Here is a 69,529-nt window from a genome sequence, read left to right as displayed (position 1 = left end):
TCCATGCAGATATACTGAATCACAGCCCAAGCTAGCAGGCCCAGGGGGCCCTTTCTTTCAAGCCTCAGGCAACTTCCCTCAAGCCCCAGTCTCCAAGAATGGGTCACAGTGACCGTGCTTGTCCTGCTGAATCCTTCAATTAGTTGCCTCAGAATCTGCATTTTAACAGATGCCAGGTGATTCTTATGTTGTATTTGTAAGAATAGATACCTAAGACGCTCTAAGGATCTGTAAGACTCGCCTAAGGCTCTTGTCAGAGGAGTCCAGGTGGCGTGGTGATTATGTCTTGGGCTGCTAACCACCACGTCTTTACCAGTTCGAAACCACCTGCAGGAGAAAGAGGAGGCTTTTTACTTCTGTAAAAGCTTTAGTCTCGGAAATTCACAAATTCACACTGGGCAGGTCCACCCTGTCCTCTAGGGTCGCTATAGTTGGAATCAGCTCAATGCCAGAGGGATCTTGCTGAACTGTAGGCTCTGATTCTGTCTATCTGAGGTGGACATCTGTCTGTCTGAGGTGGACATCCGTGATCTCAGCAAAGGAAGGATCCAGTTCAGCCCCCTACCTGTCCTTTCCACGAACCCCCTCGAACAATGTCCTGAGTCAAGATGCAGAGCGCCTGCTGGGAGTGTCTTTTGTCCCCTCCTACTTCATGGCTTGTTTGGCCAGTGTTTTCATGACGCAGCTGCCTCGAGGAAGGGGAGGAGCTTGACCTGTTGACCCTTTGGGCTTCCAGCTGTCGAGATGGCTTCTCCTGATGTGCTAGACATGCCCCTCCCCGATCTGTTATCTTCAGGTCCTGTCAAGCAGACCCTCCCCCCACCCCTGCCCCCACCCCTTGTTCTAAATAAGTCACCTGTAGGCAAAGGAAGCATTGGCAAGCAGCACCTTTCATAACCAGCAAAACCACACCACGATCACAGTCCAGGAATAGGCGTTATTTTAATCAGGGACGCCACTGGGAACGTAAAGTAAAATAAAATAAAATAAAGTAAAAGGATTAATAAGAAAGCAAGCCCATCTCCGTCCCTTTGCTGAACTCAGCACCTGCAGCGGGGCCTCCTGCTGGGGGGACCTACATCCTGGGAGAATGAATTTTTCACTGTCCTGGTTTTGTCTTGTCTTTGTTTTGGGATGGAGGGGGGGTTTGTTTTCTTTACTGAGATTGTGGAAACCGCAGCGGAGGGAGAGACGGGGGTGGGGGGTGGGGGTGGCGGGCAGGGCTGCAGAGCAGGCTCTAGGGCTCCCCTCTGGCTGGGGCGGTGGGTAATTGGCAGGCAATCCCCTTATACGGATCTCACTGGCTACGCGGACCCCTGTGTTTCTGACATTTGCTTTGGGATCCATGGCATTTAAAGTGCGTGCGTGTGTGTGTGCGTGCTGTAGCCCTGGTGGCATGGTGGTTATGTGTTAGGCTGCCAACCACAAGATCAGCAGTTTGAAACCACCAGCCACTCCTTGGGAGACAGATGAAGCTTTCTACTTTCTTAAACAGCGGCAGTTTCAGAAACCCACCAAGGCAGTTCTACCCTCTCCTACAGGGTTGCTATGAGTCCGAATTGATGTGATGGGAGTGGGGGTCTTGGGGGGTGTGCGTGTGTATGTTTGTGTGTGTGGTGATGGGGACAATCAGTTGTCAATGGAGTGTATTTCCACTCCAGGTGTGGCAGAGTGGAACCACGTGGGGTTCTCACCACCGTTGGGAAACACGGGAAACACCTCCAGGCTGTTCTTCCAAGGCCCCCCTGGGTGGGCTGAAGCCCCCAGCCTTTCTGCCAGCGGGGAGCACTTTAAAATGTGTGCCACCAGCGGGAATCAGCAGGCACCGTGAAGGGAGTCCAGGGGAGCTCTTGGGTGCACACATGCCTGGGGTTCTGGCACAGAGCCCCCACACGGGCACCCTCTCCCACAGCTAGGATGGGTGACTAAGATACTGGCCATCAGCCGGTATAGAGATCAGAGGCCACCAGCAAGTGGCAGGGTTGTGGCTCCAGTTTTCCCACAAAGGACTTCAGCTGGCCTAGGCCGTGGTGGGTGTCCACCACCGGGAAAGCCGGGAGCTCTGACCACTCCGAGGGCCCAGGGCCCCTTCCTGCCAGGAGCCTGTGGGCCCACACCGCCTGGAGCAGTCCTGGTGGAGGAGAACTGGTCAGTGCTTGGCCTGAAGTCCCCGCTAAGGGCAAAATAGCATCCAACCTGCCGGGGACCCATTAAAGGGAATGCGGACACTATTGTGGTCTTGTCACCCAGACAGAAACCTCTGGAGAGAGAGTCGTGAGAAAATCCCAGAGGCAGGGCCCCTGTCGAGTGAGATCCCATTTGCGTGCAAGAACAATATATATTTTATGAGGACCCAGTGAATATCTTATGCCTGTGTCTGAATTTTAAAAGATCCCGAGGGAGACTCAACAATCAGTCATGGGTCCTTTGAGGAGGAAGAGTTTTCATCCTGGAGACCCCAGGCAGCCTCAACTGTTGGCCATGCGCATGCATGCACTATTTTCTTAAGAGTGATGGTTCATGGCCTTTGGGAACCGTTCCCAGGGCAGGCTAGCTTCCCCATTGGCCACTTCCACACCAACGAATAAAGGACGTGAGTGACATTGTTCACACTGTCGACATTCTTCTGATTGTGTTCCGCTTCCAGCACCCCAGAGTCCCCGCCCCTCTATCACCTCGTCTGTGCCTTGGAGTAAATGCCGCACCTGTGCATTCATACAGATGATTTTTCTCAAATACCCTTGGTGTGTCCCTCTGATTTTTTGTTAAAAGGTGACCGCAGGGGCTGCTTTGGGTTAGAGGTTTGAAGAGCGTGCCAGGGAACCTTCTGGTCTTGGGGGTCCTGCTCATGGGGCCCTTTTGATGACTTAGAGACTTGTTCTGCATTTTGCCCCTGGCTAATCTGTCGCAGGCCCTGCCAGACCTGGTCAGTGGTGGATGCTGGGCACCATCTAGTTCTTCTGATCTTAGGGTAACTGAGATGGCAACTCCTGTCGGCTCTCAGCCTTGTGGATTTCTTTTTGTTATTGTTATAAATCATTTTACTAGGGGCTCATACAGCTCTTAGAACAATCTGTACATCAATTGTATCCAGCACATTTGTACATATGTTGCCATCATCATTCTCAAAACATTTTCTTTCTACTTGAGCCCTTGGTATCAGCTCCTCTTTTTTACCCTTGATAAATTATTATTATTTCATATCTTACCATCCACTGTCTTTCACCCATGTTTCTGTTGGTCGTACCCCTGGATGGGTAGATTATACATCGATCATTGCAATCGGTTCCCTCTTTTCTCCCCCCACCTTCCTTCCTCCTATCCTCATGGCAAGTATATGCCCATTACTGTTCCTGAGGGGGTTATCTGACCTGGATTCCATGTGTCGAGAGCTATGTCCCAGTGTACATGCTCCTGTCTATCCAGATTTTTAAGGTAGAACTGGGGTCATGACTGTGTGTGTGTGGGGGGGAGGAAGCATTAAAGAACTGTGTGTTTTGTCGGTGCTATGCTGCACCCTGGCTGACTCGTCCCTTCCCTGTGACCAATCTGTGGGGGGATGCCCAATTGTCTACAGATGGGCTTTGGGTCTCCACTCTGAACCCCCTTGTTTGCATCAATATGATTGTTTGTTTTGGGTCTTCTGATGCCTAATACATGATCCCATTGATACCTTGTGATCACACAGGCTGGTTTGCTTCTTTCATGTGGGCTTTGGTGCTTCCCTGCTAGATGGCCACTTGTTTAACTTCAAGCCTTTAAGATCCCAGACACTATATATTGTAATAGTCGGGAACCATCAGCTTTCTTCACAACATGTGCTTATGGCCCCATTTTGATTTCAGCGATCATACCAGGAAGGTGAGTATCACAGAACGCCAGGTTATTAGAACAAAGTGTTCTTGCATTGAGGGAGGGCTTGACTAGAGGCCCAATGTCCATTTTCTACTTTGATAGTTAACATATAAATATATGTACATAGACCTATATCCCTACTGTTATGTAGTACCATATTTACATGCCTATATTTAGACCTGTATAAATGTCTTGTGCCTCCTAGTTCTTTCTTCTATTTCCTTTTAGTTTCCTCTTGTCCCACTGTCATGTTCAGCCTTCATTGGCTCTCAGTCGTTCTTCTCGGCTACATTGCACTTGATCAAAACCCATCAGGCATTCTATGCCCTCCTCGCCTGTAGTCCCCTTGTCCCCGGGTTTGTTGGCTCCCCCTCCCTTTCCTCCACCCCTTCCTCTCTCATGTCTCCCCCACCCCCCACCCCCGGACAGTTGTTCCTGTTGTTTTCTCCTTGGGATTGCAAACAGTCCTGCCTATCTTATATAGCTAGACATAGTGGGGGGGGGGGCAGGGGAGAGAGAAGCTATAAAGAATTTCAGGTCTGCTGACCCTTATGAATGTTTTCTGATCGGGTCTGATGAGGCACCACACCTTGACCCCCCGAGTCAGAAGTCTGTTTCGGGGATTCCCCGGGGACTTTGTTGCTTTGCTCCCCTTGCTGCTCTGTTGCACTCCCGTTGTGTTTCGCCCCGGCGGACTTACTTCTTCTCTGTGATCTTGGCTTCCTTCTACTCTTTAGGTCCTGGCAAGCAGAGACCAATACATGTGTTTTCGATGAGTGCTTACTTTGAAGCTTTTAAGACTGCAGGTGCCGCTTACTTCCGTCAGCTGTGGAGGGGTGAACTTTGTTATCTATGGTATGCCAATGGACTGGGGTGTCCCATGAGGCTCAGGTCCTGAGCCTCCAAACCTAGAAAACCAATTTCACATGGTGTTTGGTTATGCCTGCGAAGCATCTCTAACTGTGTCTTCCATGTATGCACCTTACTGATTTTGCATGTGGTATTTTTTTTTTAATTTAAAAAATACTAGCTGAGGTAGCTACCTCGGAGAAGGTTGCTTGTTAAGAGGAAGGAGCAGGTAGTTAGGAGACACTTCAGCATGGACTGGTACGTTTCTTACAAAGAGAAGGGGTTCGTATGTTCCTGGGGAATTTAAAACTTAGGGTTCAGACCTGGTGAGTGAATACGAATGAAGACTCTTGGTTGTACTTCCGGGTCCTCTCTCTGCACTTCTCTCCCCAAGCCTGATTGGGCAGGCCCGCGTCTTCAGCCCATGACTGGAGGCAGCTCTGCAGAGACCTTGCCAGCGGAAGGCTGTCTGTGTGTCATGGCTGGGGCTAATGGTTTTTCTTCCCCAGGTAAGTTCTCCTTTCAGGATCATCACTCCCAGGGGCTCCGAGGGGGTGCTCAAGGCACTTCCTCAAGCACGCACACTCAGCCAGCTGGGGAACAGGGCTGGGATGCGATGTCTGGGACACACACACACACACACACACACACACACGCACACACCACCGTCTCCCGTCTCCAGAGCTGTTCAAGCCCCTTCCCTCTTCCGGTTCCCAGAGCGCCCCTGCGAGGGCAGGCCCGGGTCCACCAGCCCGAGGTCCCAGGCCAGCTTCCTTGAGGCTTGATCCAACTGCATGGCTCGTTCCTCTTCCCCCAGGACTCCCTCTGTTTCCAGAGGCCAAAGAGCAGCGCTGGTGTGTGTGTGTGGGTGTGTCCTTGCAGGATGGTCCTGTTTAAGCATCAAGCTCTCTTCTCCTGCTCACCCCCTCAGCTCCTCATGGATGGCAGGTGGCATTGTTCAGTCAGCTCCCGCCTCCCTCGGCTCCCTCATTTCTCATTGTCATGTCAATTTGGACGGCTGTCATGCCAGCTCTGAGGCACACTCAGCCCCCCCCCCTCCACCTCACCCCACCGCCTTCATTCTGGAAAGAACCCCAGATAAGAGCCAGGAGACAGAACATGGATTTCTTGAGCAGCTTGGTAACCTGGGCCATCCTTTCTCTGGTTTGGGCCTTGGAACTCACCCGGGTCAAAGGGAGAGGGGCCAGTGTGGCTCCGTGGTGAGCCCATTCCCATTCGCTCTGGCTCATGGAAGGGCTGGTTTTCCCCGGAGAAGGAGAAATGCCCCACCTTCAGGAGAGCTAAGGGGTGGAGGAAGCAGTGCTTCCATCAGCTCTGTGTTCAGTATTTACCAGCTATCATGCCGTGTACAGGCATGATGCTGCTGGCGCCCAGATAAAGGAGAACGGTCTCTACCATCAAACAACTCCCAGTGTTGCAAAGACTGACAAAGCAGGTAGTGCGAGCCTTGGGTTCGGCCTTGGGGAAGTTCAGAGGGATCTGCAGAAGATGAGGTATTGGATTGGGTTTTGGGGAATGATGGGTAGGAGTTCACCAAATAGAGGCGACTTTAGTCTGGGTAGACCAGAGAAACAAATTCATAGACATTTATATGTGGATAAGAAAGAGCTTTATATACAAGAGCCATTGACTATTGAGAAAACATCCCAGCCCTGTCCAGATTAAGTCCATAAGTCAAGTATTAGCCCATATGTCTGTTACCAGTTTATAAAGTCCTCTTCAGACTCATGAAACACATGTAAGGATGCTGAATGCAGGAAGACCACAGGCCAGTAGGTGGAATGTCTTGTGGATCCAGTGGTGGTGTGTGTATCTCAGCACTGGCAGGGGTCTCCACGTGGCTTCTCTGGCTCCAGAGCCCTAACACAGCTCCATGGGCCTTGTCAACAGAAACGTCTTGCATGGGGTGTGTATCTAGCCTCCAGCCAGCTATTTAGCTCCTTGGCACTTCCAAATGAGGTCATCAAGGTGCGACCTGATTGACAGGCTAAACTCCAGCCCTCTACTCCTCAGTCTCACATTGACAACAGATTCTATAACAGGGGCCATCAGTGGGACCTTGCAGGCAACAGGCCAAACCAAAAGGAAGACCAAGCATGTTTCATACAGAGAAGCCCTGGAAGGGCGATGGGTGAACAGGCTGGAAAGGCAGGCGGGCCCAACACACTGTTGGGTGTTTGTGTCAGAGTGCTTTTGGTTCCAAGTGCAAGAATTCCTAACTGTGTTCTATTATGTCACCTAACAAGCAGCCCCGATACAGTGCTTGGCCGGGACAGGTTAACCTGGCATTGAACAGTGAGGCTGAAGATTCAGGCACTTTCAGTTTTCCCTCTTGAGCTCGGCTCCTTATGAGCACAAATGGCTGCCCAGCACAAGACAGCACACGCTCACACATGCAAAGGCAGAAATGGGGTTGCTCGTCCTGAAGCCTCAGACAACTTCCCTTGGGTCCCATGAGCTGAGACTCACTCACTTGACAACACCCAGAATGTTCACTGTGGTAGTTACATAAACTGTTGTCAATTTGAGACTTATGAGGGAAGCCCTGAAGTTGAGCCTGTCCATCAGGTTGCAGCTTGATGACCTCATTTGGAGGTGCTCAGGAGATAAAAAGCTCGTTGGAGGTGGGGCACAGACTCACTCCCTGTGAGACATTACTGAGGGCGAGCCTGATGGAACTACGCTGAAGCAGCCAGAACTCAGAGAGCCAGAGGAGCCAGGTGGAGACCCCTGCCAGCACTGAGATGCTTCCACTGCCGCTGGATCCACACGACTTTCCACCCACTGGCCTGTGATCTTCCTGCATTCAGTGTCATTGCATGTGTTATGTGAGTCTGAAGAGGACTTTATAAATTGGTATTGGGTGTATGGGCTAATATTGGACTGATGGACTTGATTTGGACTGGGCTGGGTTGTTTTCTCAATATACAATTGCTCTTGTGTATAAAGCTGTTTCTTATACACATGTGCATGTCTCTGGATTTGTTTCTCTAGTCTACCCGGACTAACACATTCACTCTCTAATGGAAAAGCATTTGGGCCAGGAAAGGAGAAGGGTGGAGAGAAGAGCACCTGAGGCACGGCTGTTGCTAGACAAGCAGATGTGTCTTCAGGGTCTTGAATGCCAAGCTCAGGGGACAAAAAAACCCAGTCTGAGCTGGGTCTGCACCCCTGTGTCCCACATGCTGGGGGTTGGTGGTGGTGCGGAGAGTAATAACGATTCATGCCACCACAGCCATGGGGCTCAGCACAGGGCACGGGTGACTCCTAAGAGAATGAAGGACCCAGGGATGGGGCACCTAATGTCTCATCAGAAGAGCCCATTGGGCTGGGATTGACTGCAACAGCCCTCCAGCCCTCAACAAGATTACCCCAAGAGCCCATGGGGGCTGAGACATTTGCGAGCAATCCCACTGTGCAGTCAGGGTCTCTGCCCATCTTACAGACAAGGAAATGAAGCTCTGGGAAACCAGGTGGCCCACCGATAGCCTCCACAGCCAGTCTGTACAGGGAGAGTGGGACCCATTCATCATGCACTTGTGCTGGGGCCATGTGGTACAGATAAGAAGTCACTCTGTGTTAGTCCGGGTTGACTAGAGAAACAAACCCATAGACACGCATATGTGTATAAGAAAGAGTTTTATATATAAGAGCCATTAAATATTGAGAAAACATCCCAGCCCAGTCCAGATCAAGTCTATAAGTCCAATATTAGCCCGTATGTCTAAAACCAATCTATAAAGTCCTCTTCAGACTCAGGAAATAAGTGCAATGTTGCAGAATGCAGGAAGATCACAGGCCAGTGGGTGGAAAGTCCTGTGGATCCAGGGGCGGTGGAAGCATCTCAGTGCTGGCAGGGGTCTCCACGTGGCTCCTGCAGCTCAGGGCTCTAGTGTAGCTCCATGTGTCTTGTCCATAGGAATGTCTCACAGGGAGCGTGTGTCCTGCCTCCAGCAAGCTATTTATCTCCATAGCACCTTTAATTGAGGTCCTCAAGCTGCAACCCGACTGACAGGCGAAACTCCACCCCATCACTCTTAAGTCTCAAATTGACCACAGATGAGCTAACTACCATATTCCAAGTACACAGTGCTGGGCTCACATAGCAATGGCTTCTCTGGGGCGAGGCCCCCTCCCGCCTCAAAACTCCCTCCTCACAGCCCTGAGTCACCAGCACCCTTCCCTCCGTTTTGACAGAGAGGCTCCCAGAGATGCTTCCTGTCCCCCCCCCCCGCCCCCCACTGTCCTGTGAGTCACCTTCCCCACCTCAGCATCCCTCCTACATGGATTCTGAGCATCATCCCTGCCGCCCCAGCCTGCTCTCCATTCACACGTGAGTGCTTCTAAGAGAGCGAGGCAGGGAGGCAGAGGCGCCGGCTGGAGGGTGGCCAGGAAGGGCCCGCTTCTCACTGCCCTTCTCTCCCCCTCGCCCCGGGGTGCTCCTTCTGTCAAGTGGGAGGCTGGCAGAGTGGGGAAGGGGTTGGAGGATAAGGACGAGGTCTAGGTCAGGGGAAGATAATGGTCAAGCCTCATGGAGAGACATGGGAATTCTCAGGGCCCGCTGGGCTTTGCCGAGACAGAGCAGGGGTTTCTGGGGTCAGGTATGGTCTGACAGGCCCGCCAGTAGCTTCTGACTCAGGGCAAGGTCATGGGCGCCAGAGTAGGTGGTGCTACACAGGCTTTCCAATGGCTGCATTTTGGGAAGTGGATCGCCACACCGGCCTTTCTGGGGGGACTTGAACCATCAAACGTGTGGTTAGCAGCCTGGCACCTCAACCGTGTGTACCTTCCCAGGGTTTCTCAGCCAGGCCAGAGAGCCCCCGGTCCCACCCTCAATGGTGCAGGCTCCAGGAGAACCACCCCAAGACAGGAGCCCCCGAGGAGGGCTGTGAGGGGCCAACCAGGAGTCCCTTCACCAAGCAGCGGAGTAAGGCCCAAGGCCGCAGTGGCACAGTGGCATGGGAAGTGGGCAGAGCTGGCCTTCAGTGCTGGCTCCCTCGGTCCAGCTCTGTGGCCACAGGTGAATCACCGACCCCACCCAGTTTTCCTTTGCACAGGGTGGGGATTGGATGGTCTTTGAGCTTCTTTCTGGTTGAAAATCCATTCCTACTGCTGTTGCCGGTCGGTCAAAGCGTGACGTTGGTCACATCACTTAATTAGCCTCTCTGGACTTCGACGAAGAAGCGCTGGTTGTACAGGGGCGTAAGCACGGGGCTGCTGACCACAAGGTCGGCGGTTCAAACCCACTTGCCCTTCTGAGCGGCAAAGACGAGACAGCCTGCTTCTGTGAAGACTGGGTCTTGAAGACACCAAGGATCCTTTCTTCTCTGTCCTCTGTGGTTGCTGAGTCCCCATGGACTTGATGGCAGGGGGTTGAAGCCTCGGTGTGATTCTGTGTGAGAGAAACGAGGATGGAGGCTCTGAAGCCACAGAGTTTGACAGAAGAATTTTGCAAAGGGTTTTCACACAAAATACCCTTGGGCCCTCCAACAGGCACTTGAAGCGGGGCTACCGGTTGACAAGCAACGAAGGCCCAGCTGCCGGGGTCATGCGCAGAGCGTCTGGCTCTGCCCACAGTTCCACCGGTCACCAGGGGAGAGCCAAACACTGGCCCCCAGGCCGCGGAGGCAGGGTAACACAGAATGTCCAGCCCCCAGGCCTGTCTGGCCTGCTTGGGGGCTCCCCTTGGAAGGCAGAGGCTCCCGGCAGATGCGCGGTACCCACTCCCCATCCTGGGGTGCGGGGTGCAAGGTGTGAGGGGGCAGGGAGGAGCTGCCGGCAGCTCTGCAGGTAATCGGCACTTCTCCATCGCTGCTAATAGCATGTTTAGCTTGCCGGCTCCTCTGTTTGCCTGGTGCCTCCCACCAGCCTGCGCTGAGCTGGGAGTCTCTCAGCTCCTGGTTAGGGCGGGCTGGCGACGGAGAGGAGGTCTCCCTGCTCCTTAGCCCCGGCCACAGTCAGCAGCTTCACCCAGGACCCTGGACCAGAGGGGCCCCTGAAATTCCACTCCCTGCCACCCCCACCTCAGGAGCTCCTCCCAGGCTCCCGGAAAGTGGAAAGGATAGCCTGTTCTTTGAGCCCCTCGCACCCAGGGACCCGTCCCTTCACGTTCACATGCCCTGCAAACTGTTTGCATCCACACAGAACGGAGTATGGGATTGTTCTAGGTCATTCTTTGTGAAGAGAGCCCCATGGAGCTGGCCGCATGGGGACCAGCCCACCCTCCTGTTCTGCCTCCACCCCTGCCTTCAAGCCCTTTTGCCTCCCAGGCCACTGTGGGACCCATGTTACATGCAGGGGGCAGGATGGTCCCCAAGCCCTCTGCCGCAATCACTTTGAGCCCCCCAGATCCTGCTCCCGGGAGCTGCCATTCTCCTGGCTTATCTAAAGGATTCTGGGCTTCCCACAAGCAGCCACAGAGTCCCTTCCTGGGCCCGGCACCCCTGCTCTCCGTGACCTGGTGCTGGACTGCCCCACCGGCCCCTGGCTTGGCACCTGGGCCGAGCTCCTGTCGGACACACGGGTTCCTCTGTGGGGGGAGGCTTCTTTGTGGCCCCTGTCCATGGACCTACACCAGACCAGCCCTGGTGACCAGGGAGCCCAGCACAGGGACCCCACCATGGGGAGCAGAGCACAGCAAGTGCCTGCTTGGCTGTCTTGGGCCTGGACTCACTTGGTGCTATGACTCATAGTGTAGTATCTGGGGCCTTTCTGTATTTCTCTCCCTTCTCCTTCTGGAAGGTTCTCACAGGGCTCACCCCAGCGGGGTGGCATGGACGGGATCATTTCCCGAGTGGAAAAATGAGAACAAACGCTGTGCCCTCTCTCCCCAGTAATGTTATTTTGTAAAGAATTTTCCCAGGTTTACCGTTTTTCTTGGCTGTGTGCTGAATAGCCTGCCTGGCTGACGCCCACCCACCCCACCCCCAAGCTGCGCAGCATGTGGCTGATTTCAGTTTGTTTACTATTATAAATAATGTGGCTATAAACGGTTATACATATATAGCTATGCTTCCTTTTGCAATTATGTCTTTGGGAGGCATTGCAGACAGTGGGACTGCTGGGTCAAAGAGCGTGGCCTATTTATGGCTCAGGGTATAAAAAGCCAACCTGACTGCCGCCGAGTCAACACTGACTCACAGTGACCCTATAGGACCGGGCACTCCTGCCCCATGCGCGCTTCCCAGACTGTCCCTCGTGAGGGGAGTCAGCAGTCCCAACTTTCTCCCGATGAGCGGTTGGCGGTTTGGAACTGCCCACTCTGAGGGTTGCAGCCCAGCGTGTACCCACCACCCCACCAGGGCTCCCCCAGGCTAACTTCTACCCCACACCCCCAGTCTCTGAAAGGGCAGTGGAATCTCCATCTGTACACCTGTGGGTCTACAGGTGAGCTTAGCCTTTGGAGAAAGGAGGGGCCCCTAGTACCTTGGGGTACACTCTCTAATTCTCTCCTCAGAGCCTGTAACTAAAGGGTGTGTGTGTGTGTGTGTGTGTGTGTGTGTGTGTGTGTGTGTATGCAGGGAGGCAGGGCTGGGGGTGGAGGGGTGGGGATGGGAGAAGCCCTGAAGAAAATGCTTCTTCATTCCACCTTCCCCCAGAGTGTCCTCTCAGCCTGCTTCCCCAGCTCCTGCCCTTTCTCCCCCCTCTCTCCACATCCCCACCCCCTTCCCTCACCATCAGACCGTCCAGGGAAGGGGGGCCTGGATGGCAGGGAGTGAGGGGTCTACATTAAGGCCCTTTCTGGGCTCTTGCCCAGAACCCCACTCCAACTGGAGGACAGTGTGGTGGGGTGGCTGGGCGGCCTGGGCCTGCCCACCCCAGTCAGACCTCCCCATCCCAGGGCATCCTGTCACAGTTTGGTTGAGGGCTTCATTTGAACGAGACTGCCAAGGCTTTGTGCAGAACCCAGGCCTGCCTGCTGGCTGAGGACATGCAGGGCAACGTTGAAGCTGCTGGGGGGTGGGGGGCTGGTCGTTGCTCCCCGAGTCTCCTGAGGCCCCCAGGACATGGTTGAGGAGCTGGGGTGCTAGGGAAATGAAAGAGGTGGGTCAACATGGTGAGAGGAGGCTGTGGGGGGCTGGGGAGGACCTGGCATCTCAGGGTGTGTGATGGCAGGGGCGAGCTAAGCCCTGGAGGCTGACGGCATGGCGTGGCTGGTGAGGCAGGCAGCAGGAGCCCCACTTCGTCCAGGAGCAAGCCTGGCTCTGTGGTAGCTGTGTGGCCTGTCGGGGGGTCTCTGACAGACGGCGGTAGGCCTTCCTTTCCTCATCTGGACTACGACACAGCACCGACACCCTGTCTACCTCACAGGCCACGAGACGGGCTGCAGAGCGCAGCGGCAGGCTGCCACAACCACACTTGCCAGGCCTCCACCCTGGCCGGCCCGGCCCAGCCCAGCCTCGCCCTAAAACAAGGCTGGCTCCTGCTGCTGCCCTGGAAGCCTCTCCCCAAGCTGTGTGGGCCATCAGAGGCAGGAGGCTGGGGGAGGCTACTGCCGGGAGGGAGGAAACCTTGGGCTCCCCAGTCCCCGGTCTCCCCCCTCCAACCGCCTTGTTTCCATACCTCCTGGCCTGGCCCTCTGGCCAATGCAGAAAGAGCACAGGACTCTTGCTGTCTCTGCTGTGACTTGCTGTGTGAGGCAGTCAGTCCCTGCCCTCTCAGGGCTCAGCCGTCATGCCCAGCTCTGCCACACACTGGCTGGCTGTTCAGCTAGGGTCCTGGCCATGACTGCTCCCCCCACCTTCTTATCAGCCCCTGTCTGGCACTAAGAGCCCCTTTCAGTACTCAGGGTGTCTGCCCCCCCCCCCCTCCATTCCTCCTCCTTCCTCGCTTCCTTCTGCTGCACAGCGAGGGGAGCTTTTTGCTGGCTGAAGATGGAAACAATGGTTGTGGGAGAGTGGGGGGGCCCCATGGGGGGGTGCTGTGTGGGCTGTGTGATTTTCCCGGACAGGCGGGAGGGAGAGGGAGAGGGAGAGGGAGAGGAAATTATTCTGTCAAAAATCTCAGAGATGAGTTCTTCAGAGCGACTGCCTCATGTCTGGGTGGGGAGGCAGGCGTCAGACTGGGCTATTCCCAGTGGTAGGAAGGAGGCAGGGCAGGGCCAGTCCCTGGGGAGGGCCCCAGGAAGGGCACAACTACAGCAAAATAGCCTTTCCTGTTTGCCCAGGTGCCATGCTTTAGGACCAGTGTGGCACCCCCTCCGACAGCCAGCCCCGCGGGAGCGCCAGGCAGACCGCATGCTGGTAGCTCAGTTTACACATGAGCAGACCATCGCCTGCCCCAGGGGTTCGCTGACCCACCCACCGCCTCCTGGAATCGGTTAGTGGGAGAGCCCGGACTTGAAATCCCCTTTCCTCTGCACATCGGCCTGGTGCCGCCTCCTAAAGGACCCAGTGGTGGTGTGTGGGGTGGGGTGGGGGTGGGGGGCCTCTGAAGGCTAAGCCATGCAAAACCCTCCAAAGCAAACAGCAGCTGGGCCCCAGGCAGACCCAGCTGAAGACCCTCACCCCTGCCTCACGAGCCTCCACCTTCAAAAGCCTGTCCTTCATCCTGGAGGCAGTGTACGGATGGAATTGGGGAGACGGCTGTCCTTGAAGGCTCCCAATCCCAGGGGATAAACTTGTCAACTCGCTTGGATCTACATGGAGTCTCTATCGGACCCCAGCTCATGCCCACGAGGACTCCTTCTCCCACAGAAGGCACAGCTAACAGTGGCTAGACATCGAACTCTGGCTAGGCACCCCACCTCCTACCCTGGCAGGGTTGACTTATGCCGTGGACATCCTGGTAGGGACAGATCGGCAGGAAAGGCGTGTGCTGGCAGGGGTTCTTGGTGACAGGCCATCCTGGTATGTTTAAGTCTCTCAACCCCGGAGCACAGTCTGAATCGGCTTTTCCATCATCCACTGAGATTAGAATCTTTGAGAGTCCGTGTACACTATTCTCTTTCCTTGTCTGTGATTGTGGGAACCCCTGAGACAAATTTCCCATCAGGCTAGGTCACTGAGTGATAGGACATACAGTCCTCCTGCTGATTCATGTTGTATGGGCAAGAAATACATCGGAGTGCTCTAAGCCACTGGGATTGGGGGCTGTTTGTTAGGACAGCATAGCCCAGACTGTCCTGACTGCTACGCTCACCAAGTTGCCCAATAAGGCCCATGCCTTAAAAATCTACTGCCTTGGAATCAACTCAGACTCATAGAAAAAAATTCATAGACACACATGTGTGTGTAAGAGAGAACTTTATATCAAAGCTCAATAGTACATTAAGAAAACATTCCAGACCATCCATAAGTCCAGTATTAGTCCATATGTCTGATACCAATCTATAAATTCCTTTTCAGACTCATGAAACGAATGCAATGACGCCAAATGCAAGATGATCACAGACCAGTGGGTGCAAAGTCTTGTGGATCCAGTGGTGGTAGAAGCATCTCAGTGCTGGTGTGGGTCTCCATGTGGCTCCTCCAGCTCCAGGGCTCTAGCGTAGCTCAATATGTCTTGTTATCAGGAATACAAACCAGAGAGTATGTCTGCCTCCAGTGAGCTATTTATCTCCATAGAGCCTCCAAAGGAGGTCATTAGGCAGGGACCTGATTGACAGGTTAAACTCCACCCCTTCACTCTTAATCGTCTCGAGTTGGCACCAGATTATGTAACTACCACAGCAACTGTATTGGGCAGAGTAGAACTGCCCCTGTGGGTTTCTGAGGCTGTAACTCTGAGGACTACAGAATTAGGCTCTAGGTCTCTACAGTGGACTGGGTCTGTGATATATACTAACCTATCTCTGTATTATCCACCATGAGAACATGGAAGCAGAGAAATCATTTTTTTTTTTCAAAGAGAGAGTAGACAGTAGGCACACAGTAAGAAGAGATGGAGAGAGGCCCCCAACCTACCATTTTCTGTCTGAGATCAGATGCATACACATCCCGTGTGTCCTGCTGTGAAACATCCCCCCCCTTATTATATTCATTACACAAGTTGGGTTGGTTGGTTTATGTTGCTTTCAACTAAGGGTCTTCATACAAGGTGACAGGGAATTGAGGACAAGCCCCATTTTACAGCTGAGGCTCCAAGTGGTCAGGCGACTTGCTGAAGTTCATAGACCCATTGGAGACCAATGTTGACTCGCTGTCTTACTTTAAAAAGTCAACAACAAAAGCAAGGTGCATATCCCCACTTCTTCCCAGCCTGCTATTTAAGATGCTTATCAGTTCACTGGGCATCACCGTAGACCTTTAAAAAGTATTTTCTCAAACATTTATGAGAATAAACATTATGAGAAAAATGGCCTGGAACTGTCCAGTTTTTTGCTATTTGCCTCCCCCTCTCCCCCCACTCATTAGATGGTTGCAGAGGCGACAATAGAGTTGACGTCACTCATGAGATCACCTCTGATCCCCACCACGCACCCACCTAGCCTGGGCCAGGCCATGCAAAATCCAAAGTATTGCTTACCATCAGTTTTAATCTTGGAATAAAACCAAATGCACTGCCGTTGAGTCGATGCTCACTCAGCACACGGCAGAGCTGCCCGGAGTCTCTGAGACGGTACCTGCCATGGTAGCAGCAGCCCCGGCTTCTCCCAAGCAGGGCTCCTTAATCATAGTCTGGCATGTGGTAAATACAGTTGTGAATCGCTTCAAGGCAAGATTCCTTAGAGTAGACTTAGACTGCTCATGTACCCTAAGTTAGTGTACTTGATGTCATTGGGGGGAAAATCCCCCTACCTAAATGCAGTTCGCCAAAGGTGCTTTACTTCATGCAGTCTTTGTGAAAATTACTCTGAGACTAGCAGGTTGGATGAGGATGGCGCCTAGAGGGGACAGAGAATGCTGAGTGTCTTCTCGTACTTACCTGACTGTCAGTGATTGAACCCGGGGTCCTGGTGGCCTAGTTAGAACGCATTAAACTGCTAACCACAGGTCAGCAGCACGAAACCACCAGCTGCTTCTCGGGAGAAGGAGAGGCGCTGGGTTCTCTGAAACACACGGGGGTGGTGGGGAGCGCTACCCCGGCCTATGGGGCTGTGTGAGTCAGTGGACTCAATGGCCGTGAATTTGGTTGGTTGGTTTGAAATGATGAAAAGGTAGGCCCTGCTATCTAATTATGCAACCATGGCACCTTGAGACTGGCCTCAGATTTAAAGAACCTTGTGGTTCTGTTTGCTTGTTCATGGGCAACGTTGTTTCCCGAAACCTGAGTCAGTGTAACCTGTCTATTTGTGAGGCCTCCGAGTGTGAATCCCAAAGTGATTCTGATTTCACAGGAGTCCTGGCGGCATAGTAGTTACACTTTGGGCTGCTAACTGCAAAGACAGCAGTTCAAAACCACGAGCCGCTCCTCGGGAGAGAGATGAGGCTGTCTACCCCCTTAAAGAGTTCCAGGCTGGGAAACCCACAGTCTTACAGACTCGCCATTTGTCGGCATCGACTCCCTGGCAGTGAGTTTGGTCTTTGGTTCTTCTGATCTCCAGGAGCTCATCACAAAGGCAGCCTGTCTGACCGGCTGTCTCCTCCAGGCTGTACACCTTCTCGCCAGAAGTTCAGTTTCTCCCCCTCACTCGGAGTGAGGAAATTGGCTGCGCCCCTTCAGGGAGAAACACCTGCTTTCAGTGGGCATTGCAACCAACTTGTTTCCTGAAACCTTTGTCTGCATTGAAAGACCTGATTAGCAATGGAGATTTTAAATTTCAAGCCCTTTCAATATTTTCTCCCTGTCCTTTAATTACCACTCATCCTCAAAAAAAGTTATTGATGCAGGTTAACAAATACTCATTCCCACAATATTGTAGAAAATTTGGCCTCAGTGGCTATGTCAGCCCTGGCAGCGAGAGGACCGCTTGGGCCTGTGCAGAAGAAACCACATGATTTGAGGTGTCGTTATAATTGAGTAACAATGACAGCTTTGACCGGAGCACATTCCAAAAGCAAACTCACTGCCACTGAGTCGATTCTGACTCCCAGCGAGCCCAGAGGCCAGGTAGAGCTGCCCCTGTGGGTTTCCGAGACCGTACTTCTCTACAGGACTAGGAAAGCCTCTTTTTCTCTCCCACAGAGCGGCTGGTGGTTTCAAACTGCTGCTGATGGGATTAGTAGCTGCTCACTGCATGCCTAGTACTCCACCAGGGCTTAGAAGTTTCCAAAGACAAACCAGCAGAGAACCTTAGTCTGGAAGGTGGGCTGACGAGAAAGGTTTCCGTTGTTAGATATAACACACTACGGGATGTTTTTATTAAAACTAACACATTACTGCCGAAGCATTGCACAATGATTTTATAGACAGCCCGTCTATAAACAATTCTGGTGCCACCCCGTCTGACAGTGTCACTGTGAGTGCCACACTCTCCCCCACCCCCCCCCCCCACCCAGTGCCTCTGCTGGGTGGTTAGTGCTCCTCCTACCGGGGTCAGGGCAAAGACATAGTGAATGAGGTCAGGGCCCTTCTTGAGCCTTTTTTGTCCCTGATTCAAAGGACTGCAGTCTGCAGATCCTCCAGGTGGGGGGTGTTGGTGGTGCTTAGAGAGTCAGATCAGGGCTGGGACCATCGAGGCACCAGGCACTGCCCCTCCAGAGGCTCCCCAACAGCCCTTCCAGATAGCAGGCCCTGGCCTGCTCACTGCCTGAAAAGAACTGGGCCCTTTGATGAAGTTGAAATGGGCTCCCCCACAGTGTCCTCCCACTGGCCCACATCTCCCCATTAACTCCTGGGCAAATTGCTTTAAAAGCCTTCCTTCCTCCCACGGCAGAAGGCAGAATGGGTGGGAGTGAGGACTCTCCTTGGGCTAGGGGGTGCAACTCCCAGACTCCCACAGGCGCCTCTGTCCAAGGAGGGCTCAAGAGAAGATGCCAATCGACGGTGACCGGAAAGACACCAGGGAATGGAATGGTGGGAACTTGAGGCCCCCCAGGGAGGAGTTAACGGGAGGGAGCCTAGACAGCCAGAGGCAGGCAGGCAATTAAAAGAGGGGGCTGAGTTTTCATTGAACAGGCTCCGCCACTAGAAGCAGGTAATTAACGGATTAGCAAGAAGGCTGTGAGCAAGACTGAGGCTGCCAGCAGGCTCCTGATTCCCCAGGAAGGCAAAGAAATCTTCTGGGGGTTCAGGCATCAGAAGGCAGCTGGGGGGGGCCAAGGAATTTAGCAAGGGCTGTGGTCTGCAGGTGGGGAGAGTGGAGGTTAGGCCCCGCTGGGATGGGGACGTGCCATTGACCATTGGGTCCTTCCACTGTGTCCGTCCGTCTTCCCTCTTTTCTGCTGACCTTCTGCGTTGGGTGGAAACAGAAAACCAATTGTGGGGTGGGTGGCACAGGACCAGGCAGTGTGGTCTTCTGTTGTACAGAGGGTTGCGATCGACCAGTTGGGGCTGGGTCATGGCCACCTAGCACCATCAACTCTGCCTGTGACCCCTAGGTTGCTGTGTTGTTGAGTGGACTCAGTCCTGGCACCCCTGTCGGACAGAGTAGAACCGCTCCCCGGGGTTTCCTAGCCTGAGATCTTTATGGGAGTAGCTCTTTCCCCCCTGCGGAATTGACCCAGCTAACTTGGGATCACCATTATTTCCTTAGCAGCCACGTGCTAACTGGGACTGGGCTAGGGGGCGGTCTATGAGAATTTCTGAAAGGTCAAGGACTTACTCATTCCGACCCACCACCCCTTACATTTGCATCTCACCCACAGCCTCATGACCTCATCACAGCCCTTTGGGAAGAAGTCGCTGAGTCGTGCTGGGGTAAGATCCGGGACTCTGAGGGATGCTTCTGGGTTAAAACCTGGCTTCTACTTCCCACCTGGAGGTGGCAGACTGAGAGGTGCTCTTCAGACAGCCCAGCTGCTCTCCCCAGTCTCCCGGCTCCTGTCTAGCTAGGCAGGGTCACACCCAGGTAAAAGTGTGGGCATGTGGCACGCAGCCCTCCAGCTGTGCGCTTTACCTGCCATGGAGCTGGAGAAGGCCATCCTTCCTCAGAGTGAAGCCTTAGCCTGAAGCTCTGAGGGATCTAGGCAACGCATGCCCGTCCCTGAGTCATCCTTCAAGGTCAAAGGTCAGGGACACTGGATTGGCCACTGCCAGTGATTGGAACTTTTCCACTGCTGAGCAACGGGTTTAAGGGTTGAGAAAGTGATGGTGTGTGAAATGCTAGGGCCTGGGCTGCACCTATCTGATTTCTCCAGGTCTCCATTGTCCACAATGTGCTATGCTGCCCGCGTTAGGGAAAGCAAGGGGACAGTTATCTGGACCAGCTCTGTCCTAGACCCTGGGGACCCATAAGCTCTTCTCCTGGAGCTGCTGGTTGCTGCAGGGCACACTAGACTCTGTGACTGAGCCAGCCAGCACCATGCCTTCCTGGTATAGTGGGTTATGAGTTGGGCTGCCAATTGCAAGGTCAGCAGTTTGAAACCACCAGCTGCTCCTCAGGGAAAAAACGAGGCTTTCTATTCTAAAGATTTGCTGTCTTGGAAATGCACAGGGTTGGTTCTACTCTGTCCTATAGGGTCACTATGAGTCAGCATTCACGCAATGGCAGTGAGTTTCCCTATAGTCCCTGGTTTTCCTTCCCTTTCTTACCATTCCCCTGGCTTTGCCACCTTCCCCTCGGAAGCCCCCAGCCTATCTCCTGGTCTGCTGCCACTTTCCTTCATTGGAGGAGGAGCAGGGATCCAGCCTTAGCTGCTGCGGGCTGGTCTCCTTCCGCCTTCTTTTGGCCCGTCCTCCACTGTTCTTGTTTGACCTGCAAGATCAAACCCGTGTTTTTCAGCTGAGCTCATTCCTTCCTGTGCTTCTGGTGCTTTGCTTCCAGAGCCTGAGCAATTGCTCTCTGTTCACAGTCCAAATTCTGAAGCCCTGACACCCTCGCGCTGCAGTTTGCTTCCTGCTCTGAGGCCACCGGCTTCTTAAGAGGCACAATATTCCAAGCAGAGGTCTTAAAATTTTCCTTCTTCTCTGCTGCCTATTGCACTGGGCCTCTCCTTCCCCTCTTAGACCACTTCTTTTCTCAGGACCCTTCCAGCCCGCCATGATCGAACCTACGGTTTGGGACTTTCAGATGAGTAAGCACATCAGGGGTGAGTGAGCTCATGTCCATTGAGGATCTCTGATTGGGAAAGAACATGACCCCCGCAGGCCTTACAAATGACCACAGGTCATCAGCCAGGAGTGGCAGTTTCCCCTTGTCTTTGTCACACATGAATCCTTTTTCCGGCTCATGGCAACTGCACTGGGCCTGTGCCCCGTAACACATGTGGCCATTGTGCACTTGAAATGTGGTAAGAAAAATTGCGATATGCTGCATGTGTAGCACTGTACTCACCGGGTTTTGAAGACAGCATGAGGTGAAGTCACAAAAGGGTTGTTGCTGGGGGTTCTGAGTTATCTACAACCAAACTCAAACCCTAACCCACTGCCCACAGGTGAATTCTGACTCAGAGTGACCATACATAGGATTTCTGAGGGCACATTTTATGCAAGCAGACAACCTCATCGTTTTCCAGCAGAATGGCAGGTGGATTTGAACTGTCAATCTTATGGTCAGCAGCCCCATGCCTCGTCCAACACCACCAGGGCTCCATACATGTGTTTATTCCAAAACAATATGTCTGTCAACCTGCCTGGACAATCAGTGGATAGTCGCAAACAAGCTTCCCGGCAGTACACGTGTCTTTTGTTTTACTGGGATGCCTTCCAAAACAAGGTACCCTCAAAACAATGGCTTCGGAGGGGCTCTGCTGGACCAATGAAATCCAAGGCAAAGAAGGCCGCTCAGAAGGCTGTTTTCTGGAATTCCAAAGGGCTAACCTGGAAAATCGAGATTGTCTGGAAAGGCAATCATGGGGTTTATTAGGAAGAAGGGTGAAGAAACTGGAAGATTGCAGCGGAGAGCAAAATGCCAGGCAGGTTGTATCTGTCACAGCACCGCACCAGCTCACAGTCTGAGGGTGCCAAGGACAGCCTACGAACATTTCATTGGGAACCTTGCCCCATCCATCCAACAGCCATGGCCTTACCCCTCCAGACTTCTTGTTGTGCCCCAAACTCGAAGGACTTTGGAAAGGAACACAGGCTGGGCCCCTCGAGGATGCTCACCACCAGTTTGACGCGCCGAGTCTCCAGGAAGTAGTTTGAGAGATGGAAGCACTGTCTTCAGAAGCGGCTACATCTAGGCCAGCGGTTCTCAACCTGTGAGTCACGGCCCCTTTGGGGTTTGACTGACCCTTTCACAGGGGACACCTGATTCATCACAGTAGCAAAATGACAGGAAGTAGCAACGGAAATAATGTTATGGTTAGGGGTGGTCACCACAACAAGAGGAACTGTATGAAAGGGTCTCGGCATGAGGAAGGTTGAGAACCAGTGATCTAGGTGGAGGAGGTGTTGAGAAATAATAGCTTCACATTTTGATGTTTTTGCTTGGTAAAGGTTTCTATGGTTTTCAGCAATACTTTCTGATGTATTCTCATATAAAAAGGAATGTGAAATGTTGCAATAAAATTTAAAGTCGATTACAGGTGGAAATGATAGCATTTTGAAACCTTGGGATAAAATGTGTTGCTAAAATTACTTTCACCTGTTCTTTCTACTGCTTAAAAAAATGTGGTTCCTAGAAAAATTTCCAATTACATATGTGGTCTACAGAGAGTGGTAAAATCCCCAAGATCATGACCCTCTGTCATTCTTCAGGCCTGGATTGAACTCACCCTCATGTGAGAAAAATCAGCCCCTTAAGATCAAAAGGCACCATCTACCCAAAGACACAGTTCAGGGTGTGATAGTAAGGTTTATTGTGCCAACTAGGCCAATAGGAACATGTGGGTAGAGCTTAATCAGGTCACAGCTGGATTGGAGGACAACTGAAATAAAAAGACAGCTGACATCCCATCTCCCTCTTGCTCCCAGGTGATTGGATCAGTATGCTGCCACTTTAGCTAGTTCTCTGCCTCAACCTGTATGCTACACTACCTGTGGGCCAAGCCAACCCGTGGATCATGTCGCTAGAGCTTGAGGCTCCTTCAAGACCTGCTTCACCATGCTGCTGGTGCTTGAGCTTAAGACTAGTGAATCCTGCCTCTGCTTGAGTTCAAGACCCCATCAGGACCTGTCAGGCTAAGCTCCTGAGCTACTGACTGTTGCTGACTTACCTTGTTGTCTGCTGCCTGCAGGAAGACTCTGCTTGCCTTGCCTGGGGGAGGACTACACTGTCTGCTTCTTTGACCTTGGATCAGACAGCCCATGTGACTTGAAGGACTTCCATTGTATTAACTGTTCCACAAAAGTGAGCTGAATTGAGCCCCTGTACTGCTGTGTGGACTAATTAGCTGTTATATCTCTTCTCACTGTATAAACTTATCCTCATATATCTATAATCATAAGTGTCCTGGTTTTTGTTTCTCTAGAGAACCCTGCTTAACACAGAGGGTTAGGAACGATGGGAATGGAAACAGGAAACCCAAGGAGGTAGTGGAAGAGGGGCTTGCAATGGAGGAGTTGAACCAAAATATGTGTGACCTGTTGAATGTTAAACTGATGACCTGCTCTGTCAACCTTGACCTCATTCCCAATAGAGTTATAAATGAAGAAATAAAATCACACATGGCATGCACCATCTTTCCACTGAAGAGGGCTTTTCTCCACCCCTCTTGCCCCGCTCCTTACTGCTGCTGTAACCAATGGCCACTGACTTAGTGGCGGGAAATGACACACATTTATTGTCTCAGGGTTCTGGAGCTCAGATGTCTGACACAGGTCCAAGTGGGCTAACATCAAGACGTCAGCAGGGAGGTGCTCTGTTCTGGGTATTCTCGGGAGAATCCATTTCCATAGCTTCCCTACTTTCCATGAGCTTCTCCACACAGTTCATTGCTTACTCAACAACCATTCTCCCCTCCTCCGAGCCAGGAGTGGATCCAAGACCGAATGCAGTCAATCCCATGAAGGCAGGTGCCCACTGATGGGGCTTCTGGGATGACGAATGCCTTCCTGTTGAAAGGGGCCTGTGGGTCCAGTAGTGGCTCTTCATCTTCAGCCTCCATCTTCCTCCTCTTCCTGCCCAGAGCAGAAAGCTTTCCAGCAGCCACTTTGTCACCACTAGTCAAAGAGGGCACAGTGGAAAGATGGACCCCAGTTCCTGGAAACCTCTCTCCCCCAGCATTGGGCCTTGGAGCCTCGCGGTACTAGAAACAAATACACACAAAAGACCGCTATTCATTCAAGATGCTGTAGTCGAATTTCTGTGTGTTTATTATACGTAACCATAACTCCTCCTCACTCGTGTCCTCCAGGAATTTGGGGCATGCGATGTGGCTTCTAGGAGAGAAGGGAAAGGGTCCAGGGACTCCCTAATCTTACCATTTGGCTCAGGGGCCACTTTCCTTTCAAGTTTACAAGGATGAATGGGAGGTCACTGGGAATGTTCTCCCCCTCAGTGGCCCAGAAGGAGAATTTCCTCATCCCAGAAAGCCAGAGTCCAAAAGAAGAAGGTCACTGCTGGAGCTGTTCTTCTCGCTTTATTAGCGAAGAACCTGACCTCTAGAGTAGTTACAGTGTGCTTGCCCACCAGTACAAACACTCAATGGATGGTATTTCACCACTCCTCTGTCAGTTGGTCATCCTTCGGTGGCTGTGTGTTGCTGCAATGCGGGAAGCTAGGCCACCAGAAGGGATTTCAACTACCAGCAGGATCACCGTGGTGGGCAGGTCTCCGAGGCATTTCCAGACTAAGAACAAATGATGGTGAAGGGTAGGCTGTCCACTTCTCAGGGATTATTCATTGCACTGTTCTATGAAGAACAGGGGAACACTATCTGGCAATCCTTCTGGAAGATGAATGCCCCCAGGTGGAAAGGCACTCAAAATACAGCTGGGGAAGAGCTGCCTCCTCAAAGTGCAGTTACCTTAATAACAGGGATGGAGTACAGCCTTGAGCCCTTCATGACTCAAGACAAGCAGAACTAGCTGCACACATCCATGAGTAACTGGAACATGCAATGTAGGAAGTATGCATCTAGTAAAATAAGAAGTCATCAAACACGAAATGGAATGGATAAAGAGCAATATCCTAGGTGTTTGTGAATTGCAATTGGCTGGCATTATTGGTCCCTTGGAGTCAGACAACATGTGACTTACCATGCTGGGAGTGACACGTTCAAGAGGAATGGCAGCACACCGATCATCCAAACGAACACTTCAGCAGCTATCTTGAAGTAGAATGCGATCTATGCTAGGATAGTAGCTATACATCTAAACGAAAGTCTAGTTAACACAACGATCATGTTGCCTTAATTAAGGTTCTATAATTCACCTCTAGGTTCTTATATTCATCAAAAAGGCGACACGGAAGCTCACAGATGGCATTCATGATGAAAAGGGTTTACTCAAGTAGAACAAACATGTTTTGGAAATGATGATGGCAACATATGTACAAATGTGCCGATACAATTGATGTATGGATTGTTATAAGAGCTGTAAGAGCCCCCAAATAAAGTGATTTATTTAAAAAAAGTTTTACTAAAAGGATTCTAACAGTTGTCATGCCAGCGAGAACTGCTCAGGGTAATTGTTTACCAGGGCATGCTACTAAGTTTCAGGTCTGCTAATAAATGCCCAAAGGGGACTACCACTCTGCTGTCTCAACCACAAAGCAGTCAGTCAAGCTCCATGCATCAGCAAGCTCAACTTCCTGAATTAAATGCCCATTGGCTCTTCATGCCAGTAAGCCTCAGCCCAGAAGCACTCAGCCAAGCCCCACATCCCCAATTAATTGCCCAAAGGTACGCCACTCTGCAAACCAGCCTCCTGAACAAAAGGACTCAGCTTAACTTGCTCTGTAGGGTGGGAAGTCCACCACTCTGATGGCATCGGGTGAATTCAGGGTGGGAAGTCCACCGTTCTGTTCCATGCTCTGGCTCCTGGTTCTGCTGGTGCTCCATCGATGTGCACCTGTCATCTGGATCCGGGAGGTTCACGGTGTAGGATCTTGGGTCCAGAGGACTTGCTCCACTCCTGACTCTTGCTTGGTAAAGAGATGTCACCTCCTGCTTCTCAGAGGGCTCATTATATTATACACAGCAGGATGCCACTCCAGGCTCTCCTGATTGCAATTACTCACAGATGACTCCTATCAGTATCTCCCCACCCCCCACCTTCTTACCAGACCCACACAGGGAAAGATTGCTCAGTGGGAGTGAGGAACTTTGGCTAGAAGAACCTCATTCAAGAATCCATTGCCCCTGAAACTTTTATTCAAGTGTATCCACCAAGCACTAAAGCCATCGGTGAAGACACTGAAGCATTCCACCAACTTCTTCAGCCTGAAATGGAGCAAACATGGTATCAAGATGCATTGATAACTACCAGTGGTTGGAATCAGAAGTTGGAAACAAAGAAGAAAGTCGGTAGCTGGAAAATGTGGCCTTGGTGAGAGGAACAAAGGTGGGGACCCAAGCATAGAATTTTGCCAAATCGGTGATTTCTTCATGGCAAATGCCCCTCCCACCCCTCCGCCCCCCCCCCCCAAATATAGCGCCCGCACATGGAAGGGTCTGGCCTGAGAAGAGCGCTGGTTCACTGGGAGGGCAGCATGCAAAAGTGGAAGACTAGGTCCCTCCCCGCACCCCTGCGGCTTGGCACCGACCACCCTGGTGGTGGTGGGGGGGTCCCACCTCTTCCGTCTTCTTCGCAGAAGACAGAAGCCCATTTCAGTTGTGCGCCAAGCCTGGCTGAGCAGGACTGAAAGCACTCTCAAGGACCTACATGCACTTTCTGCTCCACCTTCTGCTCCGGAGACAGGTACCGACCAAGACCAGCCTCGGCGCTGCGCCAGAGCAGCTTCGCGTTCTTTGCCCACACAGCCAGCTCTAACTCGGAGTTCAGCCTGTGATCCTGCTCGTCTCTTATGTAACCGTGCTGCGCTGCCCAGCACGGCCGGGAAGAAACCAAAAAGGGCGGCGCAAAGCCCCAGGCCGTGGGCAAGAAGGACTTGGGCGGGTCAGTACTGCCCCTGGGTCGGTTACACTCAGGAAAGCCATTCTCTGCTCCTCCGCACCACGCCCACCCCCTCCACCAAGGCCCTGCCCACTCAGCAGCGCCCCCAGGGCCCCTCCGGAGACCGTGCCAGCAGCCACCCACCAGCCGCCTGAGGGCTGGGTGGGGCCGAAAGGCAGGTGGTTAAGCGCTGGGTGAGTGGGGTTTTGCAGGAGTGGGACCGCTCCGTCGCCTGCTGCTCGCCGGCTGCGGGATGCAGTTAAGTACTTTGCTGGCAACTGATCATATAGATTTGCTTCCTCAGGAGCCCTCTTGCAGTGACCTAGGACCCCGGGAGGGCCCAGCCCCCGCCATTTGGGTTGAAAACACTGAGCACATCCCCCTCCTGGCTCTCTGGGAAAGAGGCTCTTTGGCAGGACTAGGCGCGGGAGGAAGGGACTTCCTGAGGAAGGTTTTTTCCTGGGAGAAAGGGCTAGATGGCCTTCACGCACACTGCCAGCTGCTAACTCCAGTCTGCAGATGCAGACCTGACATGTCCTTCCCCAGCCCTGACACTGGTCCCTGCTGCCCTTGGGAGGGCAGCAAAGGCGCCTCCCTTTCTGCTTTTCCAGGCTTCAGTCTCCCACGCCACAACCTCCGAATTGCTGGGCTCTGCAGGGTGCTGTTCCCAGGTCTGGAATTCTTTCTTTTTGGTTGACCCAGGCTTGGTCACCAGAGTCACAAGGATTGGGGAGGGACATGTGACTCTTTCTAGGCCAGTCAGGGACAGCCCTTGGGATTTGGGTGGGACCTTCTGGGAAAGGGATGATCTTGCTCTGGGCTTGTAACCTGGAGGGTAGAAGCCTGGCCTTGCTGGGGACCCTCTTTGTCCCCCAAGGGATCGGCCTAAGAATGAAACCAACATAAAGGATAGCAGATTGGAAAGACATCAATTCTTTGTTTTAAAAATGAATCACTCTAACGGTTTTGTTGACATATAATAAACACAGTTCAATAACAAACATATTAAAAAGAGCTGTGAATCATCACTGCAATTAATTTGAGAAGATTTTCTTCTTCCTTGTCTTCATTGACAGCTCCCCTATGGCTGCTCCCGCACCCCAGTCTCCCCTGCCAAACTCCAAGAAATGATGAATTCAGTTTGTAGATTTATCTGGTCTGTGTTTTCATATGCAGCCCTGGTGGTGTGGTAGCTGCGGGTTGCATTTCATATGGAGACAAACATGCACAACCCAAGCAAATCCCCAATAACAAAACGAAACAGAGGAAAGCCTCGGTTGAAATGATAACAGAAAACAAAAACTAGAACAAATTCAAAGCGGGCAAGGGGAAGTACAAATGATGAGTTCAACGCTGACCCAACTGCACCCGTGTGACGACGCTTTCCAATGCACTCCACGTCCCTGGTCGGTCCTGGGAGAGGGTTCACTGGGGGGACCCTGCCCAGGCGCTGAGGGCTTTCACGATCACCCATAGCCTTCCACACACTGCGTGCTCAGTATTTAAGCGCGAGTACTGTTCCGCTCCTGGTCTTGGATTTTATTACTTACAATCCTTGGTTCAACCGCCTCTTGTGCTTCTTCCATGTGAACTTAGCTGTCACCTCACTTCGATGGCAGCATGTTTGAACACAAGCCTTTAGATTCCAGATGCTATTCTTCCGGACAGATAGGCACCATCTAGTTTCTTCACCACCCTTTGCTATAGCACCCATATCTTCGGTGATCGCTTCTTGAGGGCAAGTAGGGCTATGTCATAAGAACGAATTGTTCTCAGATCAGGGCTGTGAATAAGTGCAAGCTTCACTTTGGACCCATTGTTATCCTTTCATTGGGAACATTATAAGTCATTCCCATGGGGCCTATCATTCATCTAGCCAATGTCCTAGACTTTCAAATGCCACTGAGAAGAGGAAAGCATACGTGCATAGGGAAGTTTTTTAGAACAAAATCCATGGGTTTTTTAGAACAAAATCCATGGGGTGATGACCTGTAGAGACCAAAAGCTCACGGGACTGGACATGTGTACATAAACAGTGAGGGTTGGCGAGAGGGCAGCACTCTCCTTGCACCCATTCAGAAAAGTGGAACCATGCCTGCTGGACAAAGACGTCTCGGGAGAGAGCAAGGAGCACCCGAGAGCAGCTACTGCACGGTCGTTCTGAGTTCTCACTCACTGCGAGAGATCTGAACCCAAGCCCACCCACCTCAAGTCTGCAACTTGGGGATGCCAGTCAGCTGGTTCTTCTCACATTGGGGTGTTTCAGTCCAAGGAAGTATTTCAGTTTCTTAAATCTGCTACAGGTGAGTTTAGGTTCCATCCAGCTTGCTTAATAGGTTTTCCAAATTGGCAGGTATAACCACCTTCTCAAGGACAGACCTGTCCTCCACCTAGCCTCTGCACTTTCCACTGAGGGTCACTGAGCACCACCAAGACGTTCTTTTCTTTAAAAAAAAATCATTTTATTGGGGGCTCATACAACTCTTATCACCATCCATCCATCCATCCATCCATTGTGTCAAGCACATTTGCACATTTGTTGCCATCATCATTCTCAAAACATTTGCTTTCTACTTGAGCCCTTAATATCAGCTCCTCATTTTCCCCCTCCCTTCCGGCTCCCCCCTCTCTCACGAGCCCTTTATAGTTTATAAAGTATTATTATTTTGTCATGTCTTATAATGTCCGACATCTCCCTTCACTCATTTTTCTGTTGTCCAACCCCCATGGGGGAGGTTATATGTAGACCCTTATAATCGGTGCCCCCTTTCCATCCCACCTTCCCCCCACCCTCCAGTATCTCCACTCTCACCACTGGTGAGACCCTGTGTGTCTAGCATCCAGGACAGATGACCCCCTTTCTTGCCCGTGTTTCTGGTTCCTATGATGCTGTTTGAGCACCTGAATCCAGCTATGCCTGAAACATCCCCTGGGCTTCCCAGTCACCTGAGTGAATGCATTTCCTTTGCTTGAAGGGGGGTGGGTTTGAAGGGGGGGTGGATCTTTTTGAACTAGGCCTTCTGCTACTCGCAATGAGGAGCTGTTGCAGATACAGGGGGGCCTTCAACAAGTTCCTGGCAACATTCCATTACCCACGACTTCCCCCTTTTCACGAACTTTTAGCAGCACCCCCCATACCCGACGAAGCCCTACTGGGCTGAATGGATCTTTTGGCTTTGCTGCTTTGGCACCGGCCCCGTCTTCATCCTCTTCCTGCTCCACGGAAGGAGAGAACGTGGCTGCCACCTCAGCTGCCTGTGGATTTCCAATGCGGTTAATCATCCTCTCAAGTGGATTCAATTCCTGGGTATATTCTCATTACTGGTCCCTATCAAACCCCTCTATTATTTTATTAACTTTATTTATTTTTCCCTTTTATGTCCACGCACCTCTTCTATTCCATCTTTCCATTCTTCCTAAGACTGACAACTAGGTCGCCTGAAATTCCCTGCCCGCGCCCCTGTAAGGAATGACCCCAATATTCACATTCATCTAAACTTGTGTTCGTTTCTTTTGCACTTACATTAAGAAGTGGCATTGCGGCGTTATAGGGAATGTGCTCTGTAGACCAAAATATCACTGCAGTGGCCGCTCTGGTCTCCCCTCCCACAAGCTCTAATCAGCATCCCCACATCTCCAGTCAGCACCAATACCGGCTTTCTTCTACTTTTTGGTGCCTTAATAGATTGATTTCAGGTTTTCATTTTTTTTTCTGTAGCTGTAAACACATGACCCTAATAAACCAAAAACAGCATCCATTTCTGGCTCCGTTCTTGTGGGCCCGGAGTCTGGGCACAGCTTAGCCAGGTGCCCGGCTCAGGCTGGAATCGGGGTGCCGCTGGGCTGCTCTTTCACCCGAAGCTCAACTGGGGAAAGATCCACTTCCCAGCTCTTAGGTTGTTGGCAGGACCCTGGGTGTCCAGAACGCAGCAGAAAAAAAGAAAGGGAAACGCTCTTTAAAGCTCACTGAAAATCAAACTCATTGCCATCGAGTCGATCCCAACACACAGTGACCTGGTAGGTCAACACCGAACCGCTCCTGTGGGCTTTCAAGACTGGAACTTTTTCCGGAGTAGCAAGCTTCAGCTTTCTCCCCGGAGCAACTGGTGGATCATCTCCAGGTGATTGGCTTACACTTTTCATGACTCAGTCATTTCTCCCTCTGAGTCTTTTGGTTGCTATCACGTGTGTTCATTAATGGGAGGCACGCTGCACCGAGGAGCAGCTCTAAACTTCTATCATGGAATGGACCTGGTGGTACCCAGTGCGTGGGACACTCATGTCCTGTGGGCTTTGGTGACAGCGCCTTACAAGTCCTTGACAGGGCCCTACGTCCAAGTAGGGGACCTGAAAATACGGCATTTGAAAGAACACGGAGTCACTATGAGAAAAGCCAATAGTGCACCGGAACCAGGAAACATACTTTTAAAGCTAAAGAAGCAGCAGCAGCTGAATCAGGCTTTGTAAATTACACAATAACCTGTGAAACCACTACTTTACGGCACAAGCCTATTTCTTGGTTTTAAACAGTTATGCAGGTACCTGCCAGGTGACTGCTCTTATGGTCAGTGGGAAAGCAGCCCCAAACCAGACCAAGCTCACTGCCAGCGAGTCCCCTCTGACACGCAGCTACCTCACATGTGGGGTTCAGAGAGTGGAACTCTTTAGGGGAGTGGAAAGACTCATCTGTCGTAGACTTGAACTGCTGACCTTGCAGTGAGCCGCCCAACCTGTAATCCACTGCGCCACCAGAGATCCTCATGAATCTCCCCCTCCAGAAGGAAAATGTGGGAGGGCACTCGATGTCCCACGGGTTATGAACGAGTAAATTGTTTGGCGGCTTTAATTACAACGGCCAACTCACTTCACCCTTTCCGTATACCATAACCGGATTAAGGGGCTACCAGCGCATCACATTTGGAACTGTCTATTGGATACAAGCAAGTTTCAAGTCGTGCCACACAGGATGCAAGGCAGAGAGCAATAGGACTCCTTTAGGACTCTCCTACCGCACAGATGCAAAGGTGAGGTTTTTGGTTGGAACTGCCTGTTTCTCCTGATGCTTTTGGATCTCCTTGTATGTTTATTGACTCTGGGGGATTGCTAGTAAATATGAGAACTTTAAAGAAGTTGCTTACTCGCCATTTTGTCTGTTTCTTTGCAGGAGTTCTGTGAACATAATCACTTGTTAGTTTTAGACTTTGCAGATACCTTCTCCTATTTTTGTTATCTGTAACGTGGACCAAGTGTCTTTGATTTTGACAATCCACTTTCTTCATTTCTATTTTTATTTCTTTCTTGTTCTCCAGTGTGTGCTTTGAAAATTTGTCTAATAAACATTTTCTTCCCTTTGCACCTCAAATTAGGAGGCCTGGCAGTGGTGTTGGGTAAACATTGACTGGTAACTGCAATGTCAGCGGTGCTTGACATTATATATCTGTTTCTGTTCAAACAAGCAAACAGAAATCCCTAGATAGCAGTGCTTCCCAAAGGGGGAATACCATGCGGGGGGGGGGGGGGTGGAAGGGGGGGAACTGGGGCACTAGAACAATCAAGGGTCTGCAAAAGATACCTAGGCTTTATCCTGCATAATGGCCTATAGCACAAAGGTTTTAAAAGCCAGGGGGTCTTAAAGGCTTGAAGATAAACAAGCAGTCATCTAGCTCAGAAGCAACAAAGCCCACATGGAAGAACACAGCAGCCTGTGTGATCACGTGGTTCCGAAGGGATCAATTATGAGGCATCAAAGAACAAAAAATCATATCATTGAGTGCACACCTCCATGATACGATCTCCGAAGACAAATGGGTGCATAAGCAAATGTGGCGAAGAAAGCTGATGGTGCCCTGCTATCAAAAGAGATAGCGTCTGGGGTCTTTAGGGCTTGAAGCTAAACAAGCGGCCATCTAGCTCAGAAGCAACAAGCCCACATAGAAGAAGCACACCAGCCTGTGCGATCACGAGGGGTCGAAGGGATCAGGTATCAGGCATCATCAGAACAAAAAAAAATCATACCATAGTGAATGAAGGGGGAAGTGCAGAGTGGAGACCCAAAGCCCATATGTCAGCTACCGGAGATCCCCTCACAGAGGGGTCTAGGGGAGGAGATGAGTCAGTCAGCGTGTGATGTAGCACCTGAAGAATACAGCTTTCCTCCAGTTCCTAAATGCTTCCTCCCCTCCAACTACCATGATCAGAATTCTACCTTGCAAGTCTGAATAGAGCAGAGGATGTACACTGGTGCAAATAGGAGCTGGAGGCACAGGGAATCCAGGGTTGATGATACCTTTAGGACCAGGCGTGTGAGGGGCGATACTGGGAGGGTAGAGGGTGAGTGGGTTGGAAAGAGGGAACCGATTACAAGGATCTACATGTGACCTCCTCCCTGGGGGACGGACAACAGAAAAGCGGGTGAAAGGAGATGTCGGACAGGGCAAGATATGACAAAATAATAATTTATAAATTATCAAGGGCTCATGAGGGAGGGGGGAGTGGGGAGGGAGGGGAAAAAAGAGGACCTGATGCAAAGGGCTTAAGTGGAGGGAGAGCAAATGCTTTGAAAATGATGAGGGCAAAGAATATACAGATGTGCTTTATACAATTGATGTATGTATAGCTTGTGATAAGTGTTGTATGAGTCCCTAATAAAATGTTTGTTTTTAAAAAAAAAGCCAGGGGGTCGCTGAGTAATTTTTTTCCCTGAAATGAGGGTGGAAGGCCAAATAAATTTAGGAATTTATTGGGAATTTTCTATAGAGGGTTCCCTTTTTTTCCCCCCACTTCCACTAAATCAGTGCTGACTCATAGCCACCCTATGGGACAGGGTAGAACTGCCCCTGTGAGTTCACGAGACTAACTCTTTATGTCTTGTCTTTTTCCCACAGGGTCAATCTAAGTCATAATGAACTTGATGGTAGTGGGCTTGGCTTGGTTTCTTTGGGCCTCACACATGTTCTCTTACATGTTTGACCATTCACCTTGACTCTCTAATCCACCATCAGGATCCACCTCGTCTACAGAGGCATCTAGATTTCCCCCCAAATAGTGAGTAGGGCAGAGTCTTTCTAACAAGAACTCTTTGCCTTGACTTGTCCTGTACCTTTTTAAAAAGTCATACATTGTTGCGAGGTGCCGCCAAGTCCTTTCCAGCTCCTCGAGACCCACTAGGGCGGAGTGGAGCTGCCTGGCTGTGATCCTTCTGGGAGTGGATCCAGTGGATCGCCAGGTGTCTCTCCTGCAGAGCTGCTGGTGGTCTGCACCTCACCCCACCCCCTCAGTTAACAACTGAGTGCTCCATTGTTAGTGCCTCCAGGGCTCCTTCGTTAAAATAAATCTTACCCTCGAGAATTGGGTGAAGGTGTTCAGAACAGATCATTTTTCCATTCAGCAATTCATATGCATTTTGTTTCATCCCATTGATTGCAATTCGCACACGTGTCACTTGCTCCATGTTTCCAGTCTGCCTTTCCTAACCCTTCTGAGCTTCCTCCTGCGGGAATGCAGCTCTGTGGGTCTCAGGTGGTGGATTCTTCTAAGGGGTGTCTCCTGCACTAGAGTTCTTGTTTCCATTGTAGACCAATCGTTTGGCTGAAAATGGAGCCACTGGGTGAGTTCTGATCCGGAGCTGAAGGATGACTAAAGGCCAGTGTCTCCCGGGTCCTCCAGTCTTTGATCAGTGCGCCTAGTCCTTTTGTCTGATTTGGAGTCTATTCCACACTTCCCTCCCACTCTCTCCAGGACCTTCTCGTGTGATTCCAGGCCTCATCCACTAAGTTCTCCTATAACCTGGGATCCATCTCGGAACTCTTCCTGTGGTCCAATGGCATCTTTGTCTGTTCTTCCTTGGCTTGCTTTAACAACACTATAGTGGTATGTTGGCATAGCTTAGAAAGCGACTGTGCCTCCACCTTTTACTTAGGCATGTGCTGACTTTTATTCTTCCTGACTTGTTTTGGAGTACATTTACATGGTTGAAATATTTTTTTGGGATTGTGTCAAGCACATTTGTACATATGTTGCCATCATCATTTTCAAAACATTTTCTTTCTACTTGAGCCCTTGGTATCAGCTCATTTTCCTCCTCCCTCCCTCATGAATCCTTGATAATTTATAAATATTTCTCCCATGTATTACATTGACCAATGTCTCCCTTCACCCACTTTTATGTTGCCCCTCCCCCTGGGAGGGGTTATAAGTAGATCATTGTGATGGGTTAAAATGATTCTGCTTATAGAGGGTCTATATGCCCAGTCTGCCTCCCACCAATGATCAGCGGGCAGTGGATGGATAGGGTTTGCTAACTCCACACTGGAGAGGAAGGCAGAGAGGGCCTGGCACATTTCTCAGCACCACTCTCTCTGTTCCCAGCCAAGACGCACAATTGGGAGGAAACATGCGATCATAGAACATAGGTGAAGCGGGCTTCCAAAAGTTTGTGAAAACATCCATTATCTTTTCATTCCAATTTTTCCACGGACTTTCGGAAGCATCCTCATATTGCCTAGGTGGGCAATCCATATGACGCAGGAAGTGGTGGGGGGGGGTGGGAGCTGGGCTCCCTGACAAGGGGGCAAGGGACGAGCTGGACCAGAGAGAACAGCTGACTTGCTTCACGGTGGGGCAGCCCTCTCAGCCAGCATCCCATGGTGGCAGTGGTCGCCTCATTAGCATCTGTGATATTTGGAAGATACACTGTACTCTTCCAAGCCTCTCTACTCATGATCCTCCGGAACCTCCAACTCAACATTATGAAGTAAACAGACAGATTGTTATGCCCACTCATTGGAAGTGAACAAAAGCTCCCAAAGAAAGTGGTTAATCATCACTTGACAAGTCGTTATCAAGAGTCCACAGTGTGACAAGGGTCTCTGCTGGAGACCAAATCGTCCCACACTAGTGCCAGTAAGTCAGCATTAGAGATCATGGTGGACATTTCATTTGTCAGCCAACATTGTCTCCTTGAGGAAACAAATCCCTCCACACACCATTCTGAGAGAAGCCAACCATGGTCATGCACACACACACACACACACACACACACACTGAAGAGAGAGAGAGAGAGAGAGAGAGAGAGAGAGAGAGAGAGAGAGAGAGAGAGAGAGAACAATGGTTTAGGCTAAGCCATCAGTTCTCAACCTGTGGGTCGCGACCCCTTTGAGGCTCAAACAACCCTTTCCCAGGGGCCACCTGATTCATAACAGTAGCAAAATGACAGTTATGAAGCAGCAATGAAAATAATTTTATGGTTGGGGGTCACCACAACATGAGGAACTGTATTAAAGGGTTGTGGCATTAGGAAGGTTGAGAACCACTGGGCTAAGCCAATATAGTACCACACCCCTTGGACACAGTGATTGGTTCAGAGAATAGGCAGATCATTCTACCAAAGCCCACCAAAATCCCTAGGGTTTCCTTAAGGGTGTTGGAGGACAGAACTTTCCTTCTCTGCAAATACTACAGGTGGATTTGAGTCTTGGGCTGCCGGCAGGCATGTCAGTACAGCTGAGAGCCTTTAGAAGAACACAATCAGGCAGGGAGCACAGACACATGGAAAGAATCAAGGCTCCTGGATCCAGCCAGTCTGAAATGAATCTATGCTTTTTACTCTGAGTCAACCCATTATCTTTTGGTGAAACCTTATTTGAGGTAGAGTCTGTGAAAAGGAAAGGCATCCCTATGGACAGAGACGCCAATAAGCCTAGCTTTCTGCCAACTCTGCTACACTGCCACCCCTTAGTTTCACCAGAGTATTTTGGGATTGAGCCATAAGGGAATTCTACTCTGCTCTAGCAAGTTGCTATAAATTGGAATTGCCTAGACTGGCGGGGGTTTGGTTTAAGAAGATAGGGTGGGAACTGGATGATAGTTACATGACACAGGTGGTGTGTTAGTCTGGGTTGAAGAAACAAATCCAGAGACACTCATATGTGTATAAGAAAGAGTTTTATATCAAAGAGTAACTGTATGTTGAAAAAACATCCCATCCCAGTCCAGATCAAGTTCATAAGTTCTATATTAACCCACATGTCTGATACCAGTCCATACATTCTTCTACAGACTCACACAGCACATGCAATGATGCCAAAGGCAGGAAGATCACAGGCCAGTGGGTGAAAAATCTGTGGAAGGATCTCAGCACTGGTGTGGCTCTCCATGTGGCTCTCCATGTGGCTCTCCATGTGGCTCTCCATGTGGCTCTCCATGTGGCTCTCCATGTGGCTCCTCCAGCTCCAGGGCTCTCGTTGCCATCAGTATAGCTTCTTGTCAAGAGAATGTGAAGCAGAGAGTGTGTGTCCAGCCTCCAGGGAGGAAGACAGGAGTTCCCAGAATCCTCAGGGGAAGGTCATGCCCACACTGAGGCCTTATTGGCTAATACCTGATTGACAGGCTAGACTCCACCCCTCCCCTCAAGTTGAGAGTAGATTATGTAATTCATAACTGTCATTTTGCTACTGTTATGAATCGGGCGACCCCTGGGAAAGTGTTGTTTGAGCCCAAAGGGGTAGCGACCCACAGGTTGAGAACTGATGGCTTAACCTAAATCATTGCTCTCTCTCTGTTCAGTGTGTGTGTGTGTGTGTGTGTGTGTCCATGGTTGGCTTCTCTCAGAATGGTGTGTGGAGGGATTTGTTTCCTCAGGGAGACAATGTGCTATTATTCTCTGAACAAAGGAATATCCGACCCTCCGGTAAATTCAAATCTGCATTCCTGGGAGGCAATTTACAACTTCCAAAGGGAGGTTTTTTGGATCTTCTCCCCCTCCTACCTTTAGAATCTTAGTGTCTGGTTGTGGTCAATGTACATTGTTACATAAGAAAGACAAGATGGGGCACAAATGGGTTTTGCGAGTGCTGGAAGGACATTGCAGAGCTGGGTTACATTGGAAGGCTACAGAGGGGCATAAGGCCTGGGCAGAGAGAGGCACAGGTAGTTAAAGAAACATTCCCTGGAGGGGATGGGTGGGAGGACTTGCACACCTCGAGGCAGTGAGTGAGAGAGGGAGGGGCGGATTCTGCTGTCTAGGGCCCAAGATGCGGCTTTGCTTCTACAGCATCCAGTATCTCCTCTGACACAGGATCCTTAGGAATGTCCGGTGGGCTCATCACCTGCAGGCAGTGCAAGAACAAAGCGCAGAGGCGCACTTCTCTCTCTCTCTCTTCCTGCAGTACTGCGTGGACCACTAACCTGTCCCTGGGAATGTAGCCAAATGATGAGTGAACGGATATGGTCTCCCTTCGCACTGGCGCATGGGGCTGAGACAGGAGTCTGATATTAATCAAATAGCCGCAGGACTAAACACTGGCCACAGGCCCAACTGAAACCCAGCCACCTTGTGGCTGCAGCAGGTCCCTGACGTGACACCTGGCTGCCCTGCCATGTTTTTCACGACCCCAACCTGGCTCGTGGTGATAACCTTCTCTTTCCTGAATACCCCAAGTCAGAAGTTTGGTACAGCTTCAAGGCCAGCTCAGTGCTGAGTGTATCCTGGAAACCTTTCATGAGTCACCGTCCAGCCTTTACGTACGGCTTGGTGTCTCACGCATGAGTCCTTGGACAAGGCCGAGCGCTCGCCGAGACTCCACTGTGGTCATGAGGAACCTAGTCCGTCGGGATCAGACACCCCAGCTACCCACCCAGGCAGCACCCTAGCTGGCGCGACCTACCACCCTCAAACTAAGGCGCCACTGGAGCCACGTGGCCACACAGCGTGGATGCAGCGTGGGGCGGGGCTACGCAGGGAGGCGGGCCCTCGGGCCCAGCGTGCATCCTGGTTGGCTCCCGGGGCTGCGTTCCCGCCGGGCCCTGAGGCCGCGCCTGCGTGCTTCCCTCCTTCGCAGACCCACCGCCTCGGCCGGCGTCGGCGGCTCTCGTGAGGTGAGAAGGGCGGTCAGCGCTCGGCGGGGACAGGTCAGAACCGGCCCGCCATTGTCCGGAGACCGCCTAGCTTCGGGAACCAGGCCTCGGCGGCCCTTTAGGGAGCCGGGCGGTGGTTGGACGCGAGCAGGCTGAGCGAGGCCTGCCACGCTTACTAGACCTTCGGGGAGTGCCGTGGGTTGAGCCCTGGTTTGCATGTCCTTGGCCTCCGGGCAGGTCCCCCTGGACCCAGAGAGGCCGTAGCCCGGGGATGGAAGGCCAGCCCGGCCATTCAGGCTCGCGCCTTGATCGTCCATCTTGGACGCGCGTCCGGCAGACGGAGTTGAAGGGCTTTGGTCAGGGGGAGCCTCAAAGGATGCTCTCTGGGGGTTGGAGTCGTTCGTGGTTACTCCTTGGGCCTCCAACCGCAAGGTCGGCAGTTCCAAACCAGCAGCTTCACCCCAGGAGAAAGAGGAGGCTCTCGGTTTCTACTCCCCTAGAGCCCCCTGGGCGCTCCTGCCCTGGCGGGCCGGGGGGCGGGGCACGCGAGTGGGCGTGGGCAGCGGCGTGGGGTTTTTTTTGTTGAGCATGGGGAACTGAGGCCGGGCGTTATCCTTTGATCCAGGACTGCAAGCCCTGGGCCTGCAAGCCCTGGGCCTGACCTCAGGCCTCAGGCGTTATGGGGGTGACCAAGCCGAGAGTCCACGGGTGGCTGGGCGCTGGCCAGCAGCAGCCCCGGGGGACGCAGTCAGAGCTGCCAGGTCTCCTATTTCTCAGCAGCAGCTGGAAACCTGGCTTCTTAAAAAATATATATAACAAGCTCTGGATTTTAAATGTTCGTACGATTTCATGAGGTTTGAAAACACGACCTGGGCCCAAGGAGAACACTTCCGGGGGAAATGACTTTGGCCCTCAGGCTGTCAGTGTGAAGGGTCTGGTCATGGGGGTTGGGGATCGGAGGTAGGGCATCCAGGCCGGAGCTACAGACCAACCGAACCCTTGAGAGGTAGGGGCTTGGGTGCTGGTGTAGTAGTGGCCTAGGAGTTGAGTAGTTAGCCACAGGTGAGCTGTTCGAACCTACCAGCTGCTTGAAGGATTTTCAAATTTGTCTCCTCCTTGAAGCCCTTGGAAGACCACAGGGGGCAGTTCTCTGCCCAGTAGGGCCGCGGTGACTCGGAATCCATTCAGTGACAGTGGGTTTGAGTTAAGGGGCTAGAACACAGAACTGACCTCTGGGTGGTTGACTTAGTGGATTAGGCTTACCCCTTGGCCTGGCCTTGACGCCATCCATTTGGGGTTTGCGCAGATCTGGTGGCATTATTTGTTTGAGGGAAGATAGGGAGCAGCCCTCCTTACACAGCAGGTGGGCCTCCCCATAGTACAGCTGTGCAGCTGCCTGTGGATGACACCGGGCGACATTCTTTGTAGTAGAGAGTGCGTGTGGGATGAGCCTCCTGGAGCCTGTATGCTCTTGTGACCATGGCTCTTTGTTTTCTTGAGTTACTGGTTCTAGGTCGGGTACTAGGAGGAGGAGGAGGACACAGAGGAATTCTGGGGTGTGGAAAGCACAGTCAGTCAGTGAGCCCTTCCTGTGGGCTTCCTATGGGCAGGGCCAACTGCTGGGCATCAAGAGCTGAGTTGGTTGCAGCAGTGCCCTCTGGACACTTTCAGATGCCGTGGGGAGGTGAGATCTTAGCCTCATATATGGGCTTCACACTTGGCTTGGGAACTCCAGGAGAGAGAAAATCTAGGGGTGACCGAGACACAGGGATGAGAGCGATTGGCAGAACTTGGTGGGCTGGAGAGTACAGGAGCAAGCACTGGCAGGTGGACTGGTGCACATTGGGATGGGAGTGGGAGAACGGACATCTTTGGACCAGTTTGTGGAGTACTTCTGCTTTGTCCTGTGGGGTGGCTGGGACTCAGAATCAACTCAGCTGCACCCAACACCAGCTGCAGCTCATCAAGGACACGGGGAGCGATCACGCAAGTGGGGGATTTTTAGGGTCTGATACATGGGGGCTTGTTTAGTACTATTGTATGGGGAATAGATGTTTGTTCAGGAGAACTTAGTGGCGGGCAGGGGTCTCTGAGGAGGTGCCAAGTGGGCCTTCTATTGAAGTGTTGTGTGAGAGCAGGTATACCATGGGAAAGTGTCTTGTCTCCGGTCTGCTGAGCATTTTGTATGGCATTTCTGTGTGTCCAAATTCCCAGGCCCCCTGACCCCCACTAGCCAGCCTGTATCCCTGGAACGATGGAGTGGATGAGGGCTGCCCTCTGGCAGAGAAGGCAGGTCGGCTGAGTCGGCCTGGTGGCCGGCCGAGTGGTGCTGAGTCTGTTCTGCTCTGACAGCCTCATGCCTCCCTCTTGCACCCTCTGTGCCTCTGCCCTTTTCACTCTGCACAGAAGGGTCTGTGGCGTAGCACTGCCCCGTTCGTGCAGGGAAGTGATGATGATGAGACAGATGATACCCTCGTGGTGGACTGAGGGAGCCCGGGCTCTTTGATGGGACCAGGTGGGGGTGAGATGGTGCTTTGACTTGAGCCCATTGCCCAGCTTCCAGTCCAGGTGCTTCTCATCAGTACCAGCATGGGTATTGCCTGTTTTATCATCCGTGGCCTAGGGAACCACCCCCCAGACTCCAGGCTATGGCCGAGATTCCAGGCACTCCCTCCGTTTTTTTCTGCCTCCCCAGAGCAGTTCCTGTTGGATAAGGCAGAGGCAGCTCATTCCCTGCTCAGCCCTCCTAGACACCATGTTGGGAGCCAGACTCCAGACCCAGCAGAATGTGAGAAACAAGCACCAGGGCCAGGCTGTGGTGCGGTGCCTCCCGTTCCCAGAACACACCTCCTCGTCACCTGTCCATCCTCCTGTTGCTTGGTTGCCCCCCCCCCCCACTCCCTAGATCCTCCTACCCTCTGCCAAGCACCTGGCGTCCTCTTACCTCTCCCTGTGGCCCTTTTCCAGACCAGCCTGTGGTCCTCAGGCTTTGGGATGAAACTGGAGTCTATCACTCCATTCCTGGGGAAGTATCGCCCCTTTGTGGGCCGCTGCTGCCAGACCTGTACTCCTAAGAGCTGGGTGAGTCATGGTCGGGCCAGGCCTCACCTTGGGTAGCTTGGGGGAGCTAGGGTATGGGCACCACAACTCTGGGAAGCGGATTCCTTTATGTCCTTCCAAGCTCCGGCTGTCCCCTGCCCCATGCCTCTGCCCTGGCTTGCAGGGTAATGGATGCACTGGTATTGGTATGATGCTGGGCTGTGGCCAGCTCCCCAGGCCTGGGAGAGTTAGCATCTGACCATGCCTGGACAAGTGCTGATAGGCGTTTAGAGAACACTCACCTACTCACAGACCTCTCCCCAGCCCCCAAAGCCGAGCACAGCGAAGGCCTCCTGTGTCCATGCCATGTGCTGGTGGAGAGCCAGGCTGTGTTCTGTGCTGTTGATACTGATGAGGGAGACATACCATTATGGGAGGGTGGGGTGGAGGCAAATGGAGAAAGCAGGGTGTGTAGAGTACAGGGTGCCCAGAGAAGAGGGTGCTGAAGGATGAGAGGATGTGTTCTCCTAGGGGAGAGGAGAGAGAGAGAGAGAAAGTGTGTGTGTGTGTGTGTGTGTGTGTTGAGCACACGTGCACCCGTGGGCCTGCACGACTAGGGAGAGCTAAGTTGTCTTGAGTTACGCAGAGGTTCTTCCTCGGGACTTTTAGAGTCTTTCATCTGCTGCGCTCCATGAAGGTGATTACTAGGTGTGTAGCTAGATTTCAGGGTCTGGGTTAACTTCTTTAGGGCAATGCAGCGATAAAGCCCTGTCGCTCAGAGCCATGGGGCAGCCTAGGGGGGCAAGGCATGGTGGGTCTTTGTGGTCTGAGAAGGCCCCGGGACATGTTCTCCCACCTCTTGGCAGGAGGACCTCTTCCACAGAAGCATTACAGATCTCGGTTTCTGCAATGTCATCTTGGTGAAGGAGGAAAACACCAGGTAGTCCAAGCTGGGGTGGGGGTTGGGTGGAAAGCTGCTGGCTTCCTGTCCTCTTCCGATGAACACAGAGGACCCATACATACCCTCTGCTGTGCAGCCCAGGCCCGGGGAGCCAGGCTGGGGCTCACCCACAGCTCCTTTGGGGAGCAGTTTTCATTGCCCCTGCGTGTTTGGCCCTGACCCTGTCCCCCACGCAGCTGAGAGAAGGCTGGGAACAGGGCACAGGAGGGCAGCTCTTCTCCCTGCTCAGTGATGAGCCAGACTTGGATGTTCCCGAAACTGGGCCCTGGGGTGGGGGCCCATCCTGCTGGGATAGGCCTCTGTGGCCCTGGGTGTGTGGCGTATATGTTGCATGTCTTTCTTTAAAAACTCTCCCCTCCGCCTCTGAGTTGTGCCCAGGTTTCGAGGCTGGCTTGTTCGGAGGCTCTGCTGTTTCCTGTGGTCAATGGAACAGCAAATACCCTCCTGCCAGGATATCCCACAGAAGATCCTGGAAAGCCCTGGGTAAGGAGGCAGAGACTTGGCCCAAGCTGATGCTTCTGGCATCCTCCAGGCCAAGACAAAGGTTTGAGGCTCAGAGGGTTCGTTGGTGACAGGCTTCTAGAGGAATAGCTTTGTCTGAAGCCCTTCCTGGAAGGTTTTTGGGATAATGGAGGGTGAAGACTAGTGGCTATGGCCTGGGTGAGTGCGGGGAAGTGATCGGAGGGACCTTGGACACTTCTGCACAAGAACCAGAGTCCTTGGCCTGCTTCATCCTGACCCCCTGCCCTGCATCACAGGGTACAGGACATCATCTTAGGGAGGACACCTGGGGGTGCTGGGGAAGGTCAGGTGCCAGATTTTGTGAAGAAAGAGGTACAGCGCATCCTGGACCACATCCAGGCCCCACCCCGCCCCTTGCTGCTCAGGTAAGTCTGTGCTGAGGGCCACTTGTCCTTGGTGGGACCCCTCCCCTTCTGAGGCATAGCAGGTGGCAGGACTCCATTCCTGTGGAGCTGGGTGATTACCAGAGTGGGCTACAGACTGCTTTCACCCCTTGCCTCCTTCCACTCCCCTCTGCCTGGAGGCCACCACCATTACTAGATTTAGATCCAGTAGGTGCAGGGATTGTTCCAGGGGGCAGACGTGGTACCTAAGTCACAGTGAGCTGGGGTACAAACAGCTGCAGAACGAAAGGAACAGAAGGCTAAGGCTGAGGAGGGGGGAAGGGACCTGTCAGCCAGGGCCTAAAGAGGGAGAAAGAGCCTGACTTGGGAGAACAGGAAAGGGCTTGGTTCTAGAAGCTGAAAGAAAGCTGATGTAGTTGGAGCCTGGTGAGGAGGAGCATCGTGGAGGTGAAACAGGTGAAAGGGGCCACATCAGGCAGGACCTGAAAGGTTTTAAGCAGAGAGTGACAGCATGATGGATTGGGGTCAAGAGTAGAGACCAGAAGACCACTTGGGAGGCTGTTTTGTTAGTTGGGGTAAGATGTAACAAAGTCTTGGACCAGGGTGGTGACAGCAAAGGGTGAAAAAAGCATTAAGGTGGAAGCATGGGTCCTTGCTGATGTCTGGGTGGGGAGGGGGCAGGGAGACACAGGGCGTAGTCCAGGCAAGCTGGGTTTCTGGCTAAGCGGGAGGCTGTTCTTAGGGAAGGGAGGGTGTTAGGGACATGAGTTTCAGATCCCCATCTGGCTCTTGGAGACATTGAGTATGAGGTTGCATGGAAGCAACTGGAGGTGAGGCGAGAGGCCATACTTGGCCACGGTTTAGCACCCAGACGCGCTCTCAGCAGAGGATGGAGGCTATCAGTAAGTGAAGGATCGGGCCGGGCTGCTCATCAGAGTCAGCTGTCTTGGAAGTGCTGAGGAGGCCCAAGCAGATGGGTCCCCTCCCCCAGACCTCCCGGCAGCCGTCCTCTGACTGTTAGGATGCCCAGCCCCTTGGCCTGACTGAGCACCAGCCATCAGTGCCCTCCTGTCTCCTGCCCTCTGGCCTCCTTTCGATTCCTGCTTCCTCCTGTGAGCAGTGCCTTTGAGAAAAAGTCCCAACTACTAGTACTCCAGCTCTGTTTGGACTCAGCTGCCCACCTTCTTAACTTTCACCCAAGTGACTAAAGGTCCCTCGAGAAAAACACAACCAGGTAGACAATGCCTTCGTGAGGGCCCATCTTGCAGGGGCACAGCGCCCCTCACTGCTGACTGATGCTTCCTGGGAACATGCTGTGCATCCTGCCCTGTCTCTGGACTGCTTGCTTACCTCCCTGCTTGCTCGCCTCCCTGCCTCCAGTTAAAGCCCCAGGGCCTCTGGACAATCCCTGTCCTCCAAGGACTCCGCTCCTTCGATCTTTCCCATTCCTATGTCAAGTCCACTGTTGCCAGTGTTCTGCACAGAGCAGGCCGGGCTATGATCTGAGACAGGACATGCACTCTGGCTGAGGGGAGGGGGCTTGTGGGGAGAGCGTCTGAGTTTGGCAGAGCTGGCATCTGCTGTGAGGCTGGTCCTGTAGCCTTGAGCCACACTTGCCTTGTGTGAGAAAGTGGGAGGGCGCTGCTGGTCAGCGGTTGCGGAGGGACCATCCCCTTAGGATGATGGCCTCAGACTGGGCCTTGCTCCCCAGGCTGTTCAGCTGGCTGCTGCTGCGCCTCCTCAACTGCCTCTTCCTGAACGTGCAGCTCCACAGGGGACACATGAAGATGGTGCGCAAGGCCGCGCAGCGGGTGAGCCCCCCCCCCCTCCACTGGGCTTGGGATGGCAGGAGCATAGGGATCCGGCCCTGCAGTGCGGACCAGCCCATCTGCTGGTGGGAACTAGCCGCTGCTCCTCGGCGACCTCCTCCCAGAGTCTCACGGCCCCGCTCCCCTGGGGCCCCCTAACCGCTTTTCATCATGGCCTAACGGTTGCCTTGCGTCAGTGTGCTACCTTGACACTTGTTGGAAATGCACAGCTTTGGGGAAATGAGCTTAGAAGGAAGTTGCCGCTGGTCCCTGTGGGTTCCCTGCCCTTGGGCATCGTGCAGATTGGCAGCACACTGATGGTACCCCCTCCTCCCCGAGCAGGGCTTGCCTCTGGTCCTCCTCTCCACCCACAAGTCGCTCCTCAACGGGATCTTGCTGCCCTTCGTGCTGCTGGCCCAGGGCCTGGGCGTGCTTCGTGTGGCCTGGGACCCCCACACCTGCTCCCCTGCCCTCAGGTAAAATCTTGGGACGCTGACACCATAGCAGTGGGGGTCCCTAGGCTGGGACCAGGGTATGTGGGGTAGGGAGTCTGGAGACCTGGCCTCTTTGCTCTCAGCTTCCTCTGGTCCTGACCATGGAGGTCAGAGCAAGGCCAGCTATAGGCAGTGAGGTCGTGTCTGGCCTCAGGGTGTTCAGGCAGGACCCAAGCGGGCCTTCAGTGGCCAGGGTTGGCACTGACCTGCCTGGTCTCATTTCTTAAATCCTTTCCCTCGTCAACATCTACCCTGTGCCCCACAGAGCTCTGCTGAGGAAGCTGGGGGCACTCTTCCTGCCTCCAGAAGCCAACCTCGCCCTGGACAGCTCTGAGGGGGTCCTTGCCAGGACTGTAGTCCGTACAGTGAGTGCCCCAGTGCTTGCGGGTCTGTTTCTGCAGGGGTCTGTTCCTGCTCTGACCCTGATGCCCACCCTTCCGCCTCCCTCTGTTAGGCCATCGAGCAGCTGCTGCTTAGCGGGCAGCCCCTGCTCATCTTCCTGGAGGAGCCCCCTGGACCCCAGGCGCCGCGGCTGTCAGCCCTGGGTCAGGCCTGGCTGGGAGTGGTGGTGCAGGCAGTTCGGGCGGGCACCATCCCCGATGCTCTGCTGGTGCCAGTGGCTGTCACCTATGACCTGGTCCCAGATGCACTGCCTGACTTGTCCCACGTGAGACCCCCCTGCCTTTCGGGACCTCCTGTGGTGGGGTCCTGCGAGGGCTAGGGCCAGGAAACGGGTGTGCAAAGGCATCTGTTCCTTGCTGGCACCGTCCTGCAGCACATGTCCAAGCCTTCAAAGATCTGTGCTGGAAGGCTGGAGTCGGCTGGCTGGGTCAGGGTTGGGCATCACATGGGGCTGAGAGACAGGAGCAGGCTGGAACCAGACGGTGCACATTTGGGGCGGGGGGTGCCATGAGCAGTCACCTGTACTGACATGCTCAGCCTTCCCCCTCCACAGGCCCCCACCCCTCTGGGGCTGTGGACCGGAGTGCTGGCTGTCCTGCGGAGCCTGTGCAGCTGCTGGGGTCGTAGCCACCGGGCCTGTGTCCGTGTGCACCTGGCCCAGCCCTTTTCCCTGCAGGTAGGGAGCTTGTTAAGGAAGGCTGGGAATGCTCACTTTGAGCTCCAGGTCATCTGTTCCAGGGTCCTGGTGGCCTGGCTCTCAAAGCCCCAGCTGCACTCACCCAACCGCCTCAGGTGGGCAGTGTGCAGGTGGGCAGAGGCAGGCCACCTGAGAGCCTTGTTCCGGACAGGAATACACCATCAACGCCAGAAGCTGCTGGGGCAGCAGGCAGACCCTGGAGCAGCTGCTGCTGCCCATCGTGCTGGGGCAATGGTAGGAGCAGGGGCCAGTCTTCCCAACCTGTGGGGAAGCAACTTCTTCCCTCTCTGTCAGTCTGCCCCCCTCTCTCTTCTCACTGGTTCCAGCCTGCCCTCACCACACAGCACGGGGCCAGGGGTCACTCCCTGCTGGAATCTGGGTGTGGCCTGTGTCATACCGATCCCTAGGCTGGAGTAGGGGAGACACCCTTACCTTTGAGAAAGCGATGGCAAGGGGCAGAAGAGGTCTTGTTCGTAGGCCATCTGTGTGTCTATCCCAGGACTGTCATCCCAGACACTGAGAAGGAACAGGAGTGGACCCCGCTAACAGCACCCCTGCTGGCCCTGCAGCAAGAGGACCAGCTCCTGGTGCGGAGGCTGAGCCGCCACATCCTGAATGGTGAGGGGGGGGGGGCGAAGGGGGCACTGGGTCTGGGTCTCTGGTGGCAGGCTCCTAAGCAGCCCCTGGAGCGCCCTGGGTTGGCCAGCTGTCAGTTCCTTCTGTCCCAAGTGGGTTTCTGTGTCAGATCCACCATCCCTGGGAGGGGGCACACTTGGAACACCTAGAGAAGAGTGGACCCCTACTGTGCAAGGCAGCCAAGGAGACGCTGGTAGAGGACAGTGAGGGTGGGGCCCAGACCCATGGCTTCACCTCTGGGGTCTGAGTTTCTGTAGCAGACTGTAAGGGGCAAGGACCTGGCCCACAGAGGTCTTCTCTCACCATACTTCTGTAGTACTCTTGGGGAGTGGGGGCACATGAGATGGGGGAGGGCCCTGGACCCCTGTATTTCACCGCCCAGGGACCAGGCCTGCCCCCCTCTTCCCTAGGTTGGAGTGGGGGTGTGGTTGCTGGTTAGGGAGAGTTGGGACAAAATAGAGGGCCCAGGCTGCTGGTCCTGCCACCATCAGCCCCCGCCCTCTCCCGGCACAGCCAGCGTGGCAAGCTCGGCAGTGATGAGCACAGCCATCATGGCAACGCTGCTGCTGGTTAAGCACCAGAAGGTAGATTGAGGCGCCATGGGGGCGGGGGCGGGGGCGGGGGCGGGGGCGGGGCAGGGGGGATGCGCAGCCTCCTGCTCAGGCCACCCTGCCCGCCCAGGGCGTGTTCCTGTCGCAGCTTCTGGGGGACTTCTCCTGGTTGACAGAGGAGACGCTGCTGCGAGGCTTTGACGTGGGCTTCTCCGGCCAGCTCCGCTGCCTGGTGCAGCACACCCTGGGCCTGCTGCGGCCACACGTGGCGCTGCTGCGTGTCCACCAGGGGGACTTGGTGGTGGTGCCACGGCCAGGCCCCAGCCTCATGCACCTGGCACGCCTGAGTGCGGAGCTGCTGCCTGCCTTCCTGAGTGAGGCCGTGGGTGGTGAGTCCAGAGGAGCCCAGGGTGGGTGTGGGGAGGGTTGGCTTCCATTTGTATACCCGCCCTTCTGTGTGGCCCTCTGCCCCCAGCCTGTGCTGTACGGGGGCTGCTGATGGGCAGAGTTCGGCCTGAGGGGCGCTGGGAGCTACAGGAAGTGGAGCTGCTCAGTCAGAATGAACTGTACCGCCAGATCCTGCTGCTGCTGCACCTGCTGCCCCAGGACCTGCTGCTCCTGCAGGTCAGCCCTGGGCCTGCCCTCCTGTTAGTAGAGCGGGGCGGCCCTGCTGAGCCCCACCCCCAAGACCACCCGTGCAGTAGGTGTGCTGCCTCTGACACAACCCTGCCACATGCCTGGCTCTCCTGAAGCCATGGGTGCCTTTCCCTCCCTGCAGCCCTGCCAGTCTTCCTACTGCTACTGCCAGGAGGTGCTGGACCGCCTCATCCAGTGCGGGCTCCTGGTTGCTGAGGAGGTACGAAGGGCAGTGGGGGACAAAGCCCTGGATTAGCTGCTGTAGTAGTCTGGGTCCCAGCTCTGCTGCAGCATTGGGGCAGGCCACATCTGCCCTGGGTGCATTTGCCCCTCATGAGCACTGGAAACATGGGCTAGAGGGTCTCTGTACACCCACCCCCACCTCACGTAGAAGCAGGCACCTGTGTCTTCTCAGCCTGCCCTGTACTCAGCAGTCCACAGCCCAGTGTGGCCTTAGTCCTCTTGGGCTCCCTGGTCTGCATTTGTTAGTTCCACCTATGTGTACTTGGCTGGGGCCAGCCTGGCCATGACCACTGGCCCATGGCCCCCAGATCCCAGGCTCCCGGTCAGCCTGTGACACAGGGCGGCAGTGCCTGAGTGCAAAGCTGCTGTGGAAGCCGAGTGGGGACTTCACTGATAGTGACAGTGACGACTTCGAGGAGGCTGAGGGCCGGTACTTCAGGGTGAGTTGGGAGGAGCCACCAGGGGGGTTACTGCTGGGTGGCATGGTGGGGGAAGGGGGAAGACAGGCCTTTAGCTGGCCTCTGCCCCCTTCCAGCTCAGCCAGCAGTCACGCTGCCCAGACTTCTTCCTCTTTCTCTGCCGTCTGCTCAACCCACTGCTCAGGGCCTTTGCACAAGCTGCTGCCTTCCTCTGCCAGGGACAGCTGCCTGACACAGGTGAGTTCCTTTGGCTGCGTCCTGGGCAGCTCCCAGATCCCCTCAGCCTTTACAGGAGGTGCCACAGGCTCTTGGCAGAGCCCCCGGCCCCTGCAGTCCTCAGAAGCCAGGACTTCTGGCAAGACGTGTACATGTTGTGTGTGCACAGGGCCCAGGTCTATCGCTTGCTCTCTGTCCCCAGAACTGGGTTACTCGGAGCAGTTGTTCCAGTTCTTGCAGGCCAAGGCCAAGGAGGAAGGCTGCTTCGGTGAGTCCCAAGGCCAGGCGCCTGGGGAGGCAAGGGTGGGTTTATTAGTGGCTGCTGCCCCCTGCTGGACAGGGGCAACTTCATGCCAGGCAAAGGGCTGCTGCAAGCAGAAGCTTCCTGGCCGTCTGCGTACTGTTCCTGGAGGATAAGCACGGAGGCGCCCACCTTTACTTCTGTCTTCCAGAGTGTGTGGACCTAAAGCTTGCAGCCAGTGCTGTCTGGACCTTTAGAGACTTGGGGGTAAGATGGACTGGCCTCCGTATCCACCTTTTATCCCCTATCTTCCACCCCCCCACCCGCCCCAAATGACTGAGCTGCACAGGGGAGCCCATTGCTGCCACCCTGGGGCTGATTCTGGCTCTCCCAGAAGTGGTGTAGTGACCACAGGCCAGTTGTCCTGTACCCTTGGTCTCTCAGCACTGGCTCCTGCTCCCCTGGGACCAGAGAGACAAGGCAGCACACAGGTGCCTGTGGGGCCAGAGGTTCCCCTTAGACTTCTGGAAGCGTGTCCCCATGCCCGCTCACAGCTGTTTCCCGCCCCAGGTGCTGCAGCAGACTCCTAGTCCGGCAGGGCCCCTGCTCAACCTGTCTCCAACATTTGCCAGCCGGGACAACCAGGAAAAGCTGGAACAGTTCATCCGGCAGTTCGTCTGTGGCTAGGGCTGGGGGAGGAGCCCTTGTCGGGAGACCTCTCAGAGCCAGGACGTGGCCGAGCCCTAGCGACAGCAGAAAGATGACAAGTACTCCCTGGACTATTAATCTGCAGTCTGACTAGCTACTTTGGTGTGATACACGGGGATGCTTGCTCTTCCCCAAGCCCGGCAGACTCCGTGTGCGTCTGTGTGCGCCTCCCTTCCCAGCCCTGTGAGGTGGCTCAGTCTTACTCCTGCAGCCAGACCCTGATGGAGGACACGCGAGCCGGGGCCAGGCTGCTGCTCTTGCCTGGGAACTTTATTGAAGGGCACTTGCTCCACCTCCTCTCCCTTCCACCTGGGAGGGCTTGGGTGGCGGGCAGCAGAGGGCCACAGCCCTCATCTGGCACTGGGCAGTCCGAGTCACCAAGGGGAATGATGCCCCTACCTCGTCGCAAGTCCAGGGCCTGCTGCAGGTGCCCTCACACCACCTTGTTGATGATGATGCCTAGACCTTCAATCTCACACTGGACTTCATCTCCCCTCTGTAACAGCAGGCCAGCGTCACCCTGCGGTCACTCCCAAACATGCCCCCCCCACGCCGTGGCCAGTCTGCTATGCCTCCTAGTCATTCCCATCCCACCTACCCAACCTACCTTGAGAAAGACCGGGGGTTTCCTGAATAAACCCACACCAGGGGGGGTCCCAGTCAGGAAGACGTCCCCTGGGTAAAGAGTGACGAACCTAAGGCAAAGCAGATGGCCAGGTGAGGCCCCTGGCTGGGGTGGTACGGACTGACCGCAGGCTGGGGGCGGGGGCGGGCAGCCTCTTACTGGGAGACCCAGGCAACCAGCTCTTCCGTCTTAAACACCATCTGGCTGGTGCTGCTGCTCTGCATCACCTCCCCGTTGACCCGGCAACAGATCTTCAGGTTATGCGGATCTGACATGAAACAACAAACCTCCAGATGGGCTGGTAACACTTTCACAGGAAATAGCTAGAACCCTCCATTTTACCGACCCCATGAGTGTGCTGAAGCCCCCTTGGGTCCGAGCTGATGAACACATTCTACTTTTCTGCTAGTTAGGATTTATACACACCCCCTCCAGGTGGAGAAGCTGGGACCCAGGCTGACTTTCTGATGAGCCGGCTTTGCAGGCTGAGAAACTGATGCCTTTCTGTGGCTGAGCATCTGTTGGGGAAGGGGCTACACTCTGCCCCTGCCCTTGCTGCAGGCTCTGGCCTGGGGCTGAGTTCGGGGCTGTTCTGCCCCCACAGCGGTTGGGTCAGGGATGTGGGTGCTCTGGGTTGTCCTTGAGAAACTGCACGGGTTTCTGAGACAGCCGTCCTGGCGATGCACCAGAACCAGTGTTTGTCTCTACCAAAGGCTATTCCAGCTGGCTGCATTGCAGCTCGGGGGGGGGGGGGGGGGGGGGGGGGGGGGGGGGGGGGAGCTACCACTCTCAGCGATTCACTTCCTAAATGGAGAGTTGTAGCTTCCTTAGGGGGCTGCTGGAGAACTGGTGACCCACAGCAAAAAGGCAACTGGTGAGTTGGCTCCTCTCAACCAGACTAGGCATGCCTGCCTCTGAACCCTGGAATGCCCCCTGCAAAATCAGGACTGGTACAGAGATGGAGTAAGGGTCACCCTGTCGGCATGGTCAACACTTACCTGCCACACTGTCCTTAGTCACCAAAGCAGGGCCCAGGGGGCAGAAGGTGTCAAAGGTTTTTCCCAGCAGCCACTGCCTTCCGTTACGGCCCGTTTGCCAGTCCCGAGCACTCACATCGTGTGCCACAGTGAAGCCGGCCACGTAATCCATGGCATCTGTGGCCTGTCGGGGAGGGGGTTAGCAGTATTGGAGGCTAGAACTCAGACAATGTCAAACCCTAAGAAAAAGCATCTCAAAGCCTCCATCCCACCGTTGATAGTTAAGCCAGCCAGTGTGGCAGGGGAAGGGTAGGATGTCATTGCAGGGGCACTGAGACTTCTCTGTGTCATGGCAGCTGGCCCCCACTGTGTGGGAGAGCCAGGCCAGCACTAGCGAGGCCCCTCCCCACTTACCCAGGAGCCCGTCACCACCTCACCTTGATGTGCTTGCCTTTCTTCCCAATGACTACGGCCAGTTCCACCTCCCAGTCGACCTCCTGTAGGGGTGGGCATATGGACATGAGCTGTGGGGGCTCTGGGCTCCATCCCCATCCTCTGGCAGGTAGCACTTCCACATCATGGACCGGCTGCCACATTGCCATCACCACCAACCAGCGGTGGGTGAACAGTGGGCCACGTGTGACTTGAAGATGCACACGTTTGGGGCAGTAGCAGGCAATCCCCCTGACTTCGTGCTGTTTGGTGACAAGGTTGGTATGAACTTAGTCGGCACACAGGTCTGGACCTTTAATGCCACTACCCACTAAGGGGTTGCTTGGGGAAATGGATAATGGTAGGTCCAAGACATAGTACAACATGAGCAAGGACTATATTGGCCAGAGAGCCAGGGCGTGCTCACAAAGGGAAGGTAGCACAGACCCCATAGGAGTATCACAAGGGATGCAAGGGATAGATTTCAACACCCATAACAAAGCTCGGAATGCATAGTCGCGAGGGGCTGGCACAAAAGGAGGGGACATGTTCTCCAAGTTCTGTAACTAAAAACAAGATAATGCCCCCGGGCTCATTAGGTAGATAGGAGCTGAGCATGCTGGGGAAATGCGATGGGACAAGTAGTCATAGTAGTCAAACTTGGCTCCTGATGACAATGAAAATGAGGTTTTCTAGCACAGAGAGCGAAGTAACTGAGGTCACATGAACTGCGTGACCAGTGTGAAGTGTACAATGTCTGCTGGGTAGAAACGGTTAACCCGACTTTAATAATGAAGGAACACCAGACTAACCCGGGACGGGGGCATGCCCTGACACAACGGGTCTGGAATCTCTTAACTGGAGGTGGCCTGAAAGAAAGGGCAGGGTGGTGTTTCTGGTTAAGGGTTGGCTATCAAGTTTCACGAACGCGGTCACGCTCACTTGTTTATACATTGCCCACGGCTGCGTCCACATCACAGAGGTGGAGTGGACACAACGGCACACCAGGCCTGCAGAGCCTAAAGGGTTGACTAGCTGGCCCTTTAAGAAGGAGTCTGACCGGAGACACAGTGTGGGAATTGCACCTGACCTGATCCCAGCACACCGAGGCAAAGCACTGGGGGAGTGCAGTGGAACAGCAAGGGAATGGAGTGGCAAGGTCCCCAGGAATGCTGAAAGTAGACTTTGGGGCCAGGGTGTGGTGCCCCAACAGACTGGACTGGAAAACGCTCCTAAGGGCCAGCAAACGATCCTTGAACGTACAAGCCTTTCTTTTGTGAAGTGTTTTGTTCTGTTCTTTGTCAGTGGTTTGTTTTTGTTGTTTTGTTGCCTGGTTGTATACTGTTGCTTTGTTTTCCTCTGTCTTGTTTTCGTGCATGTTAGTGTCTCCACAGGTCTGTCTGAATAGGACAGGCTGGATGAACTATCTGGAGGAAAAACAATAGGACAGACAGTTCTGGGTGGGGGAGGGGGAGGAGGGTAAGGAAGTCGTGTTAATAAACAGGGACAAGGGAACAACATGGGACCCAAAATGGTAGTGAGGGGGGAGTGGCAGGCCTGATGGGGAACGATCAAGGGTAAGGTTGCGTAGAGAAGAGGTATAGCTGTAGCCCAGGTGGGGACGGAGCATGGTGTGGTGGGGCAGGAGGAAAGTCAAGGGAGATGGAGGAAGGAGCTGACAGTCAAGGGGCATTTATGGAGGTCTAGACAAAGACATGTACATGCAAACATATATGAGGATGGGGAAATAGATCTAAGTGTCTACATTTATAGGTTTAATATTAAGGTGGCAGAAGGACCTTGGGCCTCTACTCAAACACTCCCTCAATGCATGAATACTTTCATTTATTAAATTGGTACTCTATGATGCTCACTCTCCCGACACAACGGCTGGAGCCAAAGTGGGTGAACAAGTAAATGTGAAGAAAGCTGATGGTGCCCGGCTATCAAAAGAGATAGTGACTGGGGTCTTAAAGGCTTGAAGATAAACAAGCGGCCATCTAGCTCAGAAGCAACAAAGCCCACATAGAAGAACACACCAGCCTGTGTGATCGAGTGGTCCCAAAGGGATCAGTTATCAGGCATCAAAGAACAAAAAAATCATCATATCATTGGCTGCACACCTCCATGATAGGATCGCTGAAGACAAATGGGTGCATAAGCAAATGTGGCGAAGAAAGCTGATGGTGCCCGGCTATCAAAAGAGATAGTGTTTGGGGTCTTAAAGGCTTGAAGATAAACAAGCGGCCATCTAGCTCAGAAGCAAAAAAGCCCACATGGAAGAAGCAAACCAGCCAGTGCGATCACGAGGTGCCCAAGGGACCAGGTATAAGGCATCATGCAAAAAAAAAAATGTGTATGTGTATATATATATACCATATTGAATGAAGGGGGATGTGCAGAGTGGAGACCCAAGGCCCAAGTGTCGGCCACTGGAGTTCCCCTCATAGAGGGGTTTAGGAGAGGAGATGGGTCAGTCAGGGTGCAAGGTAGTACCGATGAAGAGCACAGCTTTCCCCCAGATCCTGGATGCTTGCTTCCCCCAAATACCATGATCCGAATTCTACCTTGCAGGGCTGGATAGGGCAGAGGTGGTACACTGGTACATATGAGGGCTGGAGGCACAGGGAATCCAGGGTGGATGATACCTTCAGGGCCAAGGGTGTGAGGGGCGATGCTGGGAGAGTGTAGGGTGAGTGGGTTGGAAAGGGGGAACTGGTTACAGGGATCCACATGTGACCTCCTCCCTGGGAGAGGGACGGCAGAGAAGGAGGGGAAGGGAGACTCCGGATAGAGCAAGATATGACAAAATAACGATGTATAAATTACAAAGGGCACATGAGGGAGGGGGGAGCGGGGAGGGGGAAAAAAAAGAGGACCTGATGCAAAGGGCTTAAGTGGAGAGCAAATGCTTTGAGAATGACTGGGGCGGGGAATGTATGGATGTGCTTTATACAATTGATGTATGTATATGTATGGATTGTGATAAGAGTTGTATGAGTCCCTAATAAAATGTAAAAAAAGAAAAGAAAGAAAAGAAAATGATTAGGGCAAAGAATGTACAGATGTGCTTTATACAATTGATGTATGTATATGTATGGACTGTGATAAGAGTTGTATGAGCCCCAAATAAAACGTTTAAAAAAAAAAAAAAAGAAGGAGTCTGTGGACCTTTTTCAGGGCCACATCAAATAGTGCATCTGCAACTGCTCCAGGATATGAAGTAACCAGATTAAAAGCCCTCTGTAGGGCGACGTCAAGTATATTCCCAACTGAGAAATGGGACATTGGGCTCTGTGTAAGGAGGCCTGGTGGTGCAGTGATTAAGCGCTGACAGCCCAGAGGTTGGCCGAAAGAGCTGGCCAGCATGCCTGTCGGGATGGCAGCGAGGAAACCTGTGAGCAGCTCTATTGTGCCACGGGGTCACGATGATGAGACACTGCCCTGTAGTAATTGTGATAATGGCATTAAGGTCAAGAAGGACATTGTCCTCATTTGTAGGATCTACATGAGGTTGTTAAGTGAATTGTCAATGTCTGCAACCTGTTTTTACACACAGATACACACACACAGTATGTGTGTGAAGAGTGAAGAAAAAAAGCAAATGTGGCAAAAGGATATTATTTTAACACCGGCCCCCACCACCACCACATCCCCTCCCATGCCTCTTCGGCGGCATAGTGGCAGGGCGAGGTGGGCTGAGTTAGAATCGACCAGATGGCAGTGGGTCTGGTTGGGTGTTTGCTTTTTCTGCAGGCCACTAATTTACAAAATATTCCTAAAGTAAGAGTTTGAAGGGGAAACTAGTTTTCTGTTAGCAAAGGTGCCAGCACTGCCGGTGTGCGTATATGGGAGACACCATCTTAACTTTTGATTAATTTTCAATAATTAAAGTCTATTACTTCATAATGAGGAAAAGACATTTCTTAGTGCCCAAGGCCACTCTCGTGACTGTCTAAGTCCCTGCAGTTTCTGCCTCGGGCACTCCTGAGCAATAGGGGACTCCATGTGCCCAGGGGCCGTCGGGTGGGGGCGGGCGGCACCGACCTGGCTCTCGGGTGGGATGACGACCTCGTCGTAAGGCCCCACGATGGAGCTGGCGAACTTGCTGAAGATGATGGGCTCCTTGGGCACGGGCACGTTCTGCTCTTTGCAATGGTCCACATAGTTCATGCCCACGCACACCACCTTGTCGGGCCGAGTGACCGGGGACAGGAAGGTCACCTCTGAGCGTCGCAGGACTGGCAACGAAGTTGTCAGGGCTCTGCAGAGACCCGAGCGGGGGAGAGGGGCTGGCTGGGAACAGCCAACAATCCTGAGGGGTGGTGGTGCTAGCAGGTGGGGGGAGGGGGCACCTTACAACAACTACGTTTTGCTTTTTAAAACAGTGTCGTCTTCTAGCCCTCAAGCCCAGCCGCTGCCCTTCACAGTCAGGGCACTATTACCTCTTCACCAGTGTCAACTCCCACCATGCTGCTGGGTAAAACAACGTGGCAGCGACATCAAAGGCACAAAAGGGCATGAATGTTAAGGGCTCATCCCTCCCAGTCTCCTCTGGCCTGCTGGGAGACACCACTGCTTCCAGGGCAGCACACACGACACACACTTTAGAAAGCTCTCCCACAATACAAAGGGAGTGTCTCATTGTCAAGACACATCCGATTCCCTAAGGAGGGATGTGAAGGTGGGGCGGGGACACCTGGGCGGGAGAGCATTTGCGTGAATGGAGGGCCACTGCAGAGACAGTCCCTTACAGTAGAATGGTGGGGTCAAAGGCTCTGGGCTTCGTGCATTTGTAATTCTGCCAGAGCATTTAAACAGCCCTCACTAAAGGGGGCCCACGTCACACTCCCACCAGCCGTGCGCTTCCCCTGCTGTCACCCGGTTGGGCGCTGTGAACTGTTTGTATCTCAGCTGACTTGATGGGTGAACATACAGCCCAGAGCAGTTCCAATATGCTCTTTAGCCACACCTTTAGGTTTGGATTCATGGGGCTCCCTCCTGGCTTCTGGGAAGCCCCCTCCTGGCTTCTGGGAAGCCCCCACCTAAGCCTGGCCAAACCTAAAAACCAAACCATCTTTGGGAAGACCTTTGCAGGCCTCAATCATTCCCCTGCTCCCCCAAATGCCTTTGAATCCCCCAGTTCCATCTGCCTCAGTCAGGCAGGCACTTCATACCCAGGGCCTCCGTTGGCCCCTCCATAATTTGAGGGTGTCGTCTCATCTTGTGTCAATGATGTGTCACCAAGAGAACAAGAAGTGGGGTTACCCTGCCTTCTTGCAGAAGAGCTACTGGGCTGTTCCGTTCCACAGGGCCTTGGGGGCCTCGGGGGAGGGGCCGGGGCAGCAGCTGCAGAGCCGTGCTCCTGCTCACTCACCTTCTGGCCACCTGGAGGGCAGCCTCTCCCTGCTCCAGGAACTCCACCATCGTCTTGGGGAGTGTGGGGTCAAAGGCATTGAGGTCGATGACCCCGCTGTCATTCCCTGACTCCAGGCCCAGGCGAGGTCCGGCCAGGTGCGGTGCCTGGAACTGTACCAATCTCATGCCTCTGGAGGGTTGAGAGGGCCACCTCTGGGTCTGCAGAAGAACCGAGAGGAGCTTCCTTCTACCAGAGGCCAGCATCAGAGCCTATGGAGAACACATGGCGAGAGGGAGCCCTGGGTCACCATGAGTATCCCTTCCAGCTGCAGCCCATTCCTTCATTCCAGCACGCACTCCTGACACACCACAAGGGAAGTGGCCCAGATTTATCCATTACTTTAACCTGCGACACTTGTAAGCATTGACTTGTTAATGATAAGGTCGATGGTTCAATCTCACCAGCTGCTCTGCAGAAAAGAAATGAGGCTGTCTGCTCCCATGAAGATTTACCGTCTTAGAAACCTATACAGTGTTGCTATGAGTTAGAATAAACTCAATAGCAATGGGTTTTTTTTTGAGGGGGTACACTTTATAAGCTGATCTTTTTTCTTGAGTTAAGGTATGAAATGAAACATTTATGGAGGAGCAACTACGTCATGCCAGGCATGAGGCTAGGTCCCTAAGATTCTAGCATTCGTGCAACCAATATTTTCTGAAGCCTCACAGTCTGCTGAGCCAAGCGTTGGAGAATCCTTGTAGGTCAAACGGACTTCAGCCCTGCCATCCGCTCTGGGGAACAGCTGTTCATAACTAATGAAGTAACAAAGACTCAGCCACTAGAGCTGTGAAGAAGTTCTGAGGCCCTGACTTGGTCTAGTTCCTTGAACAAGTGATGCTGAGTTGAGCTGGGACAATTTGAGAGGAGCTAGGTATCTGCCACCTATCCGAACGTTTTCGTTTCTTCTGGTAAAGTTTCTACCCGTTAAGGACTATTTTCTTCTGATGTAACCTTCCACCACTCTTGAGGGAGAAAAGGGTCAGGCCAGGAAAGGTCCAGGTGAGGGAGTGGGGCAGGTGAGAGAGGTTTTCTTTGTAATGGTCTCTCTTCCATGCAAATGAATAATTGGGCTCCCAAGGCCGGGTGTCCAATTTTGATCACTGGGTTAAATTGTCCAAGGTGCAAGTAGTTACGATGGGCGTGAGGTTTGTGGACAGGGGCAGGGGGGGTCGCAATTTCAGTGTTTGCCGTGGATGCTATTCCTTGTACTTCTTCTGCACTTAAGTCCTGGGTTCAGAAAGCAGGTGTCGTGCACATTTGAAAATCCAGCTTCAGCCCAGCCCACCGGCAGCCTCCCTAGGGCATTTTAGCCCAGGCAATAGCAGTGACAGGTAGGGATTCTAACAGAAGATCCTCCGGAGTCCCCTGAATGCACTGCTCGCACTCAGCCACGCTTCTGGGAAACGGTATTCCCTGGCTGGCCGCCGGCTGGGGTGAAGGCGGGTCAACTACTCTCCAAGGTAACCCCGAGCCCCACGTGACAGGCACAGCCAGACTCCCGCTCCACCCGTACCTCTCCCCTCCTCCGCCACCCCCGCATTAGCAGTAGGGGACAGACGGCTGAAACCGCGTAGTTTAGCCGCCAAGGTAACGATCAGTAAGCGTCAGTGGTGACTCTAGACCCCTTGCCTCCCACCAACCGCTAGCCTGGGCCCTCCGTGCCCGATTGCCCAGCATCGTCCCCTGCACTCAGTTGGCGCTACAAGGGGCCACCCGCCCGGTCCGTGGGGTCGGACGCGGCCGAGGCTCCTGTCTGCCTCGGTCGGGGGCTCAGAAGGGTCTTAAGGCCCGCCACCCTGCCGTCGGCTTGGCTCCGATCGGACCTACCAGGCAGCAGAGGTCGATTCTTCCGGGCGTCCTTTGCTGTCGGGCTGGGGCTGAAGCAGGCGGGGCCGGGGCCGAAGGTTAGCAAGCCCCGGAGCGCTGATACGCGATCCCTGAGACCGCGGCGGCCCCAGGAGCGACAACCTCACTGCAAACACAACTCCAGCAGGCCCCGCCCCGCTCCTCCTGCTGGCGTGGCCCGAAGAGCCAATAAGAGGTCTTCGGCAGCGGCGCTCGCTAGTGACGTCAGAGAATACTGACCAATAGAGAACTTCTCCAGCTATCTGGACCAACCAATCGCTGTGCGCGCCGAGTGTCCCCGCCCACAGGCGGGAAGCCTGGCGAGCACTTTTCTGTACTCCGGCCGCTTGTGGAGAAGCTGCGTTGGCTGGGCTGCTGTCGCCAGAGCTGTGAGGCGCGCTGGCGACAGTGCAAGGCGGCCGGAGCACAGGGATGTTCGCGAGGGGAACGGACAGCCCTCAATGGCGGCAGAACACGGGTGTGAGGGAGACGATGGGGCGAGGCCAGTTCCCAGATCCCGCCCTGGTAGAGACAGTCTGACGAGGCAGCGGGTTTCAGAGAGGATGTGCCGAAGAGATTCTGGTCCAGTCTGCAGACAAGAGACCCACCCTGCAAGGTGGTCAGAGAGGCTGAAGGAGAGCAGGCAGAAGAACTCTTAACTGAGAGGCCACTGCCAAGAAGAGGATTTCTGCTTCTGATCCAGATGGAGTAATAAGGACCATTTATTCTCAATCTTGAGACAAGCAACAAACAAACAAAAAAACCAGATTACATACACAATGGTTTACCAGAGATCGAACATCTGGCGATGATGAATGGTGGCCCAGGGAGATAGAAAGCAATGGAGGCAAGCTCCAGCATCGTCCCAGCTGGATCAATTGAAAGCATTTCTGTTTGCAGGTCAAAGAAGGGGAACCAAGGTAGGGCTAGTGTATTCTGATTTGGGAGATGGAACAATGAATCGGAGGAGACGAGGAGAGTAGAGCTTTCAGGACAAAAACTGGAGAGGAGGGAACAGGGCAGATAGAGAACTCAGAGATCTGCAGAGACCTTCCATATTCAATACAGCATCGCATACTCATAAAGCCACTACCTGAAAGCAGGGAAAGGACATCAAAAACTAACAGGGCTGAGAACATTCCCTGTTTCTATCAGTCAGATCAGGAAAAGGGAGTTTGTGGGGCATTGACTAGAGAACTCATGAAAGTCTTGCCTCTGGTGGGAATTAAATCAATCTTAGACTGAGCACTGCCCAGTGTTGCCTGCCCAGCATATCATAAAAGCAAGACTCAAAAGGATCAAATGGTCTCCAAGTTACAAAGCTGCATTCCAGAAGATGCTCAGAACAATAATATTTATAAAAGGATGCTTCAAAAATTAGTTGGTAAAATAAATATATATGACCTTTTAACTACAGTTTTACACGAACTTTTGGAAACATCCTTATAGGAACAAATGGAAAAATGTATGTATCTGTCATGATAACCTTCACAATGTATGTTGTCCAGTCAGCGGTTGCTAGATGTGCTTATTGTTGCTGTTAACTGCCATAGTGTAACCCCCTCAATTCATAGTGACCTTGTGCACAAGCGAACAAAATGCTGCCCGCTCCTGCAGCATCCCCTTGGTCAGTGGAGGATTGGATTGTTGTGACTCATGGTTTTCATTGACTTATTTTCTGAAGTACATTGTCTGGCCTTTCTTCCTATTCTATCTTAGTCTGGAAATTCCGCTGAACCCTGTTCAGCATCATGGCAACAGACAACCCTCCACAGACTGATGAGACACGTGTGAGGTACACTGGCCATGGGCCCAGGTATCCTGCAGGGACCATCATTGTCCCATACCAAGCATGCACAGAAGCAGAAAATTGTGATCCCTAATAAAATAGTCACTTTAACTCAACTTAGAACTGACAGATACTACAATTAACAGATAAAATGCTTCACTATTATAATCCAGTTTGTTACAAAAAGTAAGCAAAGATATGGAAGATATAAAAATATACAAATCAAATTTCTAGAGCTGCAAAATACAATGTTTAAGGGCAAAAATACAGTAGATGAGATTCAACATGACAGGAAAGAGCTAGTGAATGTGGAGAACTACCAGTGGGAATGGTGAAAGCGAACACAAGCAGTGTGAAGCACTGAAATACTGCCCTATTAACCTTCCCACAAAAAGATTGGGTTGGATACCAAGAAGGAACTTAAAGCCCACTAAAGGGATTGGGTCATTTTTCTAGGTTCAAGAAACCCTTACAGGGAGTGGCCATGCCACTAAGAACAATTGTGAAGATGGCAGAGGACTGGGCAGTGTCTCGTTCTGTTGTACATAGGGTTACCATGAGTCTGAACAGACTCGATGGCACTTAACAGCAATGGGCAGACAGTATTGTACTTCAAGATTGGGCTCAAAGTGTTCTTTTTGATGATGCCACCCTTCTTGAATTTGTTATGCCTGGTATAGTACAAGCATACTTTGATTGCCTCAAAATTGTCAATAATGGCTCATTTCAACTCCCAATTGTCTAGAATATTGATCTTTGTTCCATTTCATTTTTGATGACTTCTGACTTTCTGAGATTCATACTTCATATAGTCCATGTTGTGATTATTAGTGGGATGTAGCAGCTGTTTCCTCTCATGTTGAGTCATGCCCCACCAGAACATAAGGTCTTAAAAATGTTGCTCCATGCATGTCATTAAAGTCGCCTCTACTTTGAGGAGGCAGTTGTAGTTTGTGGTTTGTGTTCCTTCCAACCTGAGGTGCTTATCTTCTGGCATGCGATCTGACAATGTTATGTTGCTATTCATTAAATGTTTCAGTGACTAATCCCTCAAAAGTGGGCAGCCTGTTCATTCTTTGAAGTCTGTTCTTAGCCTGGACACCCCGCTGAAACCTGTACACCATGGGGGGCACTGCTGGTATTGGAAATACTGGTGGCAGAGCTGCCAACATCACAGCAACACACAAGCCACCACAGTACAGCCGACTGACAGGCCAGTAGTGGACACACTACTCGAATGGCTACAAAGTTTAATGATGCCAAGTACTGGCAGGGCTATGGAGACTCTGGACAGGAAAGAGTTTTATATAAAGAATAATTGCATATTAAGAAAACATCCCAGCCCAGTCCAGTTAAAGTCCCTAAATCTGATATTAGCCCATATGTCCAGTACCAGTCTGTAAATTCTTCTTCAGACTCATGCAACACATGCAATGACGCCAAGTGCAGGAAGATCACAGGCCAGCGGGTGGAAAGTCTTGTGGATCCAGTGGCAGTGGAAATATCTCAGTGCTGGCTTGGGTCCCCACGTGGCTCCTCCAGCTCCAAAGCTCTGGCTGCCATCAGCAGAGCCACATGTGGCTTGTCAACAGGAATATCTCGCAGGGACTGAGTGTGTGTCCCATCTCTTGTGAGCTATTTATCTCCTAAACACCTCCAAATGAGGTCATCAAGCTGCGACACGATTGACAGGCTAAACTCTACCCCTTCACTCGTAAGTCTCAAGTTGACAACTGATTATGTAACTACCACAGATCACCCCTTGTCAGTTTGACAGAACTCTTTAGCCATATAAAATTTTCAAACAATAATAAAATCATATCTGTACCTAACAGGATTTTAGAGGTGAACAAATGGCCATTGGAGGAACAGAATAGAGAATCTAGAAACTAACTCGCACGTATCTGGACAGCTGCTTTTTGATGCTGTTCAATGCAGTGGAGAAAGGATGGCCTTCTAAGCAAACGGTGTTGCATATGCCTGTAATCATATGGGATAAAGGATACGATTTGGGGGCTTTACTTATACGAGTTTTAGGACAGGTTTTGTATCAAACAGTGCATTGACGCAAAACTAGAAGTTGCTTTTCTCTTCAGTGCCCTATATTGACATGTCAATATTTACAGGGCCCAAGTCTATTTTCACAGGATGGGCAACAAGGGTGAATTTGAAGTGAAAAGGCAAACAATGATGTGGTGGCCTCAGACCTGCTCTGACGTCAAGAGGGAGGGAGGAGACTCATCGTTGATATTCCACCTGAACGGGGTTCCTATGAGGTCAAGGTCAGACACACTTTGCTCTCCAGCCGTCACTAACTCTCAGCGCCCAGCTCTCCCGTGGCATTGCCACTCTGTTGAGTTCAGTCCATCGTTGCGGAGGCCACGGAGAACTCACGAACCGTCCTTAGCGTTAAGTGGTTTACTAGGGAAGTAGAGGGGGTCAGGATCAACTTAGAAATAACAGAAGCAACTCAGGATGCAATGATCCAATCAGGACAGCTTCTCACCCATGCCTGTAGGCAGGCCTTCTCCTCAGCCCCTAGCCCTTGGCCTCTGCCCTGCTTGGGTAAGTGTTACATTAGTTCTGCTATTAAGTGCCCAGAGGCGCCACACTCTGCAGTAGCCTAGGCCCGAAGCCACTCAGTGCTCTCGCTCTGCATCGGCATGCCCACAGTAGCCCCCTCGCGCCATAGGTCAGGAAACCCACCACACCATCTCACGTTGGTCACCTGGTTCCGCTGCTGCTGGGCTCTGCTGTGCTGGTTGTTACATGTTGACAGCTTGCTCTCTCCCGGTCCAGGTGGTTTTCATTGCAGGGACCCTGGGCCCACAGCATGTCCTCCCCTCCTCCATCATCTTGATGGCACTGAGGCCCCTTTCCCAGCCTCGGACACTGGTTCCCTTTGAGCCTAGCAGAGTGGCAAACCCACCAATCACTTCTGTTTACATTGTCCTATCCAATCATTGGGTGGGAGTCCAGAAAAAGAAACCTCACGGCCAACGGCTGGATCCCAACTCAGAGCAGCTGTGGGTTTCCCAGGCCGTAGCTCCGTATGGGAGTAGAGGCCTCGTCTTTCTCGGGGAGGCTGGTGGTTTCGAATGGCTGGCTGACTCTGATTAGCAGCCCGTGGGGACCACAGTTCCTAGACCATAGCCTTGCTGTTGCTGGTAGGTGCCGACACTGAGTCGGCTCCGACCCAGAGTGACCCGGTGCAGGACACAACAAACCCCTGCCCTGTCCCGTGCCCTCCTCACAGCCGTTCCTGTGCCAGAGCCCACTCTGGCAGTCACTGTGTCGGTCCAGCTCTTGGGCAACTTCCCGTTTCTGGCCACCCCTCCACTTTACCAAGCGCGACGTCCTTCTCCGGTTACTGGTCTCTCCTGACAATATGTGCAAAGTGTGTGTCAGAAGCAGTCTTGCCGTCCTTGCCGCTAAGGAGCACTCTGGCCACAGATTCTTCCACGACACAGCAGTTCACGGTACTTTGAATTCTTCTCCAGCACTACAATGAAATGCATTTCTTCTCAGTTGGGTCTCCCCGCCGAGCAGTAGGTGGTGTGGAACTGCAGCCTACTCGTAACCACGACACCCCCAGCGGCTCCGGGACCCTAGCTCGAAGGGTTATACCAAGGTCACCCATCACGCTGTGCTGGATAACTGGCCCGTGTGAATACCCAAATCTCCAGGGCGTGGAGACCCTATTCAGAGAGGACAGAGAGATGCCTCAGGAGCCTGCTGCTGGGGCCCACGGGCCAGGAAGCAGACACGGGAACGAGGAAGCCGTCAACACGAGTCCTGCCCCAGCCATCTTCTGCCCAGGAGACCTTGGGAAACCCTCTCCCTGCCATGTCCACTTCCCTCACCTCCACAGTGAAATGCCAGGGCGATCACACAGGCTGGATAGGCAGTGACCCATCACTAAGCAGAGCAGCCGCCTCTCCGCTTTCCCTGCCCCACCCTGGCCTCCGCTGGTGGTCCATGTTTCAGTCAGAGTGGGGTTTTCAAAACACCATTTTGACCGCACACGGTGGCTTCCTGCTGCTCCCGCAGCCCTCGGGGAACCCTGCTGGCCTCTCCCCGTCCGTCCACACTCACCCCTACCGTCCCGGACGCGGCACATCCTCTTGACCCAGAGCCCTTTGCCCAGCTGACTCCCACGAGTCCTGTCCTTCAGGTTCAGGCTCCAGGGGTGATAAGCCGGGTGCAAAGATTCCCACAGAGCCACACACCTCTTCTTGGGGGCTGGAAGTTGACAAGCTCTTGGGTGGTTTACTGTTTTATGCCCTGCCTCCAAGAAATTAGGGCGACCCGGAGGAGGTGCAGTGAGAGGCCGGCAGTTGGAACCGACCAGCTGCTCTGCGGGAGCAAGGCGTGGCCGTCTGCTTCTCGTATGAGACCGGCCTCAGGAACGCCGCTGTGGGGCAGCTCTCCATTTCACAGACTGAGGAGCCAGCATCAACCTGATGGCCACCAGCCTGGGCTTGGGTGTTAGGTGGGGCCATGGTGAAGCACTCGGCAGCCGGAGAGAGCCATGTCCGTCTGTTTCTGTAAAGATTCCAGGGTCGGGAGGGAGGGGGCAAAAAAAAGAGGACCTGATGCAAAAGGCTTAAGTGGAGAGCAAATGCTTTGAAAATGATGAGGGCAAATAATGTACAGGTGTGCTTTATACAATTGATGTATGTATATGTATGGATTGTGATAAGAGTTGTATGAGCCCCTAATAAAATGCTAAAAAAAAAAAAGATTCCAGGGTCACAGGGGCACTGTGAGCTGGAATTGACTCGATAAGAACCTGTTTTGTTTTTTCTGTCCCTAGGGAAAGCTTTACAAACATTGTTTTGTCCCCAGACTCTTGACGCCGTGTCAGATGCTCATGGAGAGTCTGTTTTATTTCATTTGTGAGTGAATGGTGAAGTAGGGGCCCAGGGGTCCCTGGGGCCCACGATCGGCAGGGCTGGAGTGAAGATGCCCACCCAGTGCCTCAATGACCACAGCAGGGTGGGTAAGTGATGTTGGGGCACAAGTCCAGGACCCGTGTCTCCTCTCCTCCGGACCCCACTTGCTGGACCCAGGACAAAGTTCTACTTGGGGCTGGGGACACATGCCAAGCAAGTGGGGGACACGTGAGGATTCTGTAATCCTGGTTGTCTGGCAGTGCGCTGTCAGGGACTGACGGATGGCTGACTCTTTGGGGCCTTATTTTTAGTTCCTGGAGAGTTGACTGTATTTGGTAGTTTTTCAAAACTGGGAAAACAGGCAGCGTGTCTTTGTTTGCTCCCCTCCTGAAATCAGGACTCAGCCAGAAGGGCTCTGGAGGGGAAAGTGGCTGAGAAGAGCTGGGTTGGGCAGGCAGGCTGGAGGGGCAGAGGTAGGATACCCAGGCTGAGGGGGCCAACAGCACAGGGCTGGCAGGCAGACCAGGGAGAGGTTTCAGAGAGACTTTGCCGATTCCATGACCTGGCAGGCTTAGGGCTCCAGCAGGCACCCCTCCTGAGAACCCTGCCTTGGGCCCCAGGGTAATCCATTCCCCTGCACAGCCCTCTCTTCTGCAGTGTTCACTGGCCACCCCCCTAGCCCCGTGGGTGCCCTCCACACGGCCAGTGTCAGGGGTCCAGGAAAGGAAGCGAAACCAGCTTCCGGGTGCTCACAGTCTGGCAGCAGGGGCAAATGCTCCTTCCTTCAAGGCCCACTGGGGTCTGGTGAGCAAAGCTCCCCCTACCCCCTCCCACCACCTGGCCCCACAGCAGAGCCTGGCATCCAACATAAAACAGCTGAGAATTTCTAACTGAAAGTGCCAAACCACCTGGCCCCAGCAGGCTTCAAACGTCAAACTCATTGCCATCAAGTTGACTCCAGCTGATCAGAGCCCTATAGGACAGAGTAGAACTGACCCCTGTAAATCTTTATGAGAACAGAAGGCCTCATCTGTCTCTGACTGAACCACTGGTGGGTTCGAACTGCTGGCCTTGCGGTTAGCAGCCCAGTGCTTCCCTCACCTGGCCACCAGGCTCCTCCAACTGGCTTCTCACTGCCATCAGTCGATGCCGACTCATCGCCTCCTGGAGGACAGGGTGGACCTGCCCCTGTGGTTTTGAGACTGTTGCTCCTGATCAGAGTTGAAACTCCCATCTCCCTCCTCAGAGAAAGACCCTGGTGTCGGGCTTGTGCCCCAACCTAATAACCCCGGAGAGTGGTGGCTTCCAGGCTGAGTCTGCAGTGAGCAGCCCTGTGCAGAACCCTCTGCTGCCAGCACTCCTTCCTAACTGGCTGACAACAGACGGACTTCTGGTGGCACCTGTAGGCGGACCGTCTAGAGAGGAGTGGGAGGGGTGGGCAGGAGATTGGCTTAGAGATCAGTGTCTTCTGAGCCCCAGGGACAACGCCCCCAGGCCCTGCTTCCCCCTTCACCCCAAGTCAACCCTTCTTCATCCCACAAGGATCCTGCTCCCGGACTCACACTCTGGGCTTTGGAGTCAGGAGGAGGAGGAGGGTGTATGTCCTTCCCAGCCAAGGTCTGCGTGGATCTCACTGGCTGTGGTTAGGTCAGGGGCCTGCCCCTCAGCCAATCGCTGGTCAGGTGCATTGGCTTTGGTGCGGAGGGGAAGGTGGCCCTCAGACTTGATGGGTGGGGAATGGAGGAGAGGGTCCCCAGGTGACTGTGCGTGGGGAGTGTGCCAGGATGAGGGTGATGATGGGGAGGTAGAAGACTGGCGCCTGGCCAGGTAGCCTTCCTCTTTACCCTGTTAGGTGCCCAGGGTAGAGGGGGAAATTCCTAAAGGCTACTTGTTGCTGTCGCTAGGTGCCGTCTGTGGACTCCCACCTGTAGCTGTTTGATTGGGTTGGACAAGATCAACCACACCACTGGATGAATAATGAAAACCTTCATTAAGCAGCTGGGTTGAGAGGGGGCTGCGCCTGGAAACCTCTCGACCCAGAACAAAGAAATGCCAGAACGTTTCTAGTTCAAAGGAGCGGGCTGGCCCGAGGGGAGGGATATTAGATGTTCCATTCTTATCAGATTGGCAGGGACAGCACAGCTGCGGGGACTGACTCAAGGTTTTACAAGACAGTGCGTGTCTTGCTAATTTGGCAGTTAGGGGACTTCTCAGAAGAATCAGGCCTTGTCTGGAGTGCCGGGAGGAGGAGGAGAAGGGGTGCTAACTGCTAGCCGGGGTTCAAGGCAGTTTGAAACAAGATGGAGTTCCTCTTGTTAAGCTAGGTGACTACAGTCCCCACTTCTCTGAGCGAGGGAGCTAACCCATGGAGTCAGGCTCCTGGATGAAAGCGCTGTCCTGTGCTCTAAGCGCCACGAGGCAGACTGCGTGCATACGTGTTCAGATCAAGTTTACAAAGCAACTGATGAGGCGGGGCCTCTAAGCAACGCTAGCAGTATTCCAGCCAAGGGACCGGCAGTGCCGGTTGACAGGGCCATTCGCAAGGCTTCTAATGGAATCGTTGATGGTACCAGGAGGCCCGTGATTCCCTTTCTTTGTTTGTGCTTTCTCACCAGTGGGTCTCCCTCTCGGCACAGTCTCCCAAGACCCCCGAGGAGTTAGCATAAACGTAACGAGTCTCCCCAAGTCAGCGCGTAACCGGCCCTGAGACAGATTCTGGAGACCTCCGCCCTGACGATTTTGAAGGGCTGCCGCAGCTGGTGACACAGCTGGTGACGCAGTGTCCTTATGGAGGGAGTTAACAGAATTTCTGCAAACGATCCATTTCTGATGAGCTTCCTGAGACAGGCCTGGGCTAGCGTTTTCTTTGTTGAGGCAGCCGTGGAGGTGGATTTACAGAATGGCTGTGCTTTGAAGGTCAGGTTCACTCACTTACCTTGCATCAGACGAGATCTCAGGGCGGCAGCCTGTTTGACTCAAAGCTGGGCTTTTGGACTGTTGACTTTATACCCCTCCTCCGGTAGCAGCTGCAATACATCTGTGGTTGTTACATAATTAGATGTCAACTTGTG

The 69,529-nt window shown here is 53.1% G+C and overlaps 2 protein-coding genes across 4 annotated transcripts; one reads left to right on the top strand and one right to left on the bottom strand.

Annotated features, from left to right (window-relative positions):
• Window positions 1-39,238: 39,238 nt before the first annotated feature.
• Window positions 39,239-50,455, top strand: GPAT2 (glycerol-3-phosphate acyltransferase 2, mitochondrial). The gene is made up of 22 exons (XM_075562672.1): window positions 39,239-39,320; window positions 41,310-41,374; window positions 41,527-41,640; window positions 42,465-42,538; window positions 42,938-43,042; window positions 43,318-43,446; window positions 45,137-45,236; window positions 45,576-45,709; window positions 45,993-46,092; window positions 46,182-46,394; window positions 46,683-46,805; window positions 46,978-47,060; window positions 47,326-47,444; window positions 47,976-48,046; window positions 48,144-48,402; window positions 48,489-48,637; window positions 48,792-48,869; window positions 49,201-49,332; window positions 49,428-49,548; window positions 49,730-49,795; window positions 49,980-50,035; window positions 50,339-50,455. The coding sequence occupies exons 1-22, from the start codon at window positions 39,239-39,241 to the stop codon at window positions 50,453-50,455; spliced, it is 2,490 nt and encodes an 829-aa protein (XP_075418787.1).
• Window positions 50,456-50,722: 267 nt separating this feature from the next.
• Window positions 50,723-59,932, bottom strand: LOC142460761 (oxaloacetate tautomerase FAHD2A, mitochondrial). 3 transcript variants are annotated; one of them, XM_075562553.1, is made up of 8 exons: window positions 59,757-59,932; window positions 57,888-58,138; window positions 56,558-56,774; window positions 52,516-52,575; window positions 52,100-52,262; window positions 51,261-51,369; window positions 51,084-51,171; window positions 50,723-50,972 (listed from the first exon to the last, which is right to left on the bottom strand). In XM_075562553.1, the coding sequence occupies exons 2-8, from the start codon at window positions 58,130-58,132 to the stop codon at window positions 50,910-50,912; spliced, it is 945 nt and encodes a 314-aa protein (XP_075418668.1). In that variant the 5' UTR covers window positions 58,133-58,138; window positions 59,757-59,932; the 3' UTR covers window positions 50,723-50,909. The 3 variants fall into 3 exon arrangements, with proteins under 3 accessions (XP_075418668.1, XP_075418670.1, XP_075418669.1); XM_075562555.1 differs by having other exon boundaries at window positions 57,888-58,087; XM_075562554.1 differs by lacking the exon at window positions 52,516-52,575.
• Window positions 59,933-69,529: the final 9,597 nt, after the last annotated feature.

The sequence above is a fragment of the Tenrec ecaudatus genome, chromosome 11 (genome assembly GCF_050624435.1).
Source record: "Tenrec ecaudatus isolate mTenEca1 chromosome 11, mTenEca1.hap1, whole genome shotgun sequence".
Classification (NCBI taxonomy): domain Eukaryota; kingdom Metazoa; phylum Chordata; class Mammalia; order Afrosoricida; family Tenrecidae; genus Tenrec; species Tenrec ecaudatus.
The sequence above is the reverse complement of the archived record's forward strand: the minus strand, read 5'-3'. Positions and strand labels throughout refer to the sequence as shown.

Bases quoted from the DNA above. Each gene is read 5' to 3' on its own strand.
- LOC142460761 (XM_075562553.1), bottom strand. From the start codon at position 58,132: ATGCTGGCCTCTGGTAGAAGGAAGCTCCTCTCGGTTCTTCTGCAGACC. The intron at 56,775-57,887 runs GTGAGTGAGCAG...GGGTCTCTGCAG, and splicing joins GCCCTCCAGGTGGCCAGAAG to AGCCCTGACAACTTCGTTGC. The intron at 51,370-52,099 runs GTAAGTGTTGAC...GTTTCATGTCAG, and splicing joins GACTAAGGACAGTGTGGCAG to ATCCGCATAACCTGAAGATC.
- GPAT2 (XM_075562672.1), top strand. From the start codon at position 39,239: ATGGGGGTGACCAAGCCGAGAGTCCACGGGTGGCTGGGCGCTGGCCAG. The intron at 43,043-43,317 runs GTAAGGAGGCAG...CCTGCATCACAG, and splicing joins AAGATCCTGGAAAGCCCTGG to GGTACAGGACATCATCTTAG. The intron at 47,445-47,975 runs GTGAGGGGGGGG...CTCCCGGCACAG, and splicing joins GAGCCGCCACATCCTGAATG to CCAGCGTGGCAAGCTCGGCA.